Source organism: Juglans regia, chromosome 2, assembly GCF_001411555.2.
Source record: "Juglans regia cultivar Chandler chromosome 2, Walnut 2.0, whole genome shotgun sequence".
In the NCBI taxonomy this organism is placed as follows: domain Eukaryota; kingdom Viridiplantae; phylum Streptophyta; class Magnoliopsida; order Fagales; family Juglandaceae; genus Juglans; species Juglans regia.
In genome coordinates this window covers 34908245-34968628 of record NC_049902.1, presented here as the reverse complement: position 1 = coordinate 34968628, position 60384 = coordinate 34908245, and the positions used below count along the sequence as shown (strand labels likewise).

Below are 60384 nucleotides of genomic sequence, written 5' to 3'. Positions count from 1 at the left end.
CACTCTTCCACCTTAGTATGTATATGGTAAAGAGTAATATTATTTATCATCATAATTTTTATTATTTTTTATCATATAACAATACATTATTAGATGATTGAAGATTATTTATTATATTTTATTTATAAATTTATTATTTAATATCATATTATAAAATAATATAAAAATAATAAAAATTAGAATGATGAATAGATTTTTTTTATTGTAAAAGCTTACGGGCGCCAATCGCCCTTTCCAATTTCCAAAATGTTAATTTATGCAGCGGCGCAGCGCTCCTGTACTGTACCAATTCTGCTCATTTGTTTAGGCGCAAAAACCAACGTAAATTAAAAATCTCTCTCCCCAAACGAATCCCGCGGAAACAGAGTCACGCATAAACACAACGCAAAAGGCCAATTCCCTCGCTCGTCGTACCCTACTCTCAAGGCTAAAGAGCCAGGCGATGAGCACCTTCCTTCTGCTCTCTCTTTCCCACCTTTTTTCTCAAACCGCCGCGTCAATATATAGCCAAATTGAAACAAAGAATATTCAGACTTTTACATGTATAAATATATGTGATCCCTTCCGATTCCGTGCTCTGTTTTCATCGCTTTGAATCGAATCTCTCCTTCTCTTTTCGTCTCGTGAGTATATCTCTACAGGTAAAGGATCTTCTTCTTTCAATTCTTACTACCTTTTTCGACCATGTTTTCCGCCTCCTTTGAATTACTAACTAAACGACCTGTTTGGTTGCCGGGAACGAAATTCAAGCAAATCGCACGCAAAAGAGGTTCCGGGAAATTGTTTGTTTGTCTGGTCATTCTTTTTTTTTTTTTCATTTTTTGTAAGTTGTCTTGAAATTTTATTTTCTGTTCGTTTGACGGAACGTAGATGGGAAATCGAATTCTTGTACAGGATTGGGTTCCGTTCGGGGAGCCGTTTGCGTGAGTTGTCACTGGCTTCTCAAATCGATTCCAGATATATTAGGGGTTACCTTCGTAGTTTTCTTGCTATGTGTGGGATTGTGGCATAAAGAGCCGCAATGCTTCTCATGTAAATCACATTCCCACTCGAGAGTATCCTCAATTCGTTCCACGTTCCACAACGGCAAAGACCCTCCATAGTCTTGTACTCTGTTTTTACCATCCGCTACTCCCTTTTTTCTTCAAAAAATAATTGTGTGGGATGGTGGCAGCCATATCTCCATGTTTTTCATCATTTGTGTTTTATTCCTGGTCTTATGAAGATCAGGTCCGCAAAGTAGAACATGTGTGATATGGATGGAGTAGTGAATAGGCGATTTGATTATTTTGTGCTTTCTTCATCGCATAGATAATGTAGAGTTTTGCTCGTTGGCTTATCAAATACGAGTTGTTTGACTATATTATTCATCAAGGACACGATTTGGTTCGTCCATGAATTGATCCACATTTGAATCTGCACCGTTAGTTTGCAATGCACATCTTTCAACTATGTTGGTTGAAGTCTAAAGCTTATCTTTTAAATGTATTTACAGTTTAAATCTAACATTGAAAACTGCATCATAAACTATACAAGTTTGTGTTTAAGGTTAGGTTTTAGAGTCATACATTTTCTTATTTCATTTGATTAAAATCCTTTTCTTCGCCCCCTCCCACCACTACAGGTGAAAATAAAGGGTTTAAAAAACGCTGAACTAAACAGACTGTGTCAACAGTAACATACGTATGATGATAAGCATCTAGCACTTTTGGTGCCCATTTTTTAAGGTAGTCGGTTAGTTGCCCAAGGCAGGAATCTGATCAAGGGTATACTTGCTGTTTGCATTAGGACCTGTTGCTAAAGAATAATTGCTACTCTAAATTGCATCAACATTTTTTTTAATTAAATTACAAATGGATTGGTAGTTACTAATCTTTAAATTGGATTGTCCTGTTTAATCTGCAGTTTGGAAGCGGTAATGGAGGACACAATATCTGATAAAACTTTGAAGGACTTCTACATTCCTGATTACATACTTGTACCTGGGTCAGAGGTTAGCAACGCTTCCTATATACCTACTTGTCCTGTGATAGTCTTCATTAATTCCAAAAGCGGAGGCCAGCTGGGAGGGGAACTTCTTGTTACATATCGTGCTCTCCTAAATAAAAACCAGGTAATTCTGTTACTCAACCACAAGTTAGATTCTTGGTGAAAGAAATCTTAATAATAGGATATGCGGTCAAGGTTATAAAAATTTCAAGCCACTAATGGGACTGACATTGGGTGTCTGATTTTTCAGGTTTTTGATTTGGGAGAAATGGCTCCTGATAAGGTACTACACCAGCTCTACCTCACCCTAGAAGCTCGTAAGTGCAGTAAAGATTATTTGGCAGCTGAAATCCAAAAGAGGTTGAAAATAATTGTGAGTTTCCTTTCAAGTATGGCTCGTGTTATTTCTTTCCCAGTTTCCATGCATAAATGCACAAGTCCTTCCAAATAATCATATCCTAATCTTGATTTCTTTTCTTTTGTTTCTATTATACGCATTTATCATTAGGTTGCTGGTGGAGATGGGACTGCCAGCTGGCTGCTTGGAGTAGTATGCGATCTCAAACTACCACAGCCTCCCCCCATTGCAACAGTCCCATTGGGAACCGGAAACAACCTACCATTTTCTTTTGGCTGGGTAAGACATAATGTTTATTGATCTTGTATAAAGGAAACGTTTGAATGTCAATATAATGATGGTTTTTTGTGGTTTAATTTCCTCGTGTAATTTATGTTTTCCCTGATAGACTGACCCATTTATAGATCACGAACTGCTATTAACGACCTGAATTTTCTTGCCTATAACCCTAGCTACAATTGATGTTGGTCATAGAAGAAAACTTGGTGTCATACAGATACCTATAAAACAAATCTAATATGGATTTGTATCAGTTATCTGCATCTTGAGAATAATGATTCATATTTGCGGTCACCATTCAAAGCTTGTTGAGCTTAGAAGTTTTGCATGACATGATGGTAATTTACAGGGAAAGAAAAATCCAGGCACAGATCAGCATTCTGTGGAATCATTCTTGAACCAAGTAAAGACGGCAAAGGAAATGAAAATTGACAGGTAACATGTCCTTTTACTTCAAGCTTTTTGACATAATAAAGCGGGCATTCTGTCAGCTTGAAACTTTTTTCGGTCCCTGTGTTATTTTTATACTTTTCAGCTGGCATATCATCATGAGGATGAAGGCTCCAAAAGGAGGAGCATGTGACCCTATTGCACCTCTTGAATTACCGCATTCTTTGCATGCATTTCATCGAGTATCACAGACAGATAAACTGAATATGGTAAATCTTCTCTTTTTTTCAGTAGTTATTCTATGTGTGTATACCAAGAAGAAATGCAGATTTGCACAACACTAACTTACCATCTGATCAAGGTTGGAATCTCTGTTCCTAAATTTTTCTAGATAATATTATTACTGGTAAGTACAAAGAAGAAAAAAATACATAGAGGAAAAGATGACCTTCATGCTGGAAAGCGTGATAGAATCGGCAATTACAGCAACGATGATGCCGACACTTGAGCTTAAAGGGGATACAACGGGCCTTATATATTTCTCCTTCTTAGTAATTTTCTCATGTGATTTAAGAATGCAAGTTAGGTCGCCTCTGCATTCATTTTTATCTTTCCACTATTGATCTTTAATACATCACATAGGCTCACTTGAGATTTCTGAAATTAAGACTGGCCTCTCTTGTGGAAAAGTGAAGGCATTCTGACCTCCCTTACTGGTAACAATATTACTACTGAGGGCTGTAATTAATAACCTTATCTTCCTAACTATTATTTCCTTTGAACTATAGAAAAAACGATCTAAAGTTTTTTTCAATTAATAAAATTTACTAGAGATTTGTCTGTATCATCAAAGCTTCAAGGGGATGGCCGTGAGTGTCAGTACAAAAAGGAGATCTCTGTAGTTTTGCCTTGATTATCTTGTTTGGATGGTGCATTTATTGACTGAAGAGAACTGTGATAACAACGTTTAGCATGAAATCAATATGTACAAATTCTAATTTAGACATGACTTCTTTTACATTTCATACTGAAGGGCTTGAACTCTCAGCTAGTATATAATCTATCAGATGATGTTTTGTTTGAAACTTAGGCATGGTGCATGCATCTTATTTATTTATATGCAAGTTGATGGGACGAGTGGGCTGCTAGTGCTTGCAAAATCCATCATAGCTGTATCTTGTCAGTAGAGATTTGGCACTCTAAATATCATGTAATTTGATTTTCAATCGGACCTATGTTAATTTCATATTAGATGTATCATCCGGTTGGGGATTATGGTTATCCTGCATTCTGAATCTCTTACAATGCGACCTTCAAAGTTCTAAAAGACATTTAATTAATTACATATTTAAATGAAATGCTTGGGCTCTCATGTACAAGATAGTACCAGACCATTCTACTATAGATACCCTTGTGTACGGTTCAACTCCAGGTATCAGTATTGGGTAACATTTACAACTTAAACTACACATAGAGTTTATCGTCAATCTGGGAACTTGAACAATCTTTCTTTACTGTTCCATGATTTCCCTTGTTCTAAATTTTGCTCTATTTGGATTTGGTGTCGACTTGCATGCTGAGTAGGAAATTTGTTTACTGTTCTCAGGAGGGTTACCACACATTTCGAGGGGGATTCTGGAACTACTTCAGCATGGGTAAGAAATTTAAGAATGTGTATTAGTTTCTCATAATCTTTCAGAGGCTTGTGTCAACAAAGTACAATTTTATAAACACCTAGCATCGCAGCTCAGGAAAATTAAAGAACACAGAACTAATGAAAAAGATGACCAAATTAAGCAAATTTTCCTCAAGCATATAATATCATACAAAGTCTAAAATATAGTTTTCTGATTGTTTTGTTGGCAGTGCAAATTTCTTCTACGGCTGTTTATATAGAGCTTAAAAAGATCTTGTACACTATGTCAGAGGTTATTAGTCATTGCTTAGAACAACAAGAAAAAGGGTAGTCATGACAATCTGGTTAGTGTATAACATACACAACCAACCTTGGGAGATAGAATACTGTTGTTATTCGTCATTTCGCTTCATTGTAAATGGTTTTTATATCTATAATACTTGGGATGAAACAACTGAAAAGGATAAATGTCCAATAAATTTTCACATTTCTATGCCTCCAAACTATTAATGGCACTGCCTAGTTCCTCACCGATACGTTTATTTTTGTGTTCAGGAATGGATGCTCAAGTATCATATGCCTTTCACTCTGAGAGAAAGTTACACCCTGAGAAATTTAAAAACCAGTTAGCTAATCAGGTATTATTCTTTAGTATGCTATTAGCAATCACTTGTAATTGGACCTTAATTACATAGAAGCATATAGGCGGGCCAGAAATAAATAAAGCATGCCATGTTTCTTTTTTTTCCAAACTTTTGCTGCATAGACAAAATAACGTTTGTCCATGACTTAATTTTGGTGTCTTGGACCACCCTTGGTGACATGTCTGTACCAGCTGCATCTTCTTCTAGATTTTAGAAATGGATGATTATTTTGATATTTATTTATTTAGGAAAAGAGCCACTAATTATTTCTATTCCTTTTATTTTTTGGGGTGGACCAGAGTACCTATTTGAAACTTGGATGCACTCAAGGATGGTTTTGTGCTTCACTATTTCATCCTTCTTCACGGTGAGTATTCGTGGAGGTGATTGGAAGTTGCATGACATCACATGAGTGAAGGCTTATATTTCTTGAAAATTTTATTATTTTTCTCACAGGAACATAGCACAGCTGACAAAGGTTAAAATCATGAAACAAGGTGAATGGGAGGATCTTTGCATACCTCGCAGGTGATATACTAAATTTCCTTTTTTCACTCTCTTGTATCCAACATGTGTGTTTTTGTAATTTTCAACAAAGTTAACCTCGTCTGTACTTTCACCGTGTTGTAACTTCATAGAATTCATGCACCAAGTTCTGTTTCACTGCAACCCCAGTGAGAAGTCTTTATATTTGCTTTCTTACCGATCAAAAAAAAAGTCTTTATATTTGCTTTCTTAGAGAATTGCCATGTTCACAAAATTTTAGTTTGTCCAAAGTATGCTTCTTATCTGTTGCTTTCCATAATTTCACTCAACACCTGATGAATTATTTTACTTCACAATTCTAATTCACTCTCTGTGATTTGCAGCATCCGGTCTATTGTTTGCCTCAACTTGCCCAGTTTTTCTGGAGGACTTAATCCTTGGGGAACACCAAATAAGAAGAAATTGCATGATGTTAGTTCTTTTTTATCTTATTATATCCATGACTAAGCTACTTACTAAACAGAGGCTGTCCCAAAAAACAGCAGTAAATTTGAAGAAATATTTCTCACTGGCACACATATAAAAAACTGCTATTTCTGGATAAATTTGCAGAGGGACCTCACTCCTCCATATGTTGATGACGGCCAAATTGAGATTGTCGGTTTTAGAAATGCTTGGCATGGGCTTGTTTTGCTCTCTCCGAGTGGCCATGGGACTCGTCTTGCACAGGTATGAAATGGAGTAACTTGAATATCAAGGTGACATTGCATTCATTCTCTTATTCTCCTGTTCTTTTGTTCAGACAAATCCAATTCCCACTAAATTTCTCTCTTAAGTTTTATGCTCGATTGTTCTGTGTTATGTAGGCAAATAGAATCCGTTTCGAGTTCCATAAGGGTGCAGCTGACCATACATTCATGAGGCTAGATGGGGAGCCATGGAAACAACCCTTACCGGTTGATGATGACACAGTGGTGGTAGAAATCTCTCACTTTGGTCAAGTTAGCATGCTTGCAACACCACATTGCCGATCTAAAAGTATATACGACCCCTCCTCACCTGTCAGTCACTATGAGGAAGGAGAGGACAGTAGTATTGAAGAAACCATGGAAGATTTTGAAGAACGAAAGAAGTTAGGTGCAGCCGATACTTTTAAATTTCCCGATGAGTTTGATGTAGCTCATCTCAGCTAAGTACATTAAAAGATCTGACCCATTCGTCTTTTGCAAATAAATCCTGCCTTTCCTCCTCCTTCATCGGCCTTCAAATTTTTATTGCTTCTGAGTTAGTTGTAGTTGCCGTGGTCCAATTACTTGTACCGCAGCCCCATACCGATATTCTGATGGCAGTGTACGTTCTGTAAACAGTTTTTTTTTTTTTTCCCTTCACTAGTTCACTTTACTAGTAGAAATTGTAGAATTTGAAATCTTTTTACATGCATATAATGGATAAATCTGGGAAAAGTGAAAATACTCCAGCGCACCTGAATTTATTGCCGATGTACCACCCTCTTGCATTGACTTGAGGAGTTCGTGCAAGTTCATGGAGACTTCTCTCTCACTGTGTCTTTCACAGCTGCGGGCCCCGCCCCCATTTTACAGCCACCGAAACCAAGTGTTCATTGCCAAAAAAGTGTCGATCGAAAGTGGAAGCACACAGAATCAGCACACAGGCATTCAAACAAGCTAATGCACCTTCACCAAACGTTAATAATCATTTAGTAGGAAACAATCGCAAAAGCTTGATAAATTATCTCCGTTTCAATGGATGGATTCACTTTTTTCAATCTATAATAAAAATATATCTAAAAAATGTACTCACTCCAAATAAATTTACTTTCCATAGATTTACAAAATCTTATAAAAGTCTCTCCCTAGAGATTTTTATAATTTTTGTCAAAAAAAATATGATATCGAAACGACTTCTAGTTTCAGATGGACATGATAGCAACCCTTCAGCCGTTGATACGACCATTGTATTGACTAATAGGAAATTTCGTTGAAACACTTTTCTTAATTTTAGCACCTTGTATTTTTTATAAGTCCTGGGCAAGACCGTCTTATGTGACCCCTTTGAAACACTTTTGTACATGTAACGGTTTTGTTAACGTAAACAATGAAAAATAGATAAATACTTAAAATGATCCTTATATATTTTATCAAATATTTATTATTATTTAACAAACTCATTCAAACAATATTAAATATTATGGAATCTATTCAATACCGATGGAAATTCTTCAGTTGACCCCCGTTTTAAAAATATATATATAAGATTTATTATGTGTTGAATAGCCGCAAAGAATTTTTCAAAATATATAAATCCAACTGATAACTCTCCATTTCGTGTTCAAGTTTTTCATTCTCTCTTTGTGCAAGTGTTTTTAAAAACATAAATATTTTAATTATAAATAAATCTTATATAAATAATTATAAAATTATGCCAATTTATAAATTATAGTATCTATTTCAAACTACAGCAGTTCTACTTTAATAATAGCAATACATCCGGGACTTCCGCGTCCGAATCACTAAAGCTAGGCTCACCGGGAAGCTAAGCACGCGGTTTTGCCAACAAACAGGGCCACTTTCCAAATACAATTGGAGCGACTACCTGTGGTTTTATTGCCTGCCAAGTTTACGGTTTCGAAGATTTTAACCTGACCTACCTATATAAGAAAGACCACCATTCTGCAACACCTCCATCAAAATCAAAAAGCTCAGATCTCTCTTTTTCACAAATACAAAGAAACGAAAAAAACTCTCAACCAAAAGATCAAACAAAAATGAGTTCAGCTTGCAGAGCTTGGGTAGTGGCAGCAAGCATAGCAGCTGTGGAGACCCTGAAAGACCAAGGAGTTTGCAGATGGAACTTTGTCATAAGGTCAATGCAGCAGCATGCCAAGAACAACATCAGATCCTACTATCAAGCCAAGAAACTCTCTTCTCAGACTTCTTCTGCTATTTCTAATCAGATGAAGCGATCTAAGGAGGAGTCAGTGAGAAAAGTCATGGACTTGAGCTGCTGGGGTCCCAGCACAATCAGATTTTAGTATATTATTCTATGAAGATGTAATCCTCTATCCTCCAAGAAATGATTTCTTGTTTCATGAGAGCTTGTATTCTCTTTGCTTCCCTTTATTGTCACTTTTATGGGTTTATCTCCCTACAACTTGAGCCCAAAACATAATTGCCGAAATTCTTTATGCATTTCACAAAGTTTGCCTCCCATTATTTTTCGCTCTTGATGGTGAAATTGGGTTTTCCTTCGCGAGTGTCCGCTCCTTCAATTCGGTTATATTTCTGAAGATGTCAGGAAAAGATCATATGAAAAACATTTCCTGATCAATCTGGTGAACTTTCTGCAGAGACAGACCACTGGCCTTAATGAAGCAAGATAGGCTATAAAGACTGCGTTTTGTAACGAAGAGTTTGGTTTTTTCAATTCTGGGTTTGAAGAAATTCAAATGTATCATTTTGTTATGGATCGGGTGCCCAATTCCCTTGTAATCAAATACAACATCTTGACTTTAGTTAACAGAGCCGGAATTTCAAAACTCAGCAAACATTGATCGGCGATGTACCTACCAACAGTTGAAGGACGAGATGCATTACCTACCAACTGTTCATCTCCACACCCCCACATCACATTAGCATTTATTTTTCAGTATAGAACAGAAAATTGAGAGAGAGAGAGAGAGAGAGAGAGAGAGCCCTTGCAGATGAAAGTAATTAAAAAAGTTTTATTTTTTAAGAATATCTTTCTATATTATGTGTACTGAAAATGGTCTTCTCCTCTTGTATTCTTGAGTTTATTTTAACAGACCACTGATTAAAAGAGTAACAAAAAAGAAAAAAGAAAAAAGAAAAAAAATCCAAGTAAGATATTAAGAATCCACACTTGGGTAGATCGAAACCCGACAAGCAGTTTATTTTCTTTGTTTATTCTATCTTTATTGTATCTTTGCCCGATAAATTAAACAGAGAAAAAGGAAATCCAGAGGGTTGGCACCTACTTTATCCCAACTTTGTATTCAAACCAGCACGTCTTTGTTTATGCTCTTTTTAATACTAGTTGTGGAACCACGTGCATTGCACGTTTTCCTAGTTAGGAGAAAAAAAATTAGAGATGATTAATATCTATAAAATGTAAAAATAATATGATTTTTGAAATAAAATTAATTAGTCAATAGTTTAATGAATTGTAGAAAAATAAATTTTAACAAGCATCATAATGATAACCAACACGTTATAGTAATATGAGTAATATGAAAATTAAAAAATTTTAGATATTCTAGTAATAGTTTTCTTAGCAAAATATATGAATTGTAGAATTTAACCATACTACTCGATGGCCGAGCACTGAAAAAATTTAGTCTTTTATTTCTATGTTGCCCTCACATTATTTTCATCTTTAAAGTAAGTCACTTCTATTTTGGAAACCCGAAAAATATTATAATGGTAGAAAATCATTTTATCTAAATGATTTTAGTTAATTAAGAATATTATGGGATTTAAATTATGTTAAAAATTCTAATTATTTATATGGTTTTATCCTTTTAAAAATATTTAGCAAAACTCTATCAGTTATTTAATAAAGAAATATTAGTATTTTATAAATTAAAGTTGAATTTATATTTTAATTATTTATTTTAAGTTAGTTTATTTTCATTATTTTAACCTTTACTGTTTGATCAATTATAGAGATTCAAGGTGAAGGATTGGATTTAAAGCTCCAAACCCCAACTTCTCTCTCTCTCTCTCTCTTCTCCTCGGCTCCTCCCAATGCCACCGGCCGCAGTTACCACGCCACCACCAAGCCCAATCACTACCGACCTTCCTCACGTCGATCTCCTCCCTACAAACCACTCTCTCTCTCTCTCTCTCTCTCTCTCTCTCTCTCTCTCTCCCTGCAACAGGCCGAAGCTCGTAGCCCCCTCTCTTCCTCTCCCTTTGATTTCGGTTTGATAAAGATGATGAATGGAAGAAAATCTTGGTGTTCTCCGTATTTTGAGTGATCACCAACTTAATTGAAATACTTTGTTTATTTCCTTCTAGATTATATGTAAATAATAGTTTGTTCTTTTTTTTTGCCTTTTTTTGTTGTTGTCATTTTTGTACATTCATGTACAAACGGCTATGGTCTTTTCAGCGTTTTAATTATCTCTTTATCATCAGTAAGATAGATGATGCTATATATTTGCTTTTATACATTTCCCGGTTTTTCATGTTTGTATATGGATTTCTGAGTTTGACCGTTGTTCATACGGAGGAAATTAAATGATTAGAGGGAATTACAACCCCATCAAACATTGTGCATCTTCCTCGTACCTTCTCTTATGATATTTCCATCTTATCTGAAATGAAGAAGTATGATTTTTCTGCAACTCGCTGGATTTCTCTGCAGGTCCCAATTCTTTCCGTATCTATCTCCCAAATTTCTCGGCAATTTATTTAATTTGTTTTCCATTTTTAATTATCTAAAAAATCTTTGTGATATCTGGGAGTGATTGGCGGTGAGATTTGGGGAATCGTAAGCAAGATTGGTGTCGATCTGGAGAATCCACAGGGGGTCGACAGAGGTGTAATAGAGAGTGAATGAGGGAGAGCAGAAGAAAGAGAATACGAGACAAAAGAGAAAAGATTGAATACGAGGGATAGAAGTAGAAGATAAAAGTGTGAAACAAAGACACTATTTATTCCTGTTCATTTCTCGATAGGCTCTTTTAAGTATAATGAGACATTTACTATTTTCTCACTTAAAATAAAAATAAAAAAGGTGGGGACTTGTAAGATTTTAGAGAAAATCTAATAATAAAAGAATCGTTAGAGCACTTATCTTTGGTCATTGTTGATCAAGTATTCGAAATAACCGATTATTTTTGAATTGCAAACCCTCACAAATTTCTATATAGAGAGTATTAGATAGAGTCATCAACCTATCTTTATTTACGTTAATGTATGTAACTGATGGAGAATTATAAGCCTTTATATATAAATAGGCCAAGACCCTTATCTACAACTTTCTAAATATTAGTTCCTTCCATCAAAGAATGTAAGTATTCGTTTTCCAATAAATAGTATATTTATTTTAATTATTCAGAGTTTTAATTCAAATATGAAATTATTAAAATAAATATATATAATATATTAAAAATATGGGGCACATAAATCCCCCACAAGGAGACGTGTTATTTCCGGAGTCCCCCGCATGTCGCAGCCACCATGCAAGGGTGGCCACGCCACTATTGACTACCAAGGGCGGACCTTTCACCAGTTTTCTTTTTTATTTGAAAAAATTATTTGACATGGATATAATATATATAGAGCTGATTTGACTGATTCTAGTTTCTAAGCAAAATACAAGACTCAAGTACTCGGAAGACTCCTTAAAACTGAATGAATGACCCCTTTTATTTTATTATTAACTCTGTAGCGTCCAGGTTCAAAGGAAATGGCAAAGGAAGTGGTTTTGGAAAAATTCGAACCCCAAACACCAGGGGCTCTCACTTCTCTCCCAAACAGCAGGCGTAACACCGCCACTAGTTTTGCAACGCTCACCCATCTCTTTCCACACACTCTTTTATATAAGAAAGACAGCTTCCTCAAATCTAACACCATCAAATATCAATACACAAACCCTTTTACATCTACAACACTTCCCAATTCCAATTTTGTCTCAGTAAGAAAGAAAGCAATGAGTGCAGCAATAAGAGGTTGGATGGTGGCAGCAAGTATTGGAGCAGTGGAGGCCTTGAAAGACCAAGGGATTTGCAGATGGAACCAGCCTCTAAGATCACTTCAACAGCATGCCAAGAACAATATCAGATCCTATTCTCAGGCCAAGACACTCTCCTCTCAGTCTTCCTCTGCTATATCCAGCAGTAAAGTGAAAAATCATGACAAGTCCGAAGAGTCTTTGAGAAAAGTCATGTACTTGAGCTGTTGGGGTCCTAATTGATCTCCCCCCACGCTCCAATTCTTGTAAATATTGTTCCAATTTTTGAATGGATATGAAAATGCTAATGGTACGTTTCTAGCAAATTGTTCTCTCCATCCTTAACTTTAACGCTCTTTCACTTTTAAAGCCGTTTAGCTTAATTTTATTTAGAAGTATTATAACATAAAATTGAAGATCAAGGTGAAGTTGCCAATAATTTCACGACGGTATAATGCTACGATGGTTAACTCAATCAATAATGATATGATTATTATTAATTTATTACTTTTTTTTATATTTGATTTTTTATTTTAATTTTTAATTTTATTTAATTATTAAGAAAATGATTATTAATAAATTTATATATTTTTTTAAATTTTTTTAATAATTAAAAATATTAAAAAAATACTTAAAAAATAATAAAAAGATAAAAAAATTTAAAATAAATTTAAAAAATAGATAGATAATAATAGAGAAGTAAGCATATTAATTATCACTAATTAACTCAGTAATGCTTCTCTATACGGAATATGCCAGCGATTCAGTAATGGTTATCCCAGTATTTAAGGTCCTATCATCCATCTTATCTCAGTAATCGCTGCAATATCGAAGAAAAGCAGAGCACATCATCCCAACGTAGATGATAACCTTAAAAACAGCCGTACTCTCAGAACTACATCCCTTCATCGTACAACATAAAGTTACGCTCACTTGCATATTCCGTATAGATTTTATGATTTTATGATTTTCGGATTTAATTTTTTCACAACAATTTAAGGAGTGATTGATTCTGTGCATCATATAATATTAGATGCTGGTTATAAATAATGTATATATCACCCTTAAATATATCAAAGACCCAATGTGACAGACAGAATAATAAAGAAACTCTCTTTCAAAATCTCTCTCTCAAAACCCTAAAAAAATAACGCAATCGCTCTCAAAATCCTTCTCTCAAAACCCTCCCAGACTAAGAGTTAGCGAAAGGAGGAGCGAGCTTAGCTCCTCCCCCCCTCGCCCCCCCCCCCCCCTCATCTCTTTCCTTCGCTCCCTTCTCTTATTATTTGTGTTTTTTTTTTTTTTTTAAATTTTTTTTTTGTGTTTTTTAGGCCTAATAAAGGAGGATTACCGTTCGGGTCTTTCCAGCCGTTGCTTGTCAACACGCGCCCCACCGGGATGATGCCCAGCCGTCGATCTTTAACACCATTGAATTCGGCATCCATTGGAGTGGAGCGTAGCCCGCACGCGCGGGAGGAAGTTTCTGAATCTTGTTTGCGCGTGTCCATCACGCGCCATCGGGGAGCCTTCTGCCGATGCCACGCTCAGATTCTCCAGATTCCTAGACTCCGGGACTTCCAAGATTGACTGTCGACTTTCCTCTTAGAGTGACCAGTGTACTGCACGCGCCACTACCGACGCTATGTGTACTGTTCATTCATTTTTGTTGTTCAGTTTTTGTTTTCTGTTTTGTTGTTTAGTTGGTTCATTTTGACCCGAGTGAGGTTTTAAGTTTGGATCGAATGCAATCTGGGGCAAGAGCTGTTCGAGAGAGGCGGACGATGTTACGGCCGGTGGTCATACGACCAGTGCTCGTGCGTAGGTGCTGCCTGCGCAATGGAGGCTGTGTGTCCGTGCGTGACCTGGGTGTTCATGTCGTCGTGGCTCGATTTGCCGATGCTTGCGGTAGGCGTGACGTCCGGGCTCACGCCAGTGCTTGTAGCTTTGTAGTTAGTTATGTGTTTTTATCTGTAGTTTTGTTATTTTAGTTAGTAATATAATAGAAATAGACTACTAGATTTAATGTCCATAGCAGTGTTCCGTACTCTTCCTCATTGAGAGGATAGAGGGGATTGTGAAATTCTGTTTTTACAGAGTGCTTTCTCTGTTAGGAGAGAGTTTTTAGAAGTTAAGACAATGTTTGCCACAAATGAATTTGTGTGTGGAGAAACTCCAAAGTTGATGCGTAGTTTGACTTATAGTCTGAATTTTCCATGTATAAGTCACATTTGTAATTTCGGTTCATTAATGAAAAGAATATGTTTCCATCCAAATAATAAAAAAAAAAGACCCAATGTTATATCTCCAATTTAATATAGAGAAATATTTTAATTATAAAAAATTTTATAAAAATAAGAGAAATAATAGTTGCAGTCGTGAGTGCGCACGCACAATCACTTTGAAAAAATTGAATATATACGAGATTTATATGAAAAAAAAAATTAATTTTTTAATAGTAAATCTTACTCTTTTTCAAAACGACTACATGATACTTACATACTCTATAACAGTATATAGCATTACTCTAAAAATAAATATACAAAATTGATGTGATAAATTAAATGATAAAACTATTTTTATTATAAAAAATATTTAACGTATCATATAAAATCATATCAATTTATAAATTTAATTTTATAAAATACTAGTCTCTCACTTCTATATTAACCTATAAAGTTTGAGGACATTTCTGATATTTCGAACAGACAGCGAAACTAATCGACACGTCTCATTTTCTTTTTTCCCTTTCGTTCACGAGTCAATAACCGCGTTTAGGTTTAGAAATACCGATTACCAAACCAACAGCCTCTTCATCACGTGCTTCAATTAATTAATTACAAAACCAAGCAAATCACCCATGGGATTTGAGAAACCAGTGTCACAAAATCTGGGAGCTGTGAGAAATCCAACCACTTTAACCCCAGATTCTCGCGAAACCACTTTCCCAGAAAACTCTAGATAAAGTACTTCATTTCCAGCCAGCCCACTTTATTGCTTGCCCAATGCTCAGTATATATTTATGGACCAACCTGTCAATCTTTACTTGATAACTGAACCTCTGCTGAAAGTCATCAATTTTCAAGCACTACCTTAAACCAGCTTTCATATCATTCTTTACCTCTCTGCGAATTTCCAAGATAGAAAGACAAAAAAGAAGATGGGTGGTAATGGGAAGGTCTGCAAATTTGAGATGGCATTGAAGAACATGCAGCAGAATAGAAATGCTGTGGCAGAATCTGTAGGCAATAAGGGAAACAATATGTGGCGCAGTGCTGGGACTGGGACTCAGCCACAGAGCCCTGATGAGAAGAAGAAGAGGGGAAGGAAAGAACAGAAGGCTGAGAACCTCTTTCACATCGTTTACTGGGGACCCAATTAAGTCTTTTTATTTTTTGTAACCATTGAGTATAGATTATGGAGAGATCTGTTGGAAAGATTTATATATTTTTGCCAGATTAGTCCACTACATGAGGATTATGCTCAAGTCTTTTTACTTTTTCCCTTCTTTTTTCCCTTCTTTATTTATTTTCAATTTTTCCGATTTTTGAATAAATAAAATAAACAAGGTATTGTCATTTTATGTAGGAAATTAATTATATAAAAATAATTTTATAAATTAATGTGATTTGATTTGATTTATAAATTATGAAATTATTTTTATTATAAAATAGATTTAACTGATTTTATTTATAAAATTTTTTTATAATTTTTTTTTATAATTGTATGACTCGTTATATTTCAAGTTGACGCTAATTTCCTTCATCGAAATGTCAACGGAGGAGCTTATTCAATCGGCCCCACTCATTAGCAAGCGTGTGGCCTTTTGTATTCACCATTTTATTTGTGATTCAAAACTGTAAACCTCAAATTTGATTAGGAAATTAGGAATTGCATATATATATATATATATATATATTTTGAAGAGTTTTGCTTTCTATTTTCGCAAGTTGAAGTGTTGAACATTTGGATCATTAACCTATCTCAACTCATTATTACAATTTTTTTAAATTTCAATACAAAATATAATAAATAATTTAATTTTTTCAAATCTTAAAATAATAATAATATTAAAAAATAATATTCTAACAATATTTTATCATCTCAACTCAACTCAATTCAACTTACTTCAACGTCCAAACTCAATCTTAAGACTCTAGATTGGGGCATTTTCCCCTAATATTTACTGACAGGCAGTCTTTTAAAAAAAATTTAAAAAAAAAATCCAAAGCGTCAATTCGTTTCAGATGAACTGATTCACACAGGAAACATCATAATTCACCAAATTAAATTCCCAACCAAAACTCGAAAAGATCCAAATACACAGCTGCCATTATAAATCCACGTACAATCAATCACTCCTTACCTAAAAATCTCTAAAAACCATCATGGCCTCTCCCCCTTCCGAAAAGAATGCCGTTACATCTTCGACCAACTCTATCTACTCCGAACTAAGTAAACTAAATTCCCTTTGCAATGTCTTTCACGCTCTCTGGCTCTCACGTGACACCACGTTACAGCTTACACAATATAGATGATAATTCCACTGGAAGTGGATCCGACGCGCCTGTGCGAGAGTGGGTAATTTCACCGCGTCGTTCAGCACGCTGTCTGTGCAATCCAGGTCTCAATAAAATGGAGTTATGACAATTATTCGCCTTCTAATAACTAACTTAATGACTTCCAAGTTCCAAGTCCCACAATATTGCAATCTGGAGTAGCATCATCATCTTTAAATTCTCCGATCGGCACGTAGGCAATCGCACCGACGGACGGACCTAGCTGACCCAATAGCAGCGCGCCGCGTCTCAAGTTCCGGCGATACGATGGCCCTCGCAGACCACCACAGGTCGCAGTCCGACGTTAAGCTTTTCAGACTCTGCCCGTTTTGGCAATCGGGAAATACGTCGTCGTCTTCCTCCTCTACGCAGAACCTTACGCATAGTAACCACGGGAGCCTAAGCAACCGACACGTAGCGGGGCCCAATTCGAAGCCGTCCTCCAAAACTGTGTCGTCTGTGGCCCGATCGCTGCTCCCTCCTCGGCGTAGGCTCCGGCTCGACCCCACCAACAACCTCTACTTCCCAAGTACGTCGTCGTTTTGTTCGAGCTCTTTGCTTTGACCTTTTGATCAATTTCGAAGAACTTTCTGTTTCATGGTCTGCTCAATTAGATGATAAGCGTTTCGTTTTCCTTATCGGAGGTTTCTTTAAGCATCTCTGTGCGTCCTTTGCTCGCCTTTTCTAAAAAATGCCTGCAACTTCAATTTTTTTTCATTACCTTTTTAAGGTGAGATCTTTACGGTAAAGCTAAAAAAAAGTACTTTTCCAAAATTGACTTTTTCAAGGTTTTGGAATTTTGAGCGATATAAAAAAAATGAGCGACATGAAAAGATGAAAAGTGCTTTCTAGATGTCAATCAGGCACCGCCCTTAGCTTCTGTTTAGCCCAGTGGAACTCTGATTGGATGATTACATGAGAAGCCATCGAGTTTATGTGTTATGTTCGCGCACACATTTGCACATCCTTTTATCTTTCAAATTCGAGATTAGTTTTGTTCTCATTGCCTTACATTGCGTTGTGTGTATCGCGAAGATGAGCCTGGTAAACAGGTTAAGAGCGCGATCAGGTTGAAGAACACAAGCAGGTCTCATGTTGCTTTCAAGGTATTGATATCTTCTCTATGCTTCTCTCTTTTAACGTTGTTTCCTGATTCACTGCTAGTTTATAGCATTCTGAAAAGTCCGTGTTAGTTGTTGTAGGCCCGAGCATAATTGACCACTGTTTTAATTTATACGGGAGTTTGAGACAGCTAATGTTTTTTTAAAAAAAATACCTTTTATCTGTGCTTACAATAATTTACGAGAAAAATCTAAGGGTTTGTTTGTCCTGCTTCAGTTTCAAACTACAGCACCAAAGAGCTGTTATATGCGCCCTCCTGGTGGTATCCTTGCTCCCGGAGAAAGTATTATTGCAACTGGTATTACTCTTGTGTTTAGGATGTTCCATTTCAAATTTTTATTGTTAGGGGAAGTGGGATTCGACTTGCGTTTTGCTGTGTTTGTTTGCTCTTTCCAACGTACGATCTCTCTAATTCTCTCCCTCCATCCCCTCTCCCCTTTTCTCTGTCATGATTGAATGGTCAGTGTTCAAGTTTGTGGAGCATACTGAGAACAATGAAAAACAATTGGACCAGAAGAGTAAGATTAAGTTCAAGATCATGAGTCTGAAGGTGAAAGCAGGAATGGAGTATGTACCTGAGCTGGTAAGTTCTATAGCCTTTGTACCAATATGCTAGTTTATCCATGCTACTCTGTGAGTTTGAAACTCATTTTATTTTGATGGATGAGAAACAAAAGCAAATAAGGAAATCAATGTGTAAATTGGCTAGGTTGGAGAATCAGTACTCATATATTTCAGCGGAATTTATGCTCAAGTCTTGTAACTTGTGTTGAGCATAAGTGTTGATTGATAGCTTATTCTGCATTTATCTTTCAAGAGTACTAATGGCCATGATACTTTTCAAGACAGTAGTGCTAGGGAGGTTTTTTTTTTTTTTTTTTTAACATTAGTTAGTAGTTGACAAGGCTCAAATATTTAAAGTTATTTTTGCTTGTGATAAGAACAAAAAAAGCCAATAATTGAGGTTCATTTGTGCTGTATCAGATGTTTTTCAAGGATGGCACTGCTAATTCAGTTCTTGTATAGTTGTATTTGTGATTTTGTTTTTTTTTTTCTGCATTTATGTTTTGTTTCATGACCCTTTGTGATGCACAATGTTTATTGCTTGTCTATGGGAAATTGAGACGTTTACGCTTTACATTTTCATTTTGAAATAAATGTAGAAGTGGTGGGGTCTAATGACTCTAACCGCTTCACAGTTTTAAGCTAAACAACTGCGGTAAATATGTTTGTAGTGCTAAAATAATCCATTCCAAAACTGATGCACATGTTGCTCTAACTTCCCCAGCCCACCGCCCCTTGTGTGTTTTTGGTTTGTGGGATATTTGCCAGTGCTGACCCAATATTTGTTATTGAACCTTTTCTCACAGTTTGATGAACAAAAGGATCAAGCAACGGTTGAGCGAATTTTGCGGGTTGTCTTTTTAGACATGGAGCGTCCTAGTCCTGTAAGTTGAATTTCTGACAGTTTTTAATTACCGCTGGGTCTTTTGTTAACAAGTGTCATTATGTGAGTTTTTTCCCCTACTTCATAGGCTTTGGATAAACTGAAGCGTCAACTAGCCGAAGCTGAGGCTGCACTGGAAACACGCAAGAAACCTCCTGTAGATACAGGACCTAGGGTTGTGGGAGAAGGGCTAGTAATAGATGAATGGGTATGGGTTTCATGTATTTTCTGATGTAATTTTTATCCCAAAACTCTCCTCTTCCTTTCCTTGTTTTATAGCTGTTAACACTTGCGTATTTCAGAAAGAGCGGAGGGAGAAATATCTGGCTCGACAACAGGTTGAAGCAATAGAGTCGGCATAGCGTGCAATTTTTCTCCTGGTGCAACTCTTTTGCCAGGAGAATGAATATCAATTCACCCATCACTCATTAGGTGGTAATCTGTTGTGGGAAGATGCGGAGTAGTTGGCAAGTCCAGTGCTTTATGTAGAGAGAAACAACACATTATGTCATGACCAACCTCCAGATGAGCAGTATGAGGGTAAAGATTCCTGATTTTGGACTTGGCCTTCTACTGGTAGATATTGGATTTTGCTTTGTATGAAGAATAAGTGCATGTAAATCTTTGTGGCTAGGCTGCCCAGTTTATGTCAGGCTTTTAGTCTTTGTTTCTTGTAGTCTACATTGTTATTGATAAACTATCGGTTTCCACGGAATGTAATTTGGTATCTTATGCATTTTGTTGGATATCTTGTGCTTGAGTCATCGTTTTGATGGTAATAATTCACAAGAGGGTGCGAACTTTGTCTCTAATTTGAATGGGGGGCTATATATCATGCCATTATATAGGACTGGACAAGAAGGCAAGCCTCTCTTCTCCACTAGGGGCTGCTACGTTTTTGCCTGTGGCTTTCAGTTGTTGATTTAGTTGCTGGCCTTCATATGCATATCATTAGGAAGTGTCTACAACCAAGCACAGGACATTGAATAAAAGAGTTTACGATTACTCAAAGAAAAATTTAACAAAATACAAACATAGCAATTAAAGTTGCTCACCACACCACTCCCCCACCCACAGAATGCAATACGCAGGAATTCAACTACAAATATAAAAAGAAGAATTATATAGCAATGCAACTCTCTCCCTCTCTTTATCTCCTACATATAAAATCCAACCAGTACTTGGAAAGACGGACAAAGAAAAACAATACCCTCTAAAACAGAACATATCCTGTACATTATTGCCTGCAATTAGGTCCCGGTGACTTGTGGAGTGAGAAAGAGGGAGAGAGGTACATTCTCGGGAGCTTCTCAGAAACCCGCATAGGACAGGCGGGATTCATCCTCTGTTTCTCTTTCCCATAGAATCACCTGTATCCAATCCAGCCTGGCCTAAACTTCATGCTGTGAATATGATTTATGGTAAAGAACAGACAGAGCTATTGTGTCTCATCATATGTTATCGGGCAACTGAAAGTTCTGGGAACCAAAAATTTGATGAGAGCTATCTTGAACAAAGACCACGACCCCACATTTGCTGCCATTGAATCCTTGCCATAGGGAGAAACTAACAGTTCCTGATACAGTCTTCTTGGCAGAAATGTCTTTGACGGTGCAGAGCTTTTCAAGCTTTCTAACAACGAAATCATTGGATAGAACCCGCCCTTTGTTCTCCCCCTTGGGACAGTCAGTCACCAACCCACTTTCGTACAATGCCACCATGACATTGGCACCACGATTATCCACTTTGCTCCTTAGAGCTCCTGTTAGGGAGACTTGCAAGGAGTCCGTCGTCGGACTTCGGAAGGTTGCCTATTGCAATTAAATCGTGCAGAGTGATCAAAGTTTCACACATAAAAAGATGGTTATTCATTATTCCATACGGGATTGGAGGCGAAAGAACTCCAACATGTATTTATCAAGAATGTATATTTTGTTGTTGTGCAGCCAAGTAGATTTAAGTCAATATAAGCAGTTCATATAATCATAATTTATCTTGAAGCCATCTACTATCAACTCACTCAACAAGCTATCTAGCTCGACAAGGGTAGCAAATGAAAGCGTCAATGCAGTCATAATATCATTTATAGATGATTGTTAACAGGTGGCTTCCACTCATTAGGTGAGGAAGTCGCTTTCCAACTTTGGTATTGCGCAACAATCATGGTGGCCTAGTGTCTACATTTCTTTCAGATCTACCAGAAAAAAAAACAAAGTGAAATATGTTCAGTTCAAGTTCAAGTTCAACATCACGATGCAGAGCCTGCACTTCTAACTTGAAACCCCACCGGCCTACCTATAATTGCGCACCACCCTACAACATATACCACAGCTGGTAAACTCTTTGTTCCACAAGTCTTCCATCTGACATGTTGACAACGAACTCAGCTTAACCATCTGACTCTCATAACTATTTCCATCTATGTATTTTCCGTGAAGTATAATACGTTCCTAGAAGATAATATAATGAATTGCGTGTGTTCTACCAAATGTTTTTGATAAATGTAAGTGCGATCTTGGAGAAATGATTCCTAGCCCACCTAAAATACAACATACTGGCACGCACACAAATCACATAAATAAATCATAACTCCAACCCAATTCCACAAAATTTGGATTCATATTTTTTGAATCCCAAAATAAATAAATAAAAACAATAAAAGATCTATAGTACCAACCTGGAACGTTGGGGCAGGGAATCTGGGTGCGTCCTTGATGGCGGCCAACAGAGCATTCTCATCATTGGCAATACATTGGGCTCTACCCTGGACCACCACCTGGGGCGTGAACATGGTGTCAAGCTTGAGGGCCTCCACGTAGGCCTTTTGCCTTACGGTCCACTGGCTGGACCCAAACGGGTCCTTCCAGCCCATATAGTCCCAGTAGTCCACGTGGAAGCCCAGAACCACCACGGGCGGCAGGTCCGGCCCGTCGAAGTCCCCCCTACCCAGCCTAGACATCACCAGCTCAGCCTCGGGCGACGTGGCACAGCCCTGCGACGAGAACAGTTCCACCAGCACCGGCCCGCCATGCCGCTGCTCCTCCGCCGATACGTCCGCCGTCGCGTTGTTCCGTTCCCCAGACGACGTCTTAGAAGCGCTTTCTCTGCCGAAGCAGGCGAAGAAACGACGCGGCATTTTGTGTCGTCTCGTCGCCTAGTTGACAAACGGTGGCGGTGGAGGTGGCTGTGGCTGTGGCGGTGAATAAGATAACAAAAGGGAAGATAGAGATAACTCTTATTCAAAAGAATGTGTTGCGTATATCAGAGATAGAAATGTGGAGAGGTAAGGTTCGAGAGGAATTGAGGAACCGTAATATTAGGGAATATGTGAAAAAAAAATGGACTGGTGGTGGTTGGGAGAGAAAAGTGGCTAAGAAGGTGCTGCGAAGGTTTTAATTTGAGGTTTTGGAAGTTTTTTTTTGGGCATTTGCTTAATTTGTCTGCGGGACAGGACAAGGTGTTGTGATTTGGTTCGGTTTGGTAGCTTTGCGTTGCCGACACGGAAGTGTCGGTGCCACGTTGTTTGTCTGGGGTGGGTTGGATCGATGTCAGTGAGGATCAGCAGTCGCCACCGCATTTTACGTGGAAGAGTAGAGAGCTTGACAAGGAATCTTCGCCCGTAAATAATAAAGAAAATCTTGGAAGGTTGGCTTTAACGTCAATGGGGTGGCACGGCCACCCAACGGGCACGTTGTGTGTGATAGATATTCATGATAGTGATACAATGGAGATTTTTATTTTTTAAACAAATCATATATATATATATATATATTAAATTTCGAACACTCTAATTATTTCCTTTTAACTAATGCCGATGGTTGATATTATTGCCAGCTATTTTTGGAATGTAATGGGTGACAACAATAGAAAAAGTACTTAGGAGACGTTTGAATTCGTAATTCATCTCAGTTTATCTCAATTTATTTCACTACTATTTATTACTATTCAGTAACTTTAACTCACAAATCTCACTATTATTAACAACTCATCTTATTATTATTCATAATTCATCTCAAGTTATCTTCGAATCCAAACGTCTCCTCAATGCACCCATTTATTGAGATATGATATTTATAATTATATATTGTATAATTTTTTTTTAAAAAAAGTAAATAAATATAAATTTTATATAAAATTAATTAATTTTTAATAATAAACCTCACTATTTAAAAAAAAAAAAAAATGTCAAACTTACCCTACTTACATGACAGTACCTAACATTATGAAAATTCCAAATGAAAGCTGATGCGCACTTCATGACATCTTGAACAAAGCAGTGTTTCGTTGCCCTCCAGCTTTCTGGCCAAGAACAGAGTATTGCCTCTACTAGCGTAATAAACTAGTCTACGTCATAATAGCCGCCCATACATGGACCATGGTACTTCATAAGGATTGGATTTCTATGGAATTTGAAATTATACTGAACGCGGTTATTCATTCTTTCAATTACTTGGTAACAACATATTTACGTATTGCTGCTCAGACTTTGCTAGCTTCTCGTCCCCCTTCTTGTCATTTGACGCGTATGCGTGAATGCGCGATGCATCCTCAGGCCATTTATTCATATGGGCTTCAATGTGGCCCAAATATGTATGACAAGGCCCAACAAACAGACTGACCTTTCGTTACGTTTGAAGGTATTCTCAAATATTTTATAAATAATAATAATAAAATAATAATAAAATATTAAATAATAATGAAAAATAAGAAAATAATAATAATCCTGTCTTTTCTTTTTCTTTTTCTTTTCAAAAATTAAAACTTCTCTCTCTCTCAGCTTTTGAAGTAGCTGTTTGATTGCGAACTACGCCACCAGATGAATATCTGTTGTTACTTGGTGATTGATATCTTCCAGAGAAGAATAGACAGCACAATTTGACATGGTATACTTTGAAAAGCATCCAAAGAATTTCAGCCAAGCGTTATTTTTCTCCCATATCTTGAAGACTTTAACCATTTTGAAGACCACTATATGTACATTCTCTCAATTTCAGAATCTATTTTTAGACTTTTAGTGATTCAAGTTCTTGAAAAAGCTTGCTTGTTAGGTGCACAATTTGGCTGACGTGTTTGCAAGTATCAGTGTTCAGAGACACAAGGTGCTATGCTATATAGAAGATTACAAGAACCCCTACTAACTCATGTAGAAGCTGAGCAATAAATCTTAAATAGCACAATGAGCCGGAAAAGGTAAGGATGCCCATAAGAGTCGTTATGTATGTGATGGAGATAAAATTCACGGACTTTTAGGTCGCTAGAAGATCCAAGCTCCCTTAATGGTGGCCTGCCAAAGTTGTTGTTCTTTGTTGGACAATGATAGTGAGTACAACCTTGGTGTTTATTCAGACAAGTAGCCTGCAGGTTTTCCCATACACCAAATAAAACGGAAAGAAAGAAACACAGAGTGGAAATGAGAGGGCTTTTGATTTCAAAAATAAAAGATGAAATTCAAATATCATTTCTGAAACCGAAGGTATACATGATATATAGTCACCCAATTTTTCTTGGGCCAGTAGGTGAATTTGAGACAATGTACAGCTCCTGCTATTTATAAGTACAACTACTACTAATACTACTGTTTAATCTCTACAAATCGGTGTGTCCCCATCAAGTCCTTTTTGGTGTTGCTTACCAAGATTCTTCTTATTAATCAAGTCTTGTACGTATTAACAAACATGAAACCATCGTGTGGTGTCGCAGAATCTGGAAATTTCGAGTACTAAAGGCCATGAATGAGTCGCATACTCTCACCCATTGTCTCGACCAAAACAGACAACAACAGAAGTTGACAAATTATTACGGTTCAATCATATCTTGCCGAGACACTTGGCAAAATCTTACTGATCATAAGCCACAAAGAAAGAATGAAGTGTCCAGAATAAAGCAGGACCAGAAAATTCGCGGTTAATTTTCGTGTCTCGAGTCTAGCGACTAGCAAGCCCTCCTCCCCTGCACATCTACTCCATGTGCTGCTGACCATAACGGTGGCAAGCTAAGGTAGAGCCAATTCCACAGCATACTTTGATGACCACAAACAAAGGATCGAAATACGTGGTTAACCCTTTTGCTTTTTTGGAAAGAATATGCGCGCGTGGCTGGCTCATTAGCACCGGCCCTTTCTTTCCATGCTCGATATAATCTCCACCACTCCGTGCATGCCATCTTACCCTCATCCACAAATCCAGTCTCAAAATTTGCTTCTGTCGCTTTACTGCGAAGAGTACCACCACCAGGTCCGAGTACTGTCTTAGAGAAGTAATTAATTTTCTTCTTTCTACTGTATTAACCAATATGCTAGAAGGAAAAGCAGTTATTGGAGAGACTGATATGCTCCAAACCATGCAGCAGGATGCCCTTGATCTAGCAGCAAAAGCGCTCGACTTTTTCGATGTCACCGATGCCACAGAGATTGCCCGCCTCATAAAAAAGGTACAGTATCACCTTTTTAAGACTTCAACATGTTAATTAAAACGATGGAATTGCACGGAATCTTGCCTAGCACCTTAGCCTGTATATGTAACAAAAACCTAGTCAAAATTTAAATGAGGTACCCCAAAGGCCAGCTTTTTACTTGCCTCAAAATCGCTACACTTATGAACATGAAGGCATGATCGGTTCATACTTAATGGCCAAACGAATGAATCAAGGATGCAACTTCCCAAAAGGTCCATGCATCTATGCAAAAGTGAAACATTGGAATGACTAGTCTTCTGGATTATTGATTGGGATTGTCATTTTGCAGGAATTTGATGGGGCATATGGACCTGGGTGGCAATGCATTGTCGGGACAGATTTTGTTTCGTTTGTGACCCATTGCTCTGGCTGCTTCATCTATTTTTGCATAAGCAGCCTTGCCATTTTGCTCTTCAGGGGCTCTGCCGGTCCAGAAGTTGAGACAAGCCACTTTGCAGCCCTAGAGACCTTGAAAGCTTGATTTTTTTTTCTTCTCCATTACTCATCTTCTCGATCGAATCCTGTCTTACTTGTGTTCGTAGACCTGAAAGGCTAAAATATCTTTTTTTTTTGGGAAAATCCTAAATCCATTATCCACCCATCAATATCTTTATTTTCGTATTCCAATCATTTTTTGGTCCCGGAAGTCAGTACGTACGTTCTCAGCCCAAGGCGCTGCCCCTGAAACTTGCAGCTGATTACCATTTTGAGAAACATATAGTTATATAACAGTTTCATGATCAGTGCAAGCACGTAGAATATAGGCATGAGATAATTGAAGTACGTGATAATAGAAAAATTTTAGATATAAGTCTCGCATATTATTTAAATATATATGATTTTATTTTTTTTATCATAAAATATGAAATATAAAATATAAAAATAAAAATAAAAATTATATATTTTTAAATAGTATAGGAGAACTCGTGATAATAATATAACTATAGTCAATGAGAATACAAAGCGTTCCAGTTGAAAAGAGGGGTACTAAACCAGTCGCACATAAAAAATTAGAAAAGTTCCTGATAAGGGGGTACAAAATCATAAACCAATGGGTGGGTGATCTTTAATTTACTGGGACGACATAATAAAAGTGCAGCAAACAGTCCACTCAGTTAATTACCTCGACTACTGGGGAAATCACCCAACAATTGACCCATCAATTCAGCAAACGATCCACTCATCAATTCTTCATATCTTATGATCAAGAACCCTTTTTTTTTTTTTTTTTTTTCTTGTGCTTTTCGCCAAGTCAAGGTTCTCATGGACGCAGTGAATTACCAAACCACGTAATTCACGCGACCTGATCTTCTTGGTGTTTCTAGACCCTTGTGGGTCACCCACGGAACTGGCCACCCCTTAGGGGGAACCTTATGAGTGGCTGCTGAGGTCCACCCAACCCACTTTGGGTCAGCCATGGAGGCCCGATCTAGGTTACTCTAGGAGTAGCCGATGGTGGCCTCCGGCCCCTTGAGTGGGCCAAGTGGGGTAGTTTTTTTTTTTAATAAAAAAATAATAATATTTTTTGTTACTTTTTAGAAACTCATATTTTTGGTTTGAATAGAATTTGTTATTTTGATGAAGTTTAAAATATAATCTTGTATATTATTGGTTATTTGACATCTGGTATGCCAAGTGTAATGTCATACAATAGTAAATTCAAAACGATTAAGCGATATTTATGTATTTTATAATTGTATGTAAAATTACTCTAATAATTAATTTGATTAATTTTAAAAACACGGAGCAAAACCCATAATTTAAAGGCACGGAGTAGCTTTATTTTTAAGGCCAAGCAGAGGAACCAATTTAGTAGTTAATCCAAAATAAAACAATAATCAGAAAGATGTGACATTCGTCCCAAAACTCTCTATACTTCAACTTGATTAAACATTCTTTGTTTAAGCATGGTGGGTACGCGGGTATCAGCCGTTCTCAAAGCCATTGACCATTAACAATTAGGCTAATTGCGTTCAGGTAAAAGTACTATATATATTACACCACATGATAGTTTAAACGAGGCCAGGTAATCCATGATCTCGAGGGAATGAACGTGCACTAGTTTCGAAGAAGAACATCATTCATGCCATGAATTTCATGCACCTCGATCAAATTGTAAAGGTGGCCTCAAGAAATTGTCCCTCAAGCAATTACTATCTTTCGAACCTCCGGCCCATTATTTTTAACCTAAAATTAATTTTAGGGATCGAAGATCAACAAGCTAGGAGCCATATTGTTTTCCTATCCTCTATCGGAGTAATGGAAACAAGGAAGTGTAAAGTACTTATTGCCAAATCAAGCAAATTAAGTGACATATTCACGAAGCCTGCATACATGAGCTAGCTAGCTTTTGATTAATTTCAATAGTTGAAGAAATCATCTTGATCGGGCTTTGGTGAAGTTAACAAAGCCGTATAAAGCCGGAGCCTGTCCTCTCCCATTGAAGAACACCGAGAAACGGGCCTCCTTGGCCTAATAAATGACAAAGATGTCAGCGTCAACCGGTGCCTATACCTCCTCCATGCCAATTGAATCGCCACGGCCGCCCATGTTCTCCACCCGGGCGAGTAATATCTGGCGCTCCTCTTAACCTTCTCGTTAACAAATGTGTAACGAAAGTGCTGCGTAACATACTTCACATCGTCCGCTTCTAGCCCAAACGCTTCCGTTGTTTCGATAGTCACTAATGTCGATGAAGATGGCGGCAGCCGCTCGATAAAAGGTCGTCTGAGGCACCATGAAAGAAGTTCGTCACCACTGAAGTTTCCGGGGCCTAACATGCAGCAACTCTTAACGCCATCTCGAAGAACTTGGCTGCTTTGAAGATGACCCCTCACTATAAATAGCATTCTCTGAACTGGGTCGCCCTCTCTAGTTATCTGCATGCATGGAACACAACTTCATGGTTAACCTTACTACTTAGGCGTAGTGATGTTGCGATGAAAATATTTGAATTTTGCTACTTACTGTTTCTCCCTTGGTGAATATGAGGGACTTCACACGGTCACAGATGTTCTCTAGGACCAGATCATCCATGTGCTGGAACAATGGGACCTGAAACGGATTCGACTAAGTTAGCTTATTAATTAATAGACTGCCATTTGAAAATTCATGTGGTGAGAGATATTGATAACATATGGTGTTAATTAATCACCTATCTCTGTCTAGCAAAAAAAATAAAAATGAAAAATTAATTACCTGTCTAACCAAGTCCAAACAGAGATGGTACTTTATGTCCCTCCTAAGGCCTTCAGGGAGGTTACTTATCATCTCGCATTCATCAACTCCACGCATTGCAGCCCATCTTTGCCTCTCATAGTTACGCACTCGCTGCCTGAACCCTGGAGGCAGCCGCCTCTTCTTCATCCACCACTCTAGATTCCTCATTTTCAATTGCATTGCTTGTTTCTTTGACGTAGTTGCGTGCAAGAACACCTGCATGTATACATGGCCATAGGATTAATGACAACATTTGTTATTAGGAAACAAAGAACGAAGGAAAAAAAAGCAACTATCTAACTAGGAATCATTACGGTAAGGAAAATACTCCATCCACAAAAGATTACACAAAAATAATTTTACAAATTGACATGGTTTAATATGTTATACACGTCAGACTATAAAATTATTTTTATTATAAAATAAATCTAACGGATTAGATAGATTTTACAAGGACCTTGAAAGGATGATGTCAAAGTTATGGTGGGTACCGAAAAATGAGGAGAACAAAATTCATTGGGTAATTAGTTGGAGCGCAAAACGTGTGAACCTAAGAAATAAGGGGGAATGGGAATTCAAAGATCTCAAAATTTTCAATATGGCTCTAGGTTGGAGAATTATGTGTGAGGAATCCACTTTGTTGCACAAGATTTACAAAGCAAAATTTTTCCCCAATTCAAGTTTTCTTGAAGCAAAACTGGGTTACTCACCATCTTATGCTTGGAGCGGAATTTGGGAGGCTAAGAGAGGCCTGAAATATGGATGTAGATGGAGGGTGGGAAATGGAAGTGTTAATGAGATTGGCTTGGATGTTAATCAAAAGTTGGAAGTCCTCATTGATAAGAATACACACTGGTGGGATGTAAAGAAAGTTAACCAGCTTCTTCCAGTTCGAGCAACAGTAGAGGTGTTCAAAATTATATCGAGTCCAGGTGATCAAATGGATAAGTTAATTTGAGAACCAAAGAAAAGTGGTGTTTATAGTGTGAAAAGTGCAAACAAACTATTTCGATCAATGGAAACAGAAGATAAACAAGGTGAAAGTTCTAATGCAAAAGAGCAAAAGCAGAAATGGAAAGTACTGTGGAAACTACAAATACCAAACAAGGTGAAAGTTTTCGCTTGGAGAGCTTGTAAGAATGGCCTACCAACAAAAGCTAACTTGAAGAAAAGGCAGGTTCTGATGGAAGAAAACTGTATCTTCCATGGTGATGGGGTAGAAGATGTTTTACATGCACTATATTATTGCCCTATTCGGAGACAGTGTTGGGAGAATTAAAACTTATTCACGCAACCTGAGGTACGATCCATTTATTTTGGTGAGCTAGCTAGACATGTGAGGCTAGAGGTAATAAAGATGAGCTGGAAAAGCTTTTTCTTATTGCCTGGAGCTTTTGGTATAGACGAAATCAAAGAATGTATGAGAATATAAAGATTCAGCCTGATGAAGTAGTGCACTATGCACTATCCTTATGGTCTGATCATAAAAAGGTAAGGTCTGTGGAAAAGAAGAGCAAAGGGACTTGGACACCTCCTCCATAAGGAGCTTTGAAGCTTAATGTAGAAGGGGCTATATTTCATGATCAACAAAGAGTAGGGGTGGGAATACTTCCTAGAGATGAGAAGGGAGAAGTTCTGTTAGCAGCCAGCAAGACGGAGTTTGCAGTCAATGACCCAACAGAAAAGAATTGTTGGCTATTTTCAGAGGAGAAAATATAAATGTAAGCCTACTGTTTATGAAAGCCTGCGCACACATAGTGCATTGAGTGGAAAAAAAAAATTTTGGACGGTGTGCTGCGGCTTCCGGCTGCTCCCAAGCATTTCTCTTTTCAGAGGTATGCAGCTATGTCTTCATAGGGGGATTTCTAATCTGATTATTGAGAGTGATTCAATGTTAGTGGTTAAAGCACTTTAAGACAATGGAGCATCAATGTCTTTGCTTGGCAATGTGATTAAACAGATAGATTCAAGAGCTGATGAAGACTTTCCCGCATTGCAACATATATACAGCATGTAGGACTTATGGGAAATGAAGGGGCACTTAAAAGTTAGTGTGTGGGAAGGGTTATATCCTGATTTTATAGCATCTGTCGTTATCATGGGGTAGACAAACACTGTTTGTAATGGCTTTCAGTATTAATGGAAAGTTTATTATATATATATATATATATGTATAAATCTAATTGATCAGATAAAACCACGTCAGTTTATGATATTATATTTGTGTAATTTGTCTATAGATGTAGCACTCCTCTTACGGTATTTATATGCTTCAATACGAGCAAAAAGTGAACTATTATTTTCCGTCTTACTAACAGAAAATCACCTTTTCAATTCATTTATTAGATTAATATAATGATTTGCCAAATATAATATCCACTTATGCCATAAACTCAATTGTCTCAAACTGTTGGAAAAAAAATTATGAACATAGGTTTTTTTTCTATATGATAATATGCAGAGCTTACTGTGCGGTTAAATTTTGGCATGAAGCATTACCTTGATATTTCCAATCAACATGGTGACCAAAAGGAGTCCACTGGTTAGAACGATGATATTGAAAACAACTTCTAACCATTCTGTAGTGCTCTCCAAGTTCCCAAAGGTGCTGCTCATAAAAAGAAACGATTAGCAATATCAAAATATTCGGAAAAGAACTGATTTGACCGATCGAGCCTATTTATCCACATGCAAGTGAAAAAGACATAAGCATACGTCAAAGACACGGATGATTTGAAAGGGCATGGAAGGCGATCGATGCGAATAAGCCAAAATCTTTAGGCATATAAAGTACTCTTGTTTTTAATATTCCCAGATGATCTTTAGACAAATAATGATTGATTAGCAATATCATAATGCTAAAAAAGAACTGCTTTGACGAATCTATATATGCCCCTCTCGAAACAAGTTAGCATCCATCCAGTTCTGTGTCTATCCACACATGAAGCTAGCCCCACGCATATATATATAAACGTCAAAGATATATGATTTGAGAGGTGGCCGGTAAAAAGCGATGTGCATGCAGAAGACATAATAATTATCATAAGACATAATACCTTTAGGCATATAATTAAAGCACTTAAAGAACTGTTTAAGTAACTTTTTATGCCCCATTTTTTCTCACCCCAATGTCCACTCCATCTGTTTAATTATTAACTACCAAACAAAACTTGCTGGGAAAGAAAAAATTAAGAAAACGCGTAGACATTACTTAACGCTTACCGTGTTGAAGGATAAAGCAAAATTAACGTAGGAGGGGAAGGAAAATATATAGTACCTAAGAGTCATTAGACCCCAAAAGATGGGAAAAAGTATCTTCTCCAAGCGGCTATCGTTTGTAACAATTTGAACAGTCCATTTATAGGCTCCATACTGATAATTCTCAGAGCTTTCTAAGCAGGTAGACCTTGCTTGCTTGTTCTCTGCCCATAACAATCTAGCTCCATCTCTCACCATGCTTGTTGTTCCGTAATATATAGGTTCTTTACAAGATAGCATTCTGAAAGTACCACAACTATTAGTTGCTCTGCATTGCTCTTTCAGGCATTGTGTAGCTCTTTGGATTCCTAGCAAGTACCAACATGCTCCCGCCGCCTGACGCGTACGTACACATACATAGTTAAAGGAAAAAACAGTGAAACATATGTAGTCTCAAAAACTTGAGCGTCAGAGGCCAAGTACTTCTAAACAAGAATTATTTGATTATGGAGTTCATATTCATAAAAAATAGAGTTTTTTTTTTCAGTAAAAAGCCATTCTTTATTTATTTTAGAGAAATTAAAGGATGAGTTCAATCTCGGAATTTTTCTTTTCGAAGTAATTAGCAGTCCTATATATAGATCATGTAGTAAAACACGAATTTTGTTACTCAGTGATGAGGCTTCTAGCTAGGTCTAGTACTGCCTAGTGCCTGCTACGTACCAAGATTTCAAAAGAAGAATCAAGCTCGTGACCGTTTGAATTTGACATAGAACTTCTGTACGTATCATGTGAATAAACATTTGTAAGTCTGTTGGCTTAATTATATATATATTACCTTTCAGGATCGAGCTGGTACCATCACATGGATCACGATGCCCCTGCATGCACTACACTTCCTGTATTTTCACCCCTTGAAAAATTCTCTCACATTTGCTTTGCAAAAGGCTTTTTCTTTTGGTTACTTTCTCTACCTATTAATCAACGTAAGACTTGAACAGTTTGAACTGTAATATATAATTAATTAAGATGAAGATTCTAGCTAGTCTTTATATCTTAAGTTACGACGTTATTCTAGTTTATTTCTTTTTTTATTAAAAAAGTACAAGCTGGATGATACCTTTTTTTTTTGGTTCACATGATGGCGCATAACTATTAGTTTATGGTTTAGCTTTGTACGTACATGCAGCATTCGTGACATTCCCCAGTCTTTTCATCTTTTATATTTTTACTGCTAGCTCTTTAATTATTTGAATAATTGGTACGTACTCGTTAAAGCCTAAGCGACAAACTAAGGGATCATATATAACTTTCATAGGAAAGGAACTTACATGCGAGGCTACGAAATAATGCACCGGAAAAAGGGAAATAAAACTTACATGCGAGGCTACGAAATATGCAATCAAGTTGAGGGCTATTCCCCACCAAACTGTTCCAAAGATGTAGCCAGAGAGGTTTTGCATGCGACGCAAGAGGCGGACAGCATGGTAGATCTTTGGTAGATATTGGAAAAGAAATATGATTAAGTAAACCGTCATCACAATGGTTATTTGTCCTCTTTCCAGAAGAGAGGGAATAGCAACCCATAAAACAACCTGCATTAATATGTTCATTTTGTTAGTAGTATTATAGTATATAATTAAACAATAAAAGCTCTCTCTCTATATATATATAATATGTGTATTTGAAATTATTACCCCAAATTTCATTGAAGGCATTTATTACTAGCAAGTTCCAAATGTGGGATATTATAGCACATTAATTCGGCTTCATCTTGCACGTCAACGTTCTATATCCATGGAACCAGATCAATAAGGATACATACATACATACATACATACATAAACACATGCACCCACACATACAAGGTGATCAAGATATCCCAATTCATGTTGTGAATGCAGAAAGGATATTTTCATGGTATGCTAATATGATGTACTGCACATTAATTACTATTCACACTCACGCTCAATACTTATAATTTTTTCATAAGACATGTGGTGTTTTTTATAGAATATAAAAATATTTTTTATAGAGTGAAACATAGAATAGAGTATTGATAAATAGTGACTTACGAGAATTTTCATATATAGCTAGCCCGGCCCCCAATAAGAGCAAAAACTATTCTGACATTTTCTTTCTTAAGAAATGACACTTTCTGTAATTAATGGAAGATAAATTGTATTTCCCCAGTTGTTATCTGCCAGTGGAAAACTATAAATTCGAGCACCTAGTTAATTAGCTAGGTAATTACGTAAGCCAAAAAAACCCCATCTGTATTCACTGATCACCAAACGTACGTACGTGCCTGCCCCAAGACTCCTATAAGTATTTAAAAGACTCCTAGCTATGTGAGAAATGATATTATGCAGCATCAAATCAACCTTAGCTGGATTCATCCATTAATAGGTTTTTGGGCCCGGGACAAGAAAAATATTAGACATGACGCCTAATCTGGAAAAATGTATATAGCTAGCTAGTCTCTTCTATGAAAAAAGCCGAGTTAGATATTTTGTGGAGTACAAGTGGCTTATATTAGGGGAGTGAGATCAGTTTCCCATGCATGCATGTGCTTCTATGATAACATAGTTTTTTTTCCAGTAAAACTTGCGCACATTCGCATGTTATAAATTGCTTATGGTAAATTTTAGTTTTCTGTCGTTGATCTACTTTATCAAGGACCTGATGCTGCTCACATCATTTTCTTTGTATAGAAAATTATTGATCAATTTTTTCTCATAAAAAAGGTCGATCGAGTTATGCAGCATGTGCCAATTACGTTATGATCATGCATATATATATCTTATTCCCCAAGTACAAGATCAGTCGCTATTATCGAATATTGGGGAGCACTACGCATACATAGGTACACTTCTCATAGTTGTGTTAGAAATAGGAAGTCCAAGCCCAAAAATTGCGTACATGACTTCATGAAAAGAGGCCATGGTAACTTCACGATAGACTTCTTAAAATTCTATTAGTATTTTTAATTAGACCATGAATAGATAACTCAAAACTTGTTATATCATTCTTTTATCAAGATAATATTTACTAATAAAATTAAAGATAAGAGAGGTATATCAACATAGAAGTTGGTAAAAAAAAAAAAAAATTGAAAACTTAGTAAGATACACTAATGATCATCAATGAAGAAAAAGTTAAAAGAGATAGTTACTACGTACGTAACTATTTAACTTGAGAAAATTAAGATTTAATTAGAACTTAACATAAAGTTATCCCAATTAAGAGACTAAATGATCTAAACAAATTACTTTTTTACTGTCATGAAAGTTAACGCACACATTATATTTAAGAAACATGCGAATAATAATAAAAATTAATGTGCAGAATTATTGCCCATAATATTATTACTTAAAATGAGAAATTATATGAGTGGAACTTTAAAACATGAATATATATTATATACCCCTTCTAAAACACGAGGAAAGGACATGGTTACATCACATGTTCTGAATGCAAGATTATGAGTGAGGGAGTAATCTGCATGGATAAAACAACTAATGTCATGCACTTGTCATCGCCTCAAACACTAGCTGACAAAATGGCATGATATGTTTGTGTGGCTATAACTGGAATCCTCCTGGTAATGAAATTTATAATAAATAATATTGATGAGGACACGACAACGATGACAAGTTATCATTAATGAGGTTAATTAATATGTAAAGAAAATTCTCACCTGTGGAAGTGGAAGAATCACAAAGAGATCAAAGACAAAACCCTTCTTGGCCTTCAAGTACCGGAGAGCCACAGAGCGAGCAGTGGTATCCGGCATGAGATGCCCACTCATACCCCCGGCGGCAAAGGACCGTTCGGCCATCTTGAGCTGCAACCACATGTTCCAGACGTGCAAGGCGTCGGTCATGCACCGGAGCACCGTGACCGTGATGGCGAACCACCCATCTATGAAGAGGCACATGCAGGTGTCGCTTATGGACAATGCGTAAAAGAAGAGAGGGTCGACGAAGAGTCCCGTGGCGCACACCAAGAGGAACACCCTGTTCCATTCTTGAACCCACTTGGCCCTCGGGTCCAAGACCTGCCCTAGGGACCACCCTCCCGGCCTCCGGCGAGGCACGCACATGAAATACATATTGTTTTTACAGTCACTAATATGCGTGCTTTCATTTTCGTCTCCATGATCTTCTTCTTCTGCTACTTCTTCCTCTTCACTACTAGTATCGCTGTGGTCGTCATCGGTCATGTAGTGCATGCGCGAAGCATTTGAGATTTCCTGCTCACTAGCCATGGAGAGAGAGAGAGAGAGAGAGAGAGAGAGAGAGCGAGCTTATTTAATTTGTAAGTAATATGGAGCAAGCACAGATATTTACAGGGTGGGATTGAAAGCCATATATAAAAGAAACAATAATTGGAGAGGTGGAACTTGGGGAGAGATAGAGTATTAGGAAAATGACAAATTTTGTTGAATGTACCAGATTGTCCTCCGGTTCTGATCCGCTGGCGATTAATTATTTTTCCACTTAAATCATTTATACGAATATAATGCATAGGCCGTTATTAGGTTAGACTCCTATAAGTCTGAGAACACATTTACCTGAGGGTCCAACGGTAAGAAACATCGTTGTCTAAATTAAGTCAGCAAATTAAGAAAAGAGTAAATCTTCACAATCTTTTTATATTTCATATTTTATATTTTTATATTTTTTATTATTTTTTTCTTTTATCAAATATTTATGATATAAATAATGAATAAAAAATTTAAAATAATTTAAAAAGAATAAACTCATAAAATAATTTAAAATTAAAATTAAAAAATTTTAAAAAATATAAAATGTGGAATATAGATAAAATTGTGTAGCAAAACTCGAAAGAAAATACCTGATCTCCTTTATAATTACTATTCGCATGATGGGGGAGATAACGTGCGTGGATTTCTTTGTCGTTAATCTTGTACTATATATGGAGGCCGTAATTGTGAGCTTCTGAATAGTACTTTGTTGAGGGTTTAGAGACGTTTATTTACGTATGGCTTGCGCATGTCCCCTCCTGGATTCTTGTGAAGAGGAATGACTTCTAATATCATGAGAGGGGTCGACATACATGCATGTGATGACATTATTGCTGGTGCTTGATATCATCGGATGGCAATAGCTAGCTGTCTAGGTTAATTGTATGTGTCAGTAGATTTTGATCTGTCTGAGTCAATTATTTCTTGATACTTTTTCATGAGCAACATATCTACAGCCCAGGATACACACAGTGCCATGCTCAAACGTAACTGTACGTACGTTTGCCTAGTGTTGGGAATGCTTCCACGTGAACCATTGGAAGCTAGCTGCGGCCCATTTTATCAGATTGTGCGCAATGCGCGAATTAGAGTAACGTTAATACAAATTTTAAATAGATAAATTTTAGATTATTTTTTTGTAAAAAAATAATTTTTATTAATAAAAAATAATTTTTTTTAAAGTAAGATCTATTTTTTTTTTATAAAGGCTTGCATAGAATTTGTATATTTACAACTTGTAAAAATCATTTCACATCTTGATATATAGCTGGCATGGTTTGAGATTTTGCATGTTGAGCCACAAAATATCTATCTCATGCAATGGAGGAGAAGCTCCAGTTCCATGTGATCATGTGGTAATTATTAATTTGAATCACTGCATAATTAATATCATCCAACAAGTACTTGCCTTCCAGGATTATAATGCGAGTCCGGTTGATTGTTTTCCAATATTAACTCACGAGAGAGATTATATATTATCACATTCCAAGATGATTCAATTAGATCACGCACTCGTCTATATATATATAATATATATGAGATTAATAGCTAGTAGATAATCTGATGAAGATCAAAGAGAAACAGCAACAAAGAAAATAAGAATCAATATTCGCAATGCAAGCATTATTATATCAGATTATATATGCTTGGGCTTCTGGCATTTTTTAGCCATCCGAGTCAGTAGTTCAGCTTTTTTAGGGGAAAAACCTTTCTCACGATCGTGACGATAACGTCGAATCAAGAGAACTAAAGTGGATAATATCTGCCTATTATTTAAAAGCGTCTATATGTGTACTATTTATTATTATTTATTAATAGTAATAAATAGTAAAAATGTTTTTATTTTTTTATTTTGTTTTCTCGCATATTTGTTTAGTTTTATTGTTTTTTTTTTTCGTATGAATACCAATGTGCGACGTAATACTACAATCATACGTGGAGAATGAGAGAGAAAAGAAAAGTGAAGAAAAATATTAGTTTTTAGATTTTAAATTTCAACCCTTCATCTTTAATTTTTAGATTTAATCTAACGGTAAAAATTTAACTATTAATTTAAAATAACATAAAATAGATAATTAAAATATAAATATTATATCATATACTTAAAATTAACTTCAATTTATATATATACTGTCTATATATTAAAAGAGGCTATCCTATTACTGTTCATCAACATTAATGAACAGTAAAGATGCTGTGTGATTTTTTTTTCGCATATTCCTATATTGTTCATGATTGTTCATCAATAGTAATGAATAGTAAAGAGGTTTTTTTTTCATGTTTGTTTTGTTTTTCTGTTTCTTTTTGGGTTCGTCTGTGTGAATGCCAATGTGGAACGTAATACCACAATCGTGCGTGGGGAATGAGAGAGAATGAGAAAGGAAAAGTGGGAAAAAATATTGGTTTATAGGTTTTAAATTATAACTCTTCATCTTTAATTTTTAGATTTAATCTAACGATAGAAGTTTAAATATTGATTTAAACTAACATAAAATAGATAATTAAAATATAAATATTCTATCATACACTTGAAATTAATTTCAATTTATAAAATACTAATTTTTCATCATTAAATAAAAGATAAAGTTTTACTGAACATTTTTAAGAGAATAATATTATATCATACACTAAAAATAAACTTTAATTTATAAAATACTAATTTTTCATCATTAAATAAATGATGAAATTTTACTGTACATTTTTAAGAAAAAAAAAACTATCTAATTAATTTAAATTTTTAATATAATTTAAATTTAATAATAAATAATAATTTTATTTTTATACATTAGATTATTTTAATATTTGAAGTTACATTTTATTTTTTTCTTCAATTTTGGCAGATGTGGCAAACGTGCTCTGCAAGTTTACCACTGCTAGTATATATATATATATATATATATATATATATATATATATATATATAGATAATACTACTCTTCCCTCTCTATTTTACTGCTCAACTTTACCGTTTTGATTTTTTTAATTTTTACTTAGTGATTAATAAAATACTTTTTAATCATATTATGATTTTTTTATTTTTTTATTTTTTTAAATCTTTAAAAGTGTTAAAAAATAGATGTACGAAAAAGCAAAAAAATAAAATAAAATAAAATTCTATAACTAACGGTAGTTGGTAGTTGGCAGCGGTGACTCTAACAGGACTTTTATATATATATATATGGAAAATGCTAGAGCTCCCGCTGGGGGCTCCCGCTGGGAGCTCCCGCTGGAGCTCTAGTGTATTTTTTTATGTGTATTTTTTAATTCTTTTTTTTATGTAGATGTTTTTAATGATTTTAAATATTTTTAAAAAATAAAAAAATTTATAATATTATTAAATAATACTTGCTTAATCACGAAGTAAAATATAAAATATTTTTATATGATTTTTTATTTTACTTCGTGATTAAGGAAGTATTTTTTAATAATTTTTTTTTTACTTCTTGATTAAGAAAGTGTTTTTAATAATGTTCTAAATTTATTTTATTTTTTTAAAAATATTAAAAAATATTAAAAAAAATTATATAAAAAACAACTTAAAAAAAACACATATAAAAATACACTACAACCCCAGCGGGAGCTGTAGCAAGATCCTATATATATATATATATATATATATATATATATATATGATGAATGATGTAAGAGGAAGATAACGAGCGGATTGAATTATATTTATATAGCGGGGAAATATTGATGAAAATAAAAATAATCCCTACGTAATGAAATTTCTCTTTTACTAGATCTTTTATTTTTTTTATAGAAATTATAAAAAAAATATTAATTTTATCTATATCATGTACATATAGAAGCAAATTAATTTTATCCCAGTCAGACCGTCTTCGCACCCCTTAATATTTAGAAAAATTCTAGTATGTCGTCTTAATTTACTTCCTCACTTTAACTGCTTATATATTTATTTATATTTGTAGTTAATGATTAAAAAAATAATTTTTAGTATATTTATATATTTTAAAAAAAATTAATATGTTAAAAAAATATTAAAAAAATAAAAATAAAAATTTGTGATAGGCAGCATGCTCAGCGCACAATCATTGTTGGACAGCAGCCTAGCACTACTCTAATATTTATTTATCTAATTAACTTCTTTGTTTGTACGTCTACATTAATTATATATAGGCAGATTTTTCCCCTATTTAATTTATTAACTAACTGCGCGCAAGTCGAACTAATTAATTATGAACAATACATATATGCCCACACAAGCATATTCACCATATATATTATATTCTTCACGAAATGGTCAAGATCATAAAGATTTTGAATTAACCTATAAAAAAAAAAAAAAAGGAGATTCGATTTTTGAACGCCCTAATCATGACGCCCTTGTACGACTCCGAAATACAGGATCATAAGAAATCATGATTTGATCGGTGTGATCAAGCAAATTATCGTATTTCTATGATAAATCGTCGTGATTGTATTCTATTGGACAATATTTTTCAATATCTGCAAGATAGTACTTTAATGTAGAGAATGAAGGATTAAGCTGATCATGAATCGCGAAAGTGATCATCAGCATGGCAAATCGTTGGATTTATCTTGCTACAAAGTGTTCTATTTGAGAGCAAACTAATAATTAGGAGGAGGATCAGCAATTAATACCACCACTGCACGGCCAGATCAATGAGAATCATACATTTTATTTCCAATACTGCTCATTTCATCAAGGAGAAAGGTACTTTTTTCCCCATGGAAAAGACGGGAAGCGCTGCTGGTGTTTGGATGATTCCGTTTTCAAATCCAGCTAGGCTGTAAAGTGTAAACAGAATCACAGATGCATGGAGGCAGTCCAGCCTTCTCATCCGTGCACGTTCATTCTCCACATTACATATACGTAAACACCTATAATATAGTACTTATTTACGGGATTGTTTGGATTAATTGAGAGAGCCTTTTAATTTATTTCATTTTATCTAATTATTATAATTTTTTTAAATTTTCATATAAAATATAATAAATAATTCAATTTTTAAAATAAAAATAATATTTTTATATTTAACTTTTCATTTCATCTCATCATCTCGTCTCATTTCAACTTATTATCTAAATTTCCCTTGTATTTTTCTTTAATATATATATATATATATATATATAATATAATTATCATATAAAGTTTTTTAATCGCTATTATGCGGCTCCAATAATACAGTTCATTTTACTCTATTGACGTGGCCGCACTAGTACCACATGATACGTAGTTTATTAAAAGTAAAAAAATAAAATATATTCAAAATGCAAGAAGGTAAATACTGTAATGTCCTAGGTTTTTTTAGCTTTTACCATTTTTAATTTTTTTAATAAATCTCGTACGTAGGATAAAATGAGCAGTATAACTAGATCACTGCATAATGGCATTTTTCTTAAAAAAAAAATAAATAAATAAAAACTAGATTTTTTAAAGCACTAACGATGGCTTATTCATATTAATTTTCATCTTCATATTTACATAATATGTTTTTAAATTCATCTACATTAACTTATGCATCTCTAAATTTTTATATAGTTAGTTTGAAGGAATACTATTCACTCATTAAACTTTATTTTTAATATTTTTTTTCTCTCTCGTACTCATTAAAATCAATTTCATGAAATTTGTATTAAGATGATTTCGATTTATAAAATTTGTGTTAAGTTGATGATACAAAATGTTTTTTAATACATATTAATATATATTTATTGATAAAATTGATCATTTTGATATATGAAATTGGTAATATTTAGATATATGGAATTGATATTTTTGAGCACATGGTGCTAATTATTTGTAGATGTAGCCGTACTCATTGTAAAATATATAAAAAATAATAATTTTAAGAATACTAATATTTTATTATTATTTAGTTTAAAAATGTATAATTCAATATGAGAGTTTTTTTTAATATGTAAAATCAATCTTTAAATAAAGATTTGATTTTAAAGATGAAACCAATACTAATGTTCAGTCAAAATACGCCAGGCAGAGCTGCATGCATGTCCGGACGTATTCTGTGGGGACTTATATATACTATATGGTCGACTAAAATGAGCCTTTTGAGATTTTGGAATTGGTTTTACATTTGAGGATCATATTCTTAAACTAAACTGAAATGAATGATTTTTCTTCAAAAATTTACCCAGATTTTGTCTCTAAATTAAACCTGATCAACAGTCAAATTTCATATAAAGGCCAGAGACCATAGCTAGGATTAGGAAGAAACACATTGTTCAACCATATAGGCATGTACCACGATTATTTTGGAGGGGCCCTAACTGTGCATTATTTATCTCTTTTTTATTCTTCCTTTTTCAATCCCATATTGCCAATGATTCTAAGATAAGAAATAAAACCAGATCGATGTGCTCCGATCTGGGAGGGCCCCAAACCACGGATTGTCCTTTAGATCAGGGCCCCTCCTAAAGGGTGATTTGGCTCCATTTTGTCAGACATGATTAAAGATTCAAGCTGATCATGGAAAACATACAAAATTACTGATAATTCTTAAAATCGAATCTAAAAGAAAGTTTCAAGTTGTTTGATCGATATCTTAATCTCATTCTCAGTACCAACATCGGCAGAAACTATTTATGCATATGTACGGAAGATTATAAGCAAGGTTCATGATAAGTACACGTACAATAATTCCTTTTTATAATTTTTTACCCAACTATGCATTAAATAAAACGTATTTTTATAAAAATATCTTATAAAAATATCATCATTTTATAGAATATCCACATTTTAAAGTACGTTCGTAATAATTTGCTTTTAGAAAAAAAAAATAGCAGCCAAAATTCTTGATAGGTAGAAAACCTAATCATTTATCTCATCATGCCATAAACTTGATATTACAATAAATTAAGGGTATTTCGGGAACGTAATAGACAGAGAGAGAGAGAGAGAGAGAGAGAGAGAGATTAATACGAGCATGGGTAGGCCAGCAAGGAAGGTAAGGAAAGGGACTAGGGATGTGAGTTGGTTCGCAAATAAGTTCGAAAAGGTCAGGTTCGATGCAGCTTCGTTATCTTGTTTGTTTCTTCATCAATTATCGTAAATGCATGCATTGCTTGACCTTATATCAATTCAAGTTTTCCTGCCAATTGATTGAGGAGTACCTTTAGCCATTAGAACTCATCAACTAGTACTACTATATATGTACCTTCTATTTTGTAATTAACCTGGAACCTCTCTCTCTCTCTCTCTCTCTCTCTCTCTCTCTCTCTCTCTCTCTCTCTCTCTCTCTCATATATAAACGGCACTATGACATATGTATTACCGTACGTGGAAGAAATAACTAAAAAGAAATCGAGCAATATTCATTATAATTAACGTCACACCAACCCCAAAGTCCCTATCCTTGGTACGTACGTACGTAGTCCGACTAAGGGCAATCATGTTCAATATGACAATATTAGTAAATCACGATCGGTTTAGTGGAGCTTCAACTTCCTTCACAAGATCGAACGCTGCATGTAGGAATTAGCTAGCTAGGGAACTGTTGGGAAAATTAATACAGCGGAAGGAATAAAAGTAGAAATAAAATAGCACACTCTTGCACTCAGTGATACTAAAAATTTAACGTGGTTCGATAACTGCTTACATTCACAGAAAAGAACTTCACTAATAAATAGTAGAACACAAAAAAATATTACAGAAGAGGAGGATCACATTCTACTCAACCCAACTCTCTTATTTTCTCTCAAAGCTCTCCCGAGTCTCTCCCTTTTCTTTTCTCCTTGACTGTGTCTGAAGCTATTGTATGAAGCTTCAATTTATAGACGATCATATATCACCTACCTGTATGAATGCATTTATTTGCATTCAATTGGTAACTGTGGGCGTTGGGGTGCTAAGCGCTGGGAGATGAGTGCTGAGTAGTCAACAGGGCATGGATTCAACAGAAACTCCATATTAACTATAAGTATGATCTATCGACTATTTATATATATACATATATATATATATATATCTCCTTATACTTAAAAGAAGCTATAACGTGAACAGTAGTTGTAAACAGTAATCGTGAACAGTGATAAACACAGCAAAATCACAAAACCAAGGCAAAATCACTATATCTCCGCGTCCCTCTCTGCATCCTCGGAGCAAAATCACGGCAAAATCACCATAAAATCATCACAAAATACCACAAATTAAAAAAATACCACAAAATCACAACAAAAATACCATAAAATAATAAAAAAATCACCACACAAATCACGGTGGTGAAGGTGGCCTAAGGGGGAGTGGGCGTCCGTGAGGGAATGTGAGCATGCATGGTGGCTCGGCTGGACGTGTGGATGGCTACGAGAGGTGGTCGGTGGCGAAAGGAGGTCCCGATGGTGGTGCGGTGGCCAGAGGAGGTGGAGCTCCGTCGTGAGTGTGGAGAACCCGTGCAAGAGAGAGGTGGATTTCGTGGGAGCAAACGGCAGGGAGATGGAGGTCGAGCTCGCTGGAAGGGGATGGCCGGTGGCAGAGGAGGCTACCGTGGAGGTGGTGGCGCCGAAGAATGGTGCACGGCGGCACGGCAACATCAAACCCATTCGGACTGTGCACAGTCAAGAGAGAGGAAGAGAGAGCGTGAGAGAGGGAGACCGGTGTGGGGGGACTCGCCGGAGTGAGGTGGTGCCGGTGGAAGGGGCAGTGAGGCTCATCGACGTACGACGGCGTCGAGCTGGGCAGAGGAAGATTCGGCTGGGAGAGGGGCAACGTACCGCGTACGCGTGAGCTGAGGGAGGAGAGAGAGAGAGAGAGAGGGGAGGAAAAAGTGAGGGAGAAGGAAGAGGTTATAGGTATTTATCCAGTTCCTTCGTCTTGGGGTCTTCAAAATGATTTAACAATAAAATATTAAAATACTAATTTGAATATGCATAAATATTAATTTAATTAAAAATATTGAAATAAATTAAATAAACGATGAAATTTTATTAAATATTTTTAAGAAATTAATCTCAACCTTTCATTTTAAATTCTTAGATTTGATCTAACAATAGAAATTTAAACATTAATTTAAACTAATTTAAAATTTAAATAATTAATATATAAATATCATATCATACATAAACTGTCAAATTTAATTTATTAAATACTAATATTCCATCATTAAATAAATGATAAAATTTTACTAAATATTTTTAAGAAATTAAAACCATATAAATAATTAAAGTTTTAACATAATTTAAATATGATAACTAAATTAGGCAAACGTGCGTGGGGAAGGAGAGATCAGGAGAAAGGAAAAGTGGGAGAAAATGTTAGTTTTTAAGCTTTAAATTCCAACCCTTCATCTTTAATCTTTAAATTTAATCTAACGGTAAAAGTTTAAATATTGATTTAAACTAACATAAAATAAATAATTAAAATATAAATATTCTATCATACACTTAAAATTAACTTTAATTTATAAAATACTAATTTTTCATCATTAAATAAAAGATAAAGTTTTATTGAACATTTTTAAGAGAATAATATTATATCATACACTTTCAACTTTAATTTATAAAATACTATTTTTTCATCATTAAATAAATGAAGTTTTACTGAACATTTTTAAGAAAAAAAAATTATCTAATTAATTTAAATTTTTAATATAATTTAAATTCCATAATAAATTATGAACATGAATAAATAGTAATTTTACTCTTATACATTAGACTATTATAATATTTGAAATCACAGTTTATTTTTTCCTCCAATTATGTTCATGTCATGCATTTTGGAAAGGAAGGCCTCGAATAATGATCGATTAATATTCCTTGATCTGCATGCTGATCTATTTGTCTATATTAATATATATGATGTATCCATTTTGAAATTGACTGTATAACTGATAAAAAGTAAATAAATAAAAATTAACCTAGCTAGCTTTATGAGAAACGTGAGGGTAAAATTAATGAGTTAACCCAATGACAATGAAAGATTAATTAGCGTCATCAATTTGATAGGTATAGATATGTGATCTGGCAGATTTAGACATCACAACTTCTTTGTTTTCTTATCTAATTCAGTACCAAGGAGAGAGAAAGCTGAGAGATAATTAGCTGTGTATAATTTGACACTGCCGAGTAGGCGTAGTTATATATATAGAGAATTGTAAGTACTGGCTGGCATGCATATATATATATTCCTCATAATTCGTGACGTGATATGATTAGAAAACGGATCACGTTGATCCTTTCTACTTCAATATATATTGGGGTTTGAAGAATATTTTGACATTGAAAATAAAGCAATACTTTATGACGGGGCATGTATATTTTGCAAACAGTGACAATAAAAATTACATAAACATTAAGTTAGACATTTTGAGCCAACAATCACTTGTGTCCTTAAATCTAATGGAAAGAGAAATATTTAATCATTTATATTTGTCTTAATATCCTTCTTACGTGTGTATCAGACTCTCACTCAATATATAATTGAGTATAACATATGAAATATTTAATTAAATAAATAAAATATAAGCTCAATCTTAACACATTTATTCTAATAGATTGATATTACGTGAAATCATCCATTTTTCAAAAAATTTAAATTAAGATCACTGCTACATGCATCGCACTCCTCTCCTTTTTTCCTGTCAGGACCCCATCCTCATCTCTATTTTTTTTCGAAATCTATTTCCATTATGTGAATCTCTCTCTCTTCAAGCTCTCTCTCACCAACCCCGCCCCCTTCTCTCTCTCCTCCGGCTCTCTCTTTTCAAGTTTTGGATTGGCTTTATTTTCACTTTATTTTTTTATCAAATTTTCAACATGCAAAGGCGCAAAAAACAAATTAACAAAGAGAGAATTTAGAGTTGATTTTTGTGTTTTTATATTTTCATTGATGATTAATCCGGTTTGTTACGTTAAGTGTGTGGTGTAGAATATGTGAATTGATTGCTGAGAAAATTTTTTCTTAAATTAATAAAAAGAGATAGATTTAATGATTTATATTTATTTAAATATTTTCTTAACTACGTAATATAAAAGGAAATTTGAAAACAAATTAAATAATCAAGGTTTGCTTGACCCAAGCCAATGAAGCCAATATTCTCGCTGCTTTACCGATCACAGACATGATTTGATTCGCGACATGTCCGGCCACAATGTGAACAGAAAAGCCCCACCACTCATGGATAGTCGATCTTCTAGTAAGGCCGTAACACTATCTATTATTATTGTTTCAGCTGCTTCCGCATTGAAGACTCATGACTGATAGCTTCTGCATTATGATTTTTAATGCTGATTGATTTCAAGACAAGATTATAAAAAAACACTCTATTATTTGATTGATGGTCAGGAATGCTTCCCCGGGGCCAAAATGTCCCTCTTTTAATTTGGTATTGGACCATTCTCGATCATGTAAAATAATTGGTCAGTAAAAAATATTTGAAAATTTAGACTTGCGTAATAATTTAAGATCTCAAAATTATTTTAATTGTATATATAACAGATATGATATATTAAGATTACGTTTAAATGTTGAGTTGAATTTAATTATTTATGAATAATAATAAATTAAATAATAAAAAAAAATTATGTAAAGTCTATCTAAATTGAATTTAAAATATATTTAGATATTAAAATGAGTTTAATATTTTTTATAAAAAGTTGAAAAAGATTATAAGTATCACGTGTAAGGAATTTTTGGGTTGAGATGAATTTAGTAATTTAAGAGTTAAGTGTTTAGATGTTATATTCAACTTAAAATTAGATTAAATTCAATTGAGTCTTACAATTAAACGTAACCTAAATTATATATTTAAAAAAAAAGTCAAATTATGATATTTTGTAATTTTTTTTTTTATAATTTCTTTATTTATAGTACTAGTACCTTCTAATATCCTTTGCAAACTTGGCTCTTCGGCCTCACCTTTCTAGTCTTCCATTCTAATTTACTCCAATTTCGAGAAAATGTTTCAATTAAACAGTATTGTTTCAAATAAAGGGCAGAAATGCATACCTCCAATGAACACTGATCACGAGAAACTGGTACCATTTAGTTGCTACGGTTTTTTGTTTGGGTCATGAATCATTTGATCAAGCTAGCTAGCTATTCATCACAAATATGGTACTATTGGAATATAATTAATAAGGAATTAGAGGAAATGATGGGCTGGCACTGCATGCCCAATAACCATTGAATCTCTCTTTACAAAAATAAAAAATAATTCAGAAATGATAAAAAGTGTTGTTACATTTTACGTAATGGCACAAGTCATGTATGTGTTATATGCAGGAGCAATATTATCAGTCCAAGGAAAATGATATATACTTGAACCACCCTTCAAACAAATTAAATGTTTGAGATTTTTTTTGTTTACTTATTTATATTTCTTTTTTTCAGTTCTTGAATTTTATACCGAAAAAGTGAAAATAAAATAAAATAAAATAAAAAAATCCGGTATAAGAGTGGCTGGGCTTTGTTTATTCTTCAGACAGAGAGTATCATGATTCTATATATGGAGCCCCTCATTATAATTTAGTCTGATATTGGTCGAATATAGAACAGGACCACATTTATCCCCACCATGCATGTAGACGATCATTGAGGTCACGAGGGAAAGCGAGAAAAAAATAATAATAATAATAAAAAGGGACCACACGAAAAGCTAGCCGGGTTGAAGTTTCCTTCATAATGCAGCCAGTTTGTTTATGTTATTGTGTTTGGTCACATTCAAAATATTGTTGTTTTCCGGGAAAAGCTGATCAATTTGTTTTGACTGGTTTTGAAGGTATTCCAAGTTGATAAGGATTGCTGTCAATTCCTCCGTACATCTTATGTTGCGAAATTTCAACATTAATCTCTTCTTTCCCACGGCTCAAGCTTTCTTCCACCAAACCAAAAGCACCAGAAATTTTTACCCAATCTATCTTTCATTTTATGGTCCATACGAATTCTCTTTCCGCTACCGGAGGCTCGGACGTGGTAAGGACTAACTTACTAAGGAATACGAATACTTCTGTCTGAATGAATGAAAAGTTAAACTATACTATGCTTTTTTTTTATGGACCTTGGATTAAGAAAAAATAGTAATGTTAGATACAATTTTAAAAATATACAAATCTCGTACACTTGATTTATTGAAAAAAAGTAAAACTCACCATTAAAAAATAATTTTGTTTAATGTAGGTCTTAAATTTATTTACTTTTTTAATAAAATTGTGCTGTACTTATATATTCTAAAAATTATATATAATATTACTCAAGAAGAAAAAATTATAAAATATAGACGAAGTTATACGCGTCTTTTTAGTTGTAAATTGGTGTGAATAACACCAAGAGTGACTATCATACTCACTTGCAAATAAGTTTTCGTAATAAACAATTTTCATTGTTCTCTGTACTGTCCCGTTTGGATTTAGAGTTAATCTTAATTTATCTTATTTAATTATTATATTTTTTAAAAATTTTTATATAAAATATAATAAATAATTTAACTTTTTTAAATCTTAAAATAATAATAATATTAAAAAATAATATTTTATTCAACTTTCATCTCAATTCACTATCTAAACTTCACCTAAAGCCATCATGGACACCTATATATCATGGGCCTTTGGACCCAGCACAGACACTGGATCAACTTGATGGAAACAGAAAAACCGGTCCAAGAAGAAGATATAGGCCCGTAGATTTTAATTTGAGCCTATTCTTTTCTAGCTGTGGTGCTGAATCTATGGCCCTGCCTTATGGTATTAAGGAACGACATATGTAGTATGTACAACCTAGTTATTATGTGGAATAGATAACCTATTGGCTATGGCCTCCTTCTATGTAGTTTTTCTTTCTATTACGTTAGGGATTCGGAGTCTCCATGGTCAAATATTAAAATACAAAGTTATTTATTTGAAATAAAATTATGATTGGTTATTAAATTATAGTATGTATAAAAATTAAATTATGAATAATTTTGTATCTATTATTTTTTAGTATCATTTTTTACTCTACAATGAAAATATCGTAAATATTAAAAAATATAAGACGACGGTACTTGAGAGTTCGTATAATAAATATAATATATCTAACCCAAACTTTATTTTTCAACATTTGTGGATAAACTTACAAGGCACATGAATATATTTTGTCATCATTAAATAGCTGTTCAAACATGCTCAAATATTAAATGAATTGTTCGAGAACATAAAGGGTATTATAATAAGCTCATCCTCAACTCATATTCGAATAAAATTAAAAAAAAAACAAGACTTAATCAAATTCGAACTGGTTCCGCCTAATCATCTTAAATAAGCCAAGGATCAATAAACATGATCCTATCAAGACTTAATTAATAGGTAAATCCTTGAAATGTATAGAGCCAATATATTCGTGATTCATGAACTCTTTTCCCTTTTCATATAATGACTTGAGCTTCTCATTCAAAACTACTTCACGCTCCAATCTACTGGTCCTTTCCACCTGTAGAATATTCCAAATATATGAAAACACATATAAACAAGTATGGGCTCGTTTGGATAATAAGATGAAATTATTTTAAATGAGTTTGAATAAAATCTTATTTTTTTAATATTCTTATTATTTTAAAATTTAAAAAAGTTAAATTATTTATTATATTTTGTATGAAATCAATTTGAAAAAATTATAATAATGAGACAAAATAAATTGAGAATGTTTCTATAACCAAACGAGACCATATCATCATTGTCTAAGAAACAAGTGAATAGACTGAAAAGGTAAGTTAAAACATAGTTCTTTTTTCTCGAAGTAAAAATGAAGTTGTATTAATTTGACATGATCTAGAGGTGGAAATTGAGCACAACTTACAAACTAACTGTTTGTTCGTACGTATATAATTATCCATTTAATTTTGGTCGAAAGAAGAACCAGTGAATAAAACGATACATGAAAATTACATATACCTGGAGGTGCAAATTATAAAAGACCCTTCCTGATCCGAAGGACCCAAAGGAAGAAGCATTTAGCAGTAGAAACCCATCTTCCTCTAAACTAAGCAAGATCTCAGCTAATGGACTCTTCTGAACTTTATATGTGGATATCTGTATCGTAACTTCGCTATCGTTAAGCCAATTTGTCGAAACAGCAGATAAAGAGCTGCGAGATGACATATCATGATGCCTTTGATATTCTTGCAGATGAATTTGTTCTCCCAGCCTAGAAATGCTTGATAAAAGCTCTTCCTTCTTTTGAATCAGCCCCTCTACTTGCTGTCGTAGTTCTGGTATGAATTTTACCACGCGTGAAACTGTGGCCGGAATACTTAATTTTTTCTGCAACAACCAACATCAGCAATAATCATAATCATGATTACATGAAAACCACAAATAAATGGGATATAATATTGCTTAATAAGTTCTTGTGCTGAACACCAATTAGTACTGTAGTTTACCCAGCAGATCGAGCACCAGACCAAAATCGTCGATCGAGGGCAACAACACAAAAGATCATGCTTAGAAAGAATACGAATCGAATCAATTATCGTGTCTATACTAATTTGATTTTCTCAAAAAGTTAGCTGGTAAATATATGATTTATACAAAGTCTCAAATAGATAAATCATGAACAAACTTTTATAAAAAAATATACTCCATTTTGAAAAATTATAAAGTAAAAAATAAAAATAAAAACTATTTGGATTCATTTTTTTTTTTATAAAGAACTTGTCCTGAATTTCTCTAAACTTGTATATTATATTACTGTTGTTAAAATAATTAAGCAGGTAACATGACCAGCTGCTTCGCAAAAGAGAATCTCGACATGGGCCGTATTGGCAACTGGCAAGATATCAAGGGAAAAAAGTTGCATCCCTAATTTCCTAGGACTAATAATCATGTTTTCCACTACTTAAATACTTCCCCATGACAATCAAAGTAGGCCAGCATTGGAAACTCTTCTAGTGGCTGCTTGAGCTTTCTTCCTTTAATTTGTTCCCATGAAACTGATGTAAAGAAAACCAAAACAAAAATATAGAAAGATTTTGCATGTGTACCGTTTGATCAGCCGCAGGATCAAGTAAAGAACGCAGAGTAAGATACAAATTGTTCATCTTCTTGCGACGATCTCGCTCGTTAGCATTGTGGTAAAGTTTCTTTATCATGGTGGGGTCGCTGCTAATTGACGTGCATGGTGTTGAGCGATTGAGCTCGGCGTTTGGCTCTGGTGGAGGGTAATGATCACCAAATATCTCTGAATAGGCGTAGCTTTTGATCTGCGCATGGCTTCTCAGATCCTCCTGATTTAAAGGACTTGCAATCATGCAAAGGGATGTGGGCGGTGATGCAAACATGATAGATCAGTCTGTACGTCTGTCTCTGGCAGATGGGGCATATCGATCTTCCAAGAAACTGAGCTCACTATGAATGGTATAAATATAGAAAAAATTCTGCAAATCACTGAGTGACCGCAATGTATAAAAAAAAAGTTAAAAAGTACATTGATTTGGTAGACTTATACGTACGCCAATGATATGTTTGTTGTTTGATTAATAGAGTCAGATATTTCTTATATATATATATATATATGACAGCCATTATCTACCAAGAGTAAGATATATACACGTAATTAGTTCCATTTCTTTCCAAAAAAAGTTCCATTTATTATAAATTACCAAGGATGGGAAAATGACACATTATCTACCCTGGATGTGCCGTGTGCGTGCGCGTTGCGTGTATGAGAGAGACGAGAGAGAGGGGGGCATGCCATCGTGACATCTACTGACGTAACAAGTTTAAAGGAGAAAAAGAGCGAGCAGGCGGAAGGGAGAGATGACATTCAACAAAGAAAAGATCTACGTAATTTTTTACTATTTATATAACCTTCACATATCACATATTTTTTAATTTTAATTTTTGTTATTAAATATTTAATATATGAATAATAAATAAAAAAATTAAATTATTTTAAAAAGAAGAACGAGAGAAACGATGTAAGAGCATTCTCAACTAGTATAATATAAAAAATATAAATTATTTAAAAAATTATTCTTAAAATGAGTTACATCCTATTATATAAAAGAACATGACAATAACCCGCTTATGTAAGTTTTTTATTATTTATATTTTATTTACTCCCTCATTTACTTTTATATTTACATTTCAATACAAATTCTTTTTATTGTTCTTCATTTAAAACACATATATTTTATTTTTTCTAAAAAATATCTTGAAAATATTATTTATCCAATTTTTTCACATTTTGATTTTATTTGGCTTATATTTTTTATTTTGTGTATATAAGACTGAATTATATTACATTATATATAATAATATATTATAAATATAAAAAATATATGGATATTACAAATTTATTGGTAGAAAATAAATGTTTAAAAAGACTAAAAAAATATTATTTAAATTATATAAATAAAAATAGATATGTTGGTGTATGATATATTATTAAAGTCAATATATAAAATAGAAAACATGAAGTTTGATGATGTATTTTAAATAATAAGATAAATTAATTATTGTGAATGCTCTAAGATTGGAACCAAATATATCCTCTCACCCCTCTCTTAGTTAGAGCATTCCAATAGATTATGTTCTATCTTTTAAAATATATTACGAAACTAATTAAAAATTTATAAATTTGTATACATTGTCCACTAGATGGCTATATTGTAGTAACTGTAAATTGATTATAAAATACATAATCCGTTGGAATGGTGTTTTGAGCTATTTTCTTCAAATTTTACATTCACAATGCATTTTACAGAACCCCGTGAGAATGCTTATTGGGTAGAAAAGCAAGTCAAAAAAAAATATATATATATATATATATATTATATGCTTAACCAATAGCTAAATAAGGCCCCACTAGTTCAACGAGGCAACAGTGACTGACCTTTTTTTATAATATAGGTAAACAGAAAATAATAAGTATGTCTGGTAAAAGCGCACAAATAAACTGAGTAACAAGGTACGGGTCTGGGTCAATGGCGTTTACCTAACCAAATTATTGAACCTAAATAAATTGTCGGAACCATTTGGTTTTTTTGGCTGTCATTATTTTTAGAGTTTTGCTACAAGGAAGCAACCGGGGTGGGCAACTCCGGGAAATTGCCTGCCACGTCAGATGATAAATAAAAAAAAATAAAAACTGAAAAGGCAAAGATAGAAAAACATATTTCTTTTCGTGTCTTTCAATTTCAAGACAAAGAAAACTTTGTTGAGAGGATGCGTGATGCTCTGAATGTGAAAGTAAATGCAGATTGGGTAAATGAAAGAGTTGGTCAAGAGGTTTGGGAGAGTGAACACTATCCTTCGAGCCATGCAAGTGATGTTGGGATCTTGGTATAGACAAAGAAGAATCCTAAGACCTGGACATGTGAAGCCAAAGAAAAGAAATGGGTATAGACAAAGCACTGCTGGATAATGAACAACGACAACACCACATCTGCTTTTTTACCAATCTCGAAATCTTGGTCTCTGCCTTCCCTGTCATTTTTTTCCACTATTTTCAAACTCGGCCTCTAGATTATTGTCATCTACTGGTTTGTATTGCATTAATTTTTTTTACTATTTTTATCTTTCAAAATATTTGAATGCGTTGTGTTTGGGTTTAGATCTTGTTCTTTTTCAACGTATTTCGGGATTTCTTGAAAATTCGTCTGTGTTTCATGTGGTTTCAGGGCAAAACACAGATTTTTAGAGAAGCAGGGGATCTTCACTGTTCGGGAAAGACGAATGAGAGATTTCGACGTCGATTTCATAAGGAGACTGGAGTGTTGAAGACAACGGTAGGGAGATGAGTGTTGAAGAGGTTGAAGATGAATGGAGGCAAACACAAAACGGGACCGTTTCATTTTTCACAAGAGCAATGGTTCCCTGAGGTTCCCTCTCCCAATTGCATATAGTATTTTTTTTTATTTTTAATCGGAGCGGGAGCGAGGAACAAGAACAATGTGTCCTTGCTTGTGACATGGCACCTTATCCACGTGTACAAAAAGTAGCCAGCCCTGCTTTGGGTTTGTAGGATCCATACAAAACAAATGCACTACGACGAAATTTTTTGTTCTGAATTAATTAAAAGACAACAAATAATTAGGTGGAGTTTCTTCTTGTGAAATTTAGGTCCTGCCAATCTTCAGCTTGCTGTTTAGTTTATAGTTTTCACAAGTACTTTCTCTGCAAACATAAAAGTAAACGCATTCTCCATTGAGGATCTGGAGAATATCTCCATGTAAATTTGCCGCGTAACCAGTTATAAATTAAGTCTTTATTAACACATCGATCTTTATTTTTTTAATGTCTTATTTATAATTAAAGTCTTTTTTTTCAAATCAAGTTTCGGAAGATGACGAAGAATTTAGCTATCGCAATTTGCAGACCAAGTTGCCGGAAGCTCGAGATCAGATCTCCACAGATCAGAAGGAAGCTGAATGCATGGCCCATGCATTTGCCCCCCGGCAACCTAACATGTGTGATGTGTAACCTAGCTACCTGAACTCCGATCAGCAAATTACGAAAATCCCACAGAAGGCAGCTGGCCGGCCGGCCATATATGCGTTGGCGCGTTGAGCCTTGGGACTTCGGCAAAGGAGGTCGACATCAAAATAAAAGCTCAATACAAATAAAAACAATAGAAAAATGTACCATTGACGAACTTCCGATTGGGCCGATTCAAAGACTTTCACATTATTGACAAATTCAACAATTTAGACAATTAAATTAAGAAAATGAAAATCATGATCATAACGTACTGGATATTAATTAATGGCTCATCAGAATTAACTTCTTTATGCATGACGAGGTCCATCGAGTCTTCTCGAATCGAAGATATGTCTTATCGCAAGTATTTATTTAAGACATGATCATGTTCTAAGAAAACTTGCACCGTATGACCTTGACAAACATTTTAATTAACCATGCTTGTGAATTCAATAATTAGAGAGAGAGAGAGAGACGTCGTCACCCGTTCGTCCTCTTCTTGAGAAATAGTACTCATGAGGATATATAATGTTTTCCAAGTATCTAACTTTCGAATAATATAATATAAATAATTAAATTTACATATTTTTATTAACTTAAACATCTTTTGAGACAATTGCTTATTTTACATAGTATCAGAACAAAGATCATGAGTTCTTAATTATTTAATTAAATATTTCACGTGTTTGACCATCTATTAAAAGAGAGTCTGACCCATATGTGAGGACGAATATTTAAAATATAATATAAATAATTAAATTTATCTCTTCACATTATCAGTTTAAACTTTTGAGATAAATGACAATTTCACAGTCAATACATGGTGTAGAGGTTAATGTCTACATGACGTAGAGAGTTCTTAATTATGGAGGGATATCAAGACGGAAAATTCTATACTCCATACCACCATCTCACTTTCATTCCACTAAGTAAGATGTGACATATTTATTACCATTGAATGATCATTTATTACATACTTTTTTATTATCTAATGATGATGAATTTATCACATACTATTTAGTATGATTAAAATAATATGAAAATATGGTGTATAACATTACTCATATCAAGACAATGTGTCAGAGGAGGGATATCTAGACAGTTAGTCGTAGGCATTAATGTTAGCTAAGGGTCATAAGGGTCTTTAAGTGCTATTTGGAACTAAGGATTCAAGTTTCTTATAATTCCTGCATAAATGTTAGCTAGGGTCTAAAATGAAATAGAGAAACATCTAAAGTTGATTCCATAAAACTTAACAGTTGTTTTAATGATTTTTTCGAACACTATTAGTTGTCATGGGGCTCTCTTTATGCGTATATATATTAATTTCCCACACTAAAACCAAAAAAATCCTAGAAATCCAAATCTAACATTTCAGTTTAATTTATATCATCAAAAGGTCATTTTTTAAATTTCCAATAAGAAATACAACATATATATTACTAATAGAACTTCTTAGTTACAGAATCCCAGCGTTAAATAGAGAGTTGATTTTGATTAATACATTTGAAGATTGCCTCGTTTGTTTTTAGAGATGAAATACAAAATTTTAAATTTTTTTTAAAGTTTTGTACGGTCAGACACTCTTTGAAAAGTGTTGAGAATGTTATAAAAGTGTTGAGAATATCTGAAAACTGTTGAGAATATTTGTGAATAGTTATGAGTAGAGATTGAAGTAGGTTTGTGGGTCCCATTGAGAATATTTTGAGTTGTTTGGATGTATGAAATATGTTGAGTGGTTGACTTTTGGATAGATAATTGAAAAATATGTGAGTCCTATCAATAATTAATTTTTTTTAATGATAATTTTATTTACATATAATAATGATAAATATTATAGTGATTTTATTTTTTATTTATATATAATAGTGATAAATATTATAATGATTTTATTTTTTATTTATATTTAATAGTGATAAATATTATAGTGATTTTATTTTTTATTTATATATAATAGTGATAAATATTGTAGAATGTTTGTGAATAGTTATAAGTATGGATTGAAGTGGGTTTGTAAGTCCTATTGAGAGTATTTTGAGTTGTTTGGATATATGAAGTATGTTAAGTTGTTGACTTTTGGATAGATAATTGAAAAATGTGTGGGTCCCATCAATGATTGATTTTTTTTTAATGATGATTTTATTTATATATAATAATAATAAATATTTTAGTGGAGAGACTTTGAAGAGACTTTGGTACGAAGATGGTTCACTGTATTTGGCATGTGGAGTATTTTCATCGGTATGAGAATACCTGAAAAGTGTTGAGATATCTTCGCTATCCAAACGTAGTCATTATTTTATCACTATTTATCAACTGTACTATATACAAAAAAAGCTGCCAGTGGAGCCGTACTATTTATCTCTCTTGAGTTCATCTATCAGCACAATACCGTTTATAGAGTGGGTCCCAGTGCCAAATACTCCTTTCTCTTTCCCATGTTCATCTTTTGACAACAAATATACACAAAAAGCTGCTAGTAGGTCCCAGTTTGTCAAATACTATTTCATAAAATATTAACAAAAAAAACACACAATTATTAGTGGGTCTCAATTTTTCTTTTTTCTACAAAAAAGGTCAAAACATTTTCATCTCATCTCTATAAATAAACACACATTTTAACAAAATTATCTTATCTCATCTCAACTCACATATCTCAATACTATTTTACACATGAATAAATATAAATAGAAGTCACTATTGGGAGTATATATTTTGCACACATGATGTGGCATCATGTAGACCACACATCTCCCAAAGTGAGTGTTGGGAATAATTAACTAGAAGCAGCAATGCAGTGAATGTAAAGTGTGCACTGCTATAGTGGCTTCTCACTAGTATTACTTTTTACACATATATCAAAAAATCTCATCTCATATCATCTACGAAAATAAGCAAGTTTTGGATTCAGAGATGATATTAAATAGTTTTAGAAAAAAGATAAAAGTTAAAAAAAATATTGTTAGAATATTATTTTTTAATATTATTATTGTTTTGTGATTTGAAAAAGTTGAATTGAGATTTACTTTTTACACATATCTCAACAAATCTCATCTCATCTCATCTACGAAAATAAGCAAGTTTTGGATTCAGAGATGATATTAAATAGTTTTAGAAAAAAGATAAAAGTTTAAAAAAATATTGTTAGAATATTATTTTTTAATATTATTATTGTTTTTTGATTTGAAAAAGTTGAATTGAGATTTGAAAAAACTGAATTGTTTATTATATTTTATGTGAGAATTTGAAAAAGTTATAATGATGAGATGATATTAGATGAGATGAAACACTTTCTGAATCTAAATGGGACCTTAATACCATAATTCTATGTAGAAATTAGACTGAAGATTAAGATGGGAATTTGGCATGGAGTGGAGCTGAAGTTTTCACTTAGGCCCCGTTTGGAACTTAAACCTGAACTGATCGGTTGCATAATTTTAAGCTGAATCTAACATCCAAATATCTAATTATCAAATCACTAAACTAATCTTAACTCAAAACCTCTTTACACGTGGGACCCACAACCATTTTCAACTTTTCATAAAAGGATAATGTTTAATCCACAGATAAAGGTCACCAAAAGTAGCCGCCGATTTTTTTTTTTTTTACTTAGTGATTAAGGAAGTATTTTTAAATGATATTGTAATTTAATATATATATATATATATATATATATATAAAGATATAAAAAACGTATGAAAAAAAAAACAAAAAAAATAAAAAAACAAATTTACTCTCTTTGGTGGCCACTTCATCTGTGGACCTAGCAACGTCCTTTCATAAATATATTTAAACTTATTTAACATCTAAACACATTTAAATTCATCTTAGGTGGGTCTTACAAAACTTATTACACCATCTCAACTCACTATTATTTATAAAAAATTTAACTCATCTTAACTCAGCTCAATATTTAAACGGACCTTATTGGCTATGTTATGGACTACTATGTGAATCCATTTAAAAATAAATAAACTGTGTACCTCTTTTTTGGCCAATGACTTTCTATAATACACATATTTTTCATTCGAAAGCAACTGCATTTGGAGCCCAATTTACCATTGTTATAAGCTCACTATGGTACTATTTTTTCTTATCCTTTTATCGTGCTTTCACGTTTATTTTCATAATTCTCTAACTAATAAGTCATTATGTAATTGAATAAAATTTGTTATGTTAATAAGAGTTATATAAAATATTAATATTTTTTCGTACTAGCTGATATTAAAGA

The 60384-nt window shown here is 34.2% G+C and overlaps 8 protein-coding genes across 9 annotated transcripts; 5 read left to right on the top strand and 3 right to left on the bottom strand.

Moving 5' to 3' along the window:
* The first annotated feature begins 330 nt into the window (after positions 1-330).
* On the top strand, positions 331-7254 carry LOC109014019 (diacylglycerol kinase 5-like). Its single transcript, XM_018996324.2, has 13 exons — positions 331-641; positions 1906-2113; positions 2240-2362; positions 2498-2626; positions 2976-3061; positions 3162-3285; positions 4623-4671; positions 5208-5290; positions 5596-5663; positions 5753-5824; positions 6166-6253; positions 6395-6511; positions 6649-7254. Exons 2-13 carry the CDS (start codon positions 1919-1921, stop codon positions 6973-6975), a joined length of 1461 nt encoding a protein of 486 aa, XP_018851869.1. The 5' UTR covers positions 331-641; positions 1906-1918; the 3' UTR covers positions 6976-7254.
* A 1181-nt stretch (positions 7255-8435) lies between these two features.
* On the top strand, positions 8436-8896 carry LOC109014010. Its single transcript, XM_018996313.2, has one exon. It carries the CDS (start codon positions 8568-8570, stop codon positions 8832-8834), a length of 267 nt encoding a protein of 88 aa, XP_018851858.1. The 5' UTR covers positions 8436-8567; the 3' UTR covers positions 8835-8896.
* Positions 8897-12359: 3463 nt separating this feature from the next.
* Positions 12360-12822, top strand: LOC109013639. The gene has a single exon (XM_018995788.2). The coding sequence runs from the start codon at positions 12479-12481 to the stop codon at positions 12740-12742; it is 264 nt and encodes an 87-aa protein (XP_018851333.1). The 5' UTR covers positions 12360-12478; the 3' UTR covers positions 12743-12822.
* A 4226-nt stretch (positions 12823-17048) lies between these two features.
* On the top strand, positions 17049-20436 carry LOC109014001 (vesicle-associated protein 4-1-like). Its single transcript, XM_018996301.2, has 7 exons — positions 17049-17584; positions 18091-18161; positions 18394-18475; positions 18642-18760; positions 19548-19625; positions 19713-19832; positions 19927-20436. The coding sequence occupies exons 1-7, from the start codon at positions 17323-17325 to the stop codon at positions 19984-19986; spliced, it is 792 nt and encodes a 263-aa protein (XP_018851846.1). The 5' UTR covers positions 17049-17322; the 3' UTR covers positions 19987-20436.
* A 170-nt stretch (positions 20437-20606) lies between these two features.
* LOC109013993 lies at positions 20607-23127 on the bottom strand. Its single transcript, XM_018996289.2, has 2 exons — positions 22302-23127; positions 20607-21435 (listed from the first exon to the last, which is right to left on the bottom strand). The coding sequence occupies exons 1-2, from the start codon at positions 22758-22760 to the stop codon at positions 21076-21078; spliced, it is 819 nt and encodes a 272-aa protein (XP_018851834.1). The 5' UTR covers positions 22761-23127; the 3' UTR covers positions 20607-21075.
* A 2430-nt stretch (positions 23128-25557) lies between these two features.
* Positions 25558-26694, top strand: LOC109013623 (dynein light chain LC6, flagellar outer arm). Of its 2 annotated transcripts, XM_018995771.2 has the most exons (3): positions 25558-25857; positions 25970-26053; positions 26367-26694. In XM_018995771.2, exons 1-3 carry the CDS (start codon positions 25750-25752, stop codon positions 26556-26558), a joined length of 384 nt encoding a protein of 127 aa, XP_018851316.1. In that variant the 5' UTR covers positions 25558-25749; the 3' UTR covers positions 26559-26694. The 2 variants fall into 2 exon arrangements, with proteins under 2 accessions (XP_018851316.1, XP_018851323.1); XM_018995778.2 differs by having other exon boundaries at positions 25558-26053; positions 26367-26691.
* A 1391-nt stretch (positions 26695-28085) lies between these two features.
* LOC109013984 (cyclic nucleotide-gated ion channel 4) lies at positions 28086-36882 on the bottom strand. The gene is made up of 7 exons (XM_018996276.2): positions 36195-36882; positions 33874-34089; positions 32574-32890; positions 31796-31904; positions 29276-29512; positions 29045-29131; positions 28086-28956 (listed from the first exon to the last, which is right to left on the bottom strand). The coding sequence occupies exons 1-7, from the start codon at positions 36762-36764 to the stop codon at positions 28438-28440; spliced, it is 2055 nt and encodes a 684-aa protein (XP_018851821.1). The 5' UTR covers positions 36765-36882; the 3' UTR covers positions 28086-28437.
* A 13949-nt stretch (positions 36883-50831) lies between these two features.
* On the bottom strand, positions 50832-53057 carry LOC109013614 (transcription factor ORG2-like). Its single transcript, XM_018995761.2, has 3 exons — positions 52715-53057; positions 51627-51995; positions 50832-51165 (listed from the first exon to the last, which is right to left on the bottom strand). The coding sequence occupies exons 1-3, from the start codon at positions 53009-53011 to the stop codon at positions 51031-51033; spliced, it is 801 nt and encodes a 266-aa protein (XP_018851306.1). The 5' UTR covers positions 53012-53057; the 3' UTR covers positions 50832-51030.
* Positions 53058-60384: the final 7327 nt, after the last annotated feature.

Excerpts from the sequence above, each read along its gene's own strand:
- LOC109014019 (XM_018996324.2), top strand. The coding sequence starts at position 1,919 with ATGGAGGACACAATATCTGATAAAACTTTGAAGGACTTCTACATTCCT. Across the intron at positions 3,286-4,622 it reads AGACAGATAAACTGAATATG|GAGGGTTACCACACATTTCG; the intron begins GTAAATCTTCTC and ends TACTGTTCTCAG. Across the intron at positions 4,672-5,207 it reads CTGGAACTACTTCAGCATGG|GAATGGATGCTCAAGTATCA; the intron begins GTAAGAAATTTA and ends TTTTGTGTTCAG.
- LOC109014010 (XM_018996313.2), top strand. The coding sequence starts at position 8,568 with ATGAGTTCAGCTTGCAGAGCTTGGGTAGTGGCAGCAAGCATAGCAGCT.
- LOC109013639 (XM_018995788.2), top strand. The coding sequence starts at position 12,479 with ATGAGTGCAGCAATAAGAGGTTGGATGGTGGCAGCAAGTATTGGAGCA.
- LOC109014001 (XM_018996301.2), top strand. The coding sequence starts at position 17,323 with ATGGCCCTCGCAGACCACCACAGGTCGCAGTCCGACGTTAAGCTTTTC. Across the intron at positions 18,761-19,547 it reads TGGAGTATGTACCTGAGCTG|TTTGATGAACAAAAGGATCA; the intron begins GTAAGTTCTATA and ends CTTTTCTCACAG. Across the intron at positions 19,626-19,712 it reads ACATGGAGCGTCCTAGTCCT|GCTTTGGATAAACTGAAGCG; the intron begins GTAAGTTGAATT and ends CCTACTTCATAG.
- LOC109013993 (XM_018996289.2), bottom strand. The coding sequence starts at position 22,760 with ATGCCGCGTCGTTTCTTCGCCTGCTTCGGCAGAGAAAGCGCTTCTAAG. Across the intron at positions 21,436-22,301 it reads TCCCTGCCCCAACGTTCCAG|GCAACCTTCCGAAGTCCGAC; the intron begins GTTGGTACTATA and ends TAATTGCAATAG.
- LOC109013623 (XM_018995771.2), top strand. The coding sequence starts at position 25,750 with ATGCTCGATATAATCTCCACCACTCCGTGCATGCCATCTTACCCTCAT. Across the intron at positions 25,858-25,969 it reads GCGAAGAGTACCACCACCAG|CAGGATGCCCTTGATCTAGC; the intron begins GTCCGAGTACTG and ends CAAACCATGCAG. Across the intron at positions 26,054-26,366 it reads TTGCCCGCCTCATAAAAAAG|GAATTTGATGGGGCATATGG; the intron begins GTACAGTATCAC and ends GTCATTTTGCAG.
- LOC109013984 (XM_018996276.2), bottom strand. The coding sequence starts at position 36,764 with ATGGCTAGTGAGCAGGAAATCTCAAATGCTTCGCGCATGCACTACATG. Across the intron at positions 32,891-33,873 it reads CATATTTCGTAGCCTCGCAT|GCGGCGGGAGCATGTTGGTA; the intron begins GTAAGTTTTATT and ends CGTACGCGTCAG. Across the intron at positions 31,905-32,573 it reads TGGGGTCTAATGACTCTTAG|CACCTTTGGGAACTTGGAGA; the intron begins GTACTATATATT and ends TTTTATGAGCAG.
- LOC109013614 (XM_018995761.2), bottom strand. The coding sequence starts at position 53,011 with ATGTTTGCATCACCGCCCACATCCCTTTGCATGATTGCAAGTCCTTTA. Across the intron at positions 51,996-52,714 it reads ATCCTGCGGCTGATCAAACG|AAAAAATTAAGTATTCCGGC; the intron begins GTACACATGCAA and ends TGGTTGTTGCAG. Across the intron at positions 51,166-51,626 it reads TTTATAATTTGCACCTCCAG|GTGGAAAGGACCAGTAGATT; the intron begins GTATATGTAATT and ends AATATTCTACAG.